The sequence below is a fragment of the Armigeres subalbatus genome, chromosome 2 (genome assembly GCF_024139115.2).
Source record: "Armigeres subalbatus isolate Guangzhou_Male chromosome 2, GZ_Asu_2, whole genome shotgun sequence".
Taxonomy (NCBI): domain Eukaryota; kingdom Metazoa; phylum Arthropoda; class Insecta; order Diptera; family Culicidae; genus Armigeres; species Armigeres subalbatus.
In genome coordinates, this window is record NC_085140.1 from 304,881,468 (window position 1) to 304,953,556 (window position 72,089).

A 72,089-nucleotide genomic window follows, 5' to 3' on the forward strand; every position below is an offset into this window, starting at 1 on the left:
CTTTCACTAGCCTTTGTTGCTCTGCTCCTGGCGGGACCCAAAGTTGGCCCGCAAAGGCAATCCCTCTGATTCCCTTCCTTACGGAGTTGAACTTAATTTTAAGATTTCAGCCTTATGTGTAAGTTCCCTCCGAGGAAAACGACAAGGTGATGGACTCCATGCCTGTTGCACAGTGCGGAAGAAGGCATCCTGCGAAAAGCTGAAATGCGATTTATAACAGATCCACCCAATTTGTTTGCTTTGCAGAAGATATGGACATTGGACATTGTCGGTCAAACATTTGCAAAAGTGACAAATCTCGGTGCCTTGTAGTCTGAATAACCTCTAACGATCTGCATAATCCTTTTTGTCCCCGACTTTGTTACGCTGTTAGCAGAAGAAACTTCGTAGTCACAAAACGGTGGTTTTTTATTGCTTGTCGTACGCCTTTCCCGGGGCCCATCTTAGCCGTGGGGTAAGATGCACGGCTACAAAGCAAGACCATGCTGAGGGTGGCTGGGTTCGATTCCCGGTGCCGGTCTAGACAATTTTCGGATTAGAAATAGTCTCGACTTCCCTGGGCATAAAAGTATCATCGTGTTAGCCTCATGATACACGAATGCAGAAATGGTAAATTGGCTTAGAAACCTCGCAGTTAATAACTGTAGAAATGCTTAATGAACACTAAGCTGCGAGGCGGCAATGTCCCAGTGTGGAATGTAAAGCCAATTAAAAAGAAGAGTAAGCCTTTTCCCCAATAGTTTCTGATCGCAAAACAAGGCATTCCATAAAGAGAGAAACACTACATTGATTATTGTTACGATATTTTTATTTGAAACAAATATACATTTGCATATTTTCAACTGTGCCATCATGGCTGGTTCGACCAAATGCATCCCAGGCAACTAAACCGCCACTCAGTAAAAATGTACAGTTTGTATATCAACTTATTAGCATCGAAGTACCTAACACTTTAGGGCCGGTTTTGTTAAATATGCGGCTTACTAGTTACTTGGGATGTTACACGGTACACGTAGGTAATGTACAAACAATATTTTTTTTTGCAACATACATCACTTTTGTGTTTATATATGTGACTAAAAGCCTTACGGTTAGTGGCTGTTACATATAAATGTATAATAGGTTTTGGTGCTTTGAGATTTTCAGGCTTATTTTACTTCCGTTGTGCAGATGTGATACATATAGCAATAGTTGTGCACAATTAAACAATTGTGATTTACACACAGCAACGGCAATCATTTGTGATAATGTGATATTGAGAAGTCCGGTAAGAATTCTTGAAAATATCCCATTTTTCTAAAGAGTATTATGGGATATATAGAAGATTTGTTGCTAACATGAGATAATGGTCCTTACATACTAAACCTGGATGCCCCTGTTTTGTAAAATTGTTGCTTCATTCGAAAAAAAATGACAAATTTTAGCTCGTTGGTTCGAAGACAGAATAAGTTGGTACACATGGTTAATATATCCCATTTTATTTTTGTCATTTCTGTGTACGTTTTTACACTCTTAAGGAATAAAATTCCATCTGCTCACTAAAAGCTACTTTTTTATAATTAAAGTATTGTTTTTTTAAGAAATAGCTACTCTTGGAGTGGAATGTTTTCTGCTATGCAACTAACATAATTTTTTTAGTCCATTTGATAAACCGAATAAGATCTTCTAAATGTTCATGTTGATTTTTTTTTTGGTTCCGCTGAAGAAGACAAATAACAACTAATAATCAAACACGTTATGTTTTGAACATCTCCGTGTCTTCGAATCTACAGCAAAGAACAATATCACTACCCCTGAAACGGACCTGGATCAGATGTCTAGTAATAGCGCCCTTTGAACTGCATCCTTCTTATTTTAGAAATCACGCTTGCGTTAACATTTGCCAATAGATTTTTTTTCTGTTTGGATCGGACCGTTTTAAAACCAAACTAGTTTAAATAGCATAGTCGGAGAAGTAGATTTGAACTATACACAACAAAACGAAAATAAATTATGAATAACTTCTGACTTTCACTCTAGTCCTACGGAGTGAACCCGGAAGGGGTTGTTGCATATTACAGTATTCCGATGTTTCGTACACTAATGTCCATGCCAGTGCTTCCTGTCTCTGTAGGCGATGTGATGTTGATGATGATGATGATGACGACGATACGCTAACCCACCGAATGATGAGGGCCTTAGAGTAGCTCGTGGAGAATGCTGGAGATTTGCAACATAGAATCGCCCACCAGGATAGATCGATGGTCGCCTTTCACAGTCGTCACCTTGACGTCCTTCGTGCAAAGCTGCATATTAAATGTGGAATAAAATTGATTAGTTCAAAAAGTTTTATTAAATTCGCTGTTGTTTTGAGCAGTTCTGAATTTAAAAATTTTCTGGCGGGGTTACAGTTATCTATTTATCAAAGTTTTGAGATTTGTTTTCTAAATGCAATAAGGTAACACATACTTCTCGAAAGATTTAATAGAACAATACTGCCCATGATCGCATACATATTTATAACACTTGCATTTTTGTCCCTTTTGTACAAGGCCTGTGAATCGTTCAGAAAGCTCAATTTACTGCATCTAATCCCACAAAAGAGGCTTTACTATCTTGCTTATTTGTGGTAAGCTGGAAATGATGGAGTATGTGGTGAGGATCGACAAACGTTTTACAAAATCAACCAAAATGCAAATGTTACAAATATGCGATCATGGGCAGAATAGAAAGCATACAAATTGAACGGCAAAAAAGCAAAATTCTTTAAACTCACCTCCGATAGACCATAATCGCCTTGCAGTTTGGCGTAATTTTCGGTGGGCTTGACCAGTTTCACCAGGGCATTGATTTTGGAAGTGGGTTTGTACAGATGACCAGCAACAATTTTATGTACAAACGAAGCGGCTGCCGTTTCCAGCTGGAATAGATAATTATTTTTCCCGATTAATTCAACTGTCGATTAAAACTCCGCCCATCCCACCACTTACCAGTTTTTGTGAGTATTGTGGTGTTCGCACGCGAACCATTTCTGCGCACTTTTGCAATCGTGCTTCCCATGTTTTCGGGGCAATCAGATCTTGGGCTGTTTTCGAGTAGTCCAGCTTTCCGCAGGTCATAGCGAAGAATGCCAGCGCATAGGCTTCGTCCTCCGCCTGCAGGGCTTCTCCGTTATCGAATCGCTGTTTTTGTGCGTCCGTGTAGCCCGTAATGTATCGAGGCGAACCGTCCAACAAAAGAAGGCTGCAGGTTTCTTTGGCATTTTCCAACTGGGCCACTATCTCGTAGGCAATGGAGGCTCCAAACGAGTAACCGACGATGGTGTAAGGTCCCTTTGGTTGCACTGATCGGATTTGCTTGATGTAGTATGCAGCCAAAGTTCCCAGAGATTCTAGAGGGGCTTCCGCTACACATTGGAGACCGTAGACAGGAACCGGGAGGGTTTGTGCAAGTGGAATTAGGGACGTGATGACACCTTCAATGGCATGCACCATAAACACTGGATGATCCTTGCTCGAGGGCGGAGCCTTGGAATCTAATCGAACAAGACACTGCGTGGGCATGAGATCTGCGCTGAATCTGACTTGAGTGCCATCTCCCAGTCCATTTTGATCAACTTGTTGTGGTTCGGGCGAAGCAGCTGCAGGGGGAGCAGGGCTTCCAGATGCATCGGCACCACCACTCTCTAATGCCTTAAGACGGCCGAATGAGAGCATGCGAATTTCAGCTGCACTAAGAACAGTGTCGAAGTTTCGCTCAAGTGTTTGTTTGATCTCAGCACCCATCAAAGAATCCATTCCAAGATCAGCAAGTGTGGCTGAATCTGATACGTTTTTGGTGTCCTTCAGTCCAAGAATGTTGGCTACGCAGCTAACCAGTCCAGCTCCTCCAGTTTCCGCCTTACGTTTTTCAGCCACAACCATGGAGGCCAACACCGGACTAGGTTGCTGCATGAAGAAGTCAATTGTCTGAAGACATGATGGCATTCTTTGAGGTAGGGTTCCACCTACAACCGTGTCGTTGTCACCCAAATTTTCCAACACCAACCCGGTGTCTCCAATGGCACCCCATTGAATGGCAGTTCCAGGCAATCCAACCGCTTGACGGGCTTCGCAAATTCGCTCCATAGCTGAATTCGCTAGACCGTAATTCACCTGACCAATGTTTCCTCGGCCACAAGAAACACTTGAGAAGCAGACGAAGTAGTCCAGATCCGGGCATAGTTCACGGGTAGCTTGATCCAAATTCTTCGTTCCGTCAACTTTAGGCACACAAACAGTCTTGAAGTCAGCCTCAGTTGAGTTCTCCAGTAGACCATCTCGGAGAACTGCTGCCAGATTGAACACACCACCGACCGGTCCCAGCTTATTGGCGGCCTGAAGCAGTTTCTGTGCTCCCTTCAGAGTGGTCACATCGTTAGTATCAATCGAAACCGTAACACCACGTTCGCTCCAACGTTTGATCATCAGAGTCTGGTAGCCTGTTCGGACACCACTGCGCGACGTCAGAACAATCTTCGTAGCTCCACGAGACACCAACCAATTGGACAGCTCCAGCCCAAAACCTCCCAAGCCACCAATCAGGATGTAGCTCTTCTCCTTGTGCATGTAAGTACGAGGGATAGCCGAAATCAGTTTTGGCGATGGAACGACAACCTTGGCCTTCTCCTCGTCGCGAATCTTCAGCACAACCTTTCCGATGTGCTTACCAGAAGCCATGAATCTGGAAATTAAATTTATTTATTAGTTTCATGTAGCACATAGGAAATTGAAATCTTACCGGAAGGCCTGTTCCACTTGTTGGTCGCTGAACACACTCGTTGGTAGAGGGCGAACCGCACCGCTCTTGATACCCTCCGAAACTAACTGCACGACTTCAGCCAGAACAGCATCATCACCGTCCATTATGCTGTCGACCAAAATTCCGTGGAAGGATGTGTTCTTCAGGAACACGGACATACCCAGTGGACTGTTGTTGCTCAAATCGAATTTTCCGATTTCCAAGAAGCGTCCATTTAATCCCAAACATCTAACAGAAGCCTGCAGTTTCTCGTCGGCCAATGAGTTCAGCACCAAATTTACACCCTGTCCTTTTGTCTCGCGCATAACCAACTGCTCGAAAGAGCAGTCTCGAGAATTGCCGATATTGCGATCTTGTAACTGCGGGAAGGTACGCTTCAAGAAGTCACGCTTTTCCTTGCTACCGACTGTGGTGAAGACAGTCAATCCAGCAGAGAGAGCCACCGAGATGGCAGCTTGACCAACACCACCAGATCCGGCATGAATCAGAATAGATTCACCACGCTTCATGCGACCGCGGACCACCAATGCGTAGTAAACTGTGGAATAGACACATGGAACCGTTGAGGCTTGTTCCATGGTCCAGTTGTCTGGAATCTCCCACATCATGTTTCGGTGTGCCACGCAGGTCGTAGCCAGCGATTTGGCTGGAACCATGGCCATGATGCGACGACCTGATGCGTCACGTCCGGAGAACTGTAGAAAAAAGAACAATGTGAATATGCATGCCTTAAAGTAAAACTTTTAAAATCATTTACCTCCAATCCCAAGATGCAATCCTGTGTGGGAAGATCGCCTGGCAGAGCATCAACTCCTAGCTTTCCAGACATTAACATGACATCACGGAAGTTAATTGGGGCATAGTAAACGGTACATAACTCTTGCTTCTTGTCCTTAGGGTCTGGTCTGTCACGGGAAAGTGGTCCTTCAATCCACTTCAAGCTCGCCAAATCGCCCTTAGTCAGGGCATTCACATAAGCATGCTCGACCTGCAGCGACGTTCCGTTGGTCTGGTTGTCCAACTTCAGGTGACGGAAGCTTCCCCAAACGCCATTCGAGTTCAGCACGTTGCAAATCAGATCTTTCTTCAACTGTTCAACGTAGGATTTGCCGGTCAAGGAGAACTTTTCCGCACGCTTGTCCTGGATAAAGATCATACGAGCGAACTTACCGCCGCCTTCGTTCTTGATACAATTGATGAAACCTTGAGCGCCGAACAACTCTTCACCCTGGCATACAAGATACACGTAAGTGTTGGTTTCCTCAGCCTTTGCCAGAGCGGTCTTCAGTGCTTCCACCCAGGTGAAGTTCTTTTCGGTAACATTTATAACGGTGATCTTTCGTTGTTCGTAATTATTTGTAGGACGGAGTAGCACGAACACCTTCTTCTCGAAATATTGGTAGGTCACAGTTGTCAAATTTAGTGCATCGAACAGCGCTTTTCCCTTCTTTGTTGCTTCGAAACTTGTGCGAGATTCTTCCAAGAAGAGGAACCCGTCATCACGGATGGAATCACGTAGATTACCAAGAACAACTTGAGCATCAGGACGTCCAAGTATATCATAGGAAATAACGATGTGGCAACCTTGCTCAATGGCTCCTGCCGTAGGGTCCTTGGCGACAACGCGGACTCCACCATCACCGAAGTGTTGAGTTAGGGCATCTGGTTGGTAATTGGTCACTACGGCTACGTCGCTCACCAAAGTTGGTTCTCCTTCAATGATGCCTTGTACGGTAGCGGCAATGGTGTTTTCTGGTGCACGTTGGAAGCATGCCTCCGCTACCTTGATCTTTAGTGCGCCGGCGCTGTTCTCAATTGCCAAATGAACAGCCGTTGAGATTGAGCGGAACTTTGACTTTTCACCACTACTCTCGGCTAACTCCTTTTCGTTAAGGTTGGGAACAAAGACATACTTCTCAAGGGTCGGTGGAGCTTGAGAACCTGAACGTTTCGGAGCTAATGTGGCCTTCAATCCGCGCATCTCCACTCCTCCACTCTTGATCACATCAATGTTTCTGTAAACGGCTACAGGAACGTCCAGATTCTTCGATTTGAGATTGTTCATCAAGTCCAGGTGACGGGCCGGGTTGATAACTATTTTTTCAATTCTTGTGGGGAGATACAATTCTCTCATGTTCTTTCCCAGAATGCTGAACTGCAGCATGGTATCCATGAAGCTAACCCAATTGTCCTTCCATTGCAGTTCACCGGTGACTCGGCTAGCATCAGCCTTAGTGACTCCACGGAATATACCACCATAGTCGTATCCTCTCAATCTCAGCTCTTTGTAGGCATCACTGGTGCTCAAAGATAGACCGGATTTGTCCTCATCGATCTGATACAGCGGTAGCTCTTCGCTTTCGATGTTTTCGGGAACACTGATCTTACCCGACACGGCCAATGACCCACCTTCGCAAATCTCGAAGGCTCCGCTGCCATCGAAGAAGTTCACACCGAACTTGACGGAACCATCCTTCGGTAGAATTGTTGCACGATGGAATACGGCGTTCTCAATGACCACTGGAGTTTTCTCGATGTCCGAGCCGCGCATTTTGGCAAAAGTACGCCATGCCAGTGTCATGTAACCGGTTGCAGGGAAGAGGACACGCCCGTCGATTGTATGGCCGGCCAAATAGGCATCATCCGGTTTCTCCAAGTTGATATCGATAACTGTTTCACCAGATTTGTCTATGGGAGGAGGGCACAAAATGAGTAAATACGTTGTTTTTATGAGAATATGTTCGGATTCTTACTTTCAACACCAAATTTGGCAAGGTACCACTTGGTCGAATGATCCCATTTGACGAGTGAGTTCAACATAGGTGTTCCGCGACCAACCGGATAAGAGATTGGACGGTACAGCTTCTGAACCTGCGGTTGAGCTCCAGCAGCATACAATCTGTTAATGTCAGATAAATCAATGTTACAACAAGTGCAATTATTAGTACGTTGATTGGTCGATTAAAATGCGCTTTCTTTTGTATCTGATAAAACCGTGGAAAATGAGGAACCTTGTGTGATATGTCCCCAAACATTCAAGTACTTAGCATTTTCAGTTAAAATCTACATTTGAGAAGCTACATTTAACGTATTTAGATGATTGATTCATTGTTAACAAAACAATCATCATCCATGATACTCACTTTCCAATGTTGGACAGAAGGAAGTTCACGTTGTTTTCGTGACCACGTTTCATCAGACTCAGGTTGGTAGCGTCCTTTCCGAGGGCACGCTTCAAAATGGCCTGCAGCAACCCATGGGGAGCGATTTCGATGCAAATCGCATTGCTGGGCACATGTTGCAATCCCTCGGAAAACAGAACAGACGACAGCAGGTTGTTCACGTGGTAGGCTGCAGATGACTGCTGCGCCAGTGGGGTATTCCAGGCTTCCTCCGGAATACTGGTACTGATCCAGCGAGGTGAACGGTTTTTAGGGTTTGGAATAATCTTGTCCAAGGATTTGCGTAGCTTGGGGGCGGCATCGGCAATGTAACGGCTGTGGAAGGCAATGCCGGAAGATTTGACTGCCTTGGCGAAAATGTCTTCGGCATTTAGTTCGGCGACAAACTTGTTGATGGAATCAGCAGGTCCAGAAATCTGTAATAGAACAAATTCAATAAAGTTGGACATTTTCCATAAATAAAAACGCAATTTACCGTCACACTGTCGCTGCTGTTGTGACAAGCGGCAATGATATCTTTCGGGAGACGCTGCTTACACTGTTCCCAAGAGAGCCCAACCGCAGCCATCAAACCAGGGATCAGTTTCGTGTCCAAAATGCTGCGTCCTCGCCAGTACGCAGCCAAAACCGTTTGTTCCGGAGTGAAGCACCCATCGGCATAGGCACATCCCAGTTCACCGACAGAGTGTCCAACCATACCGTCTGGGGTGATGCCAAGATGGTTCAGTACATCGGTCAATGCCACTTGAACAGCGGCAATTGAAATGAACGAGTTCAGGATATTATCGAATCGAGATTCGTCGCTCTTTGTCAAGACATCGATCAAGTCGATTCCCTCCGGACGCAAAGCCTCAGCACATCGGTGGATACTGTTGTTGAACACCTCCACCTGCATCATTTCTCTTGCCATACTGGCCCACTGGGATCCCATTCCCGAGTAAATGAACCAGATTGGTCGTTTGTCATCATTCACTTCGTTGACCTCTCGTATGGCTTGTCCTTCGCCAAGTACCGTGTATCCACGGAAATTATGGAGCGGGATATTCTTGCTATGAATTTCGTTCAATAGGCCAACGAACTCCTCATCATTCTTATTAGTATCAACTGCATCCAACAATGCTTCAATAGCTTCTTCGGTACGTCCGGAAGAAAGAACCAGCTTAGGGAAACCATCTTTCGGGCTAACAGGCTTTGGTTTAGGGAAAGATTTCAAAATCACATGAGCGTTAGCACCTCCAAATCCGAACGAGTTAAGACCGATGATTCCACCGTTCCAAGGCAAGTTGCGATCAACGACCTTCACGCTGCCGTCGATCAGACCATACAGGTCGGGGTTGGTATTCTTGTAATGGAGATTTCCGGGAATAATTCCAGATTCCATGGCTATCAGCATCTTAGCGATGGAACACACTCCGGAGGCAGGTTCCGAATGACCCATGTTCGACTTGACCGAACCGATCAGCAGTGGAGTTTTCCGGTCCTTGCAGAAGAAATCCGTAATGTTGTTCACCTCTTGAGGATCTCCTACTTTCGTTCCGGTACCGTGAGCCTCGACGTACACCACGTCAGCTGGATTGAGATTGATCTCGCCGTATGTTTCTTGAATTAGACGCTTCTGCATGGCTCCGTTCGGGAAGGTGATTCCCTGTTCTTTGTAACCATCGGTATTGATTCGCACGTTTAGAACACTGGCGTAGATACGGCGCGAATCAGAAGCACGTTGCAGAAAAGTGACAACGCAACCATCAGATCGCACGTAACCGTTACCGGATTCGTCGAACACCTTACACATTCCCTCCTTTCCCAACATATTCAGCCTCTTGAACTGCAACGACATGGTGGGCTTCAGGATAAGGCCGCATCCAGCCACGATGGCTGCGTCGCAGTGTCCGGCCTTCATGTCGGCGAACGCCGTCGACATGGCGATCAACGAACTCGAACAGGCCGTATCGACCGCGTAACTGGGTCCCTTGAAGTCGAAGGTGAACGACAGCCGGTTGGCGAACATAGCACGAGCGCACCCGATCAGACCGTATCCGTTCACAAGATCCGGATCGGCACACCAGTGCTGTTCTGTTTCCGAGTTGGAGCATCCGATGTATACGCCGGTACGGCTACCGCGGAGTTCCTGAGGGTTGATGCCTGTGGTCAGAGAGGGAGAGAAAGTAGTGATTCAATTTGTTAGATTGGAGGTGAGTGATTTGATGATAATTATGGTGGGTTTTCATCAAAATCCAATCACATCAGATTCATTATCTTCTAATATGAATTACATTTCAATATTCAAAACTCAGAAACCGGATCCCAAAATTGACCATTCGTATACGTATCATATAATACCCAAGAGCATGGACCTTAATCACCATCAGTTATCATCATTATGGAACCCTAACGAAAGGCTGAAACACGGAAGGTGGAATCCCAAAAGGTAGAAACTCGAAGGCCAGACTTTGTTACATAAGGCGGAGCTTCAAAAAGCATAATTATATTATTTCTAATTTAATGACAGACGTCTGCTTGAAGTAAGTGAGGATACATTCTATTCTTTGAATGCTCGCAGCTGCCCGGTCTAAGTTAGAGGGGAATATGATTCCTTATTTAAAAGCACTCTCCTTTTTTATATTTCAACTTTGAATCTATTTTAATCGCCCGTCACCACCAGGTTAGCCACCGCGTAGCTTAGTATTCATTATGCACTTCCACATTTTGTAAGCTACGATTTCTATGCTTCGAAGGTGAGAAAAATTTTCACCCGCAAACTCTCGAAACTCTCGATATTCGATTTCTGTTACCTTTACCATTGTATGCTTTGTACAAAGTCTTATCGCTGCGCTTCTAATCATTGAAAAACAGTCAAGCACGTATCTGGCCAGCCTAATGCAAGAAGATATCTTATGACAGAGGACGGCAGAAGCACGAAAAGCAGAGTTACTTTAGGCTATTTTTCGGTGGACATTTTGAACCAGAAGATTAAACGGCCGGTCATTTTACAGCTGGTTCAAAATGTCCGCCGAAATTGAAACAGCCTAACGCAATTCTGCCTTTTGTGAATCCGCCTTTCGTAGTTCTGCCTTTCGTGTCGTTCCTCCTTTCGTTCATTCTGTCTTACGCTTTCCGCTTTCCTAGCGTAGGACACTCGATCATTATTGACACTGAAAAACTAACACTAGTTTAAAAGTAATAAAGTTTATTTTTCGGTTTTATTTAATTAAGTTTATTTCTTTTCCTTATAGACTACGTACTGATCGACGGACGGCATTCCTCGGATGTTATAGACGTATGACCCTTCATAGGCCCGGATCACTATATTGATTGAAAATTCAAGCGCGATTGAACAGCGTCACGAATTCACAAATAACAGTTTCAATATCCAACACTTGGCAGTTTAAGGAGCTGCTGAGCAGTACCGCCAGAAGCTATACGAGCGAATAGGAAATGCGAACCGATCTGGTTACACTAACAGATTGTGGGAGAATATCCACGAAACTATGACTACAACAGCGCAGGAAGTGTTGGGCATTGCACAGCGAAAGCAACGAAATGCTTATTTTGACGGCGAATGCCAGTGATTGAGGAGAAAAATGTTGCCAGGAGCGGAATGCCATTGGCTCAATGGACATAGTCGAAGATGGTCAAGCTGCAGAACCATCATGAGGTGGATGAGGTAAGGAAGGCTCTAAATGTGCTGAAACCAGTAAAGCTGATGGGAATGACGCGATCCCGGTCCAGCTTCTCTCTCTCTCTGGAAATGGGTTTCTGCTCCAATCCATCGTTCATTATTCAGAAAATATTGGAGGATGAAGAACGGCCTACCAGCTGGTTAGATGGCCTCATATGCAGAATCTATACGAGTGCAGACTAGAGTGTGACACTTACAGAAAGATCACCCGTCTCGGCGTACAAAATTCTGTCGCGTATTCTGTTTAACTGCCTGAGACCTGAGACGAGACCTGCAAAGAGGAAAAAATGTAACTTCAGCTGCTGCCAGTCAACTGCTGTCACGAACTGTCAGGTGCAACCAGCAGCTTTTTGAGTGAAAGTATTGGTATCCCAAATAAAATATTCCACATCATTTTTGTTTTACCAAGACTTTTTTACTTTAACGAGTATTCCAAACCTTCCGTTAAGCTTGTTAATAATCAGTAATAAACCTGTGTTTTGTTCCCGGTATAAAAATCCTTATGAAATGAATTAACTATTTCGTGAATTGGATACACTTTTATTGTGCTCAGAAGGGTCCACCTGGGGCTTAGGTGAAACAGTCAAGTAAACAGTTGAAACTCGATGGTCAACTGTGATGAAAAGAAGAACAAGTGTCAAAACAAGAGAAAAGAAGCAGCGTCTTTGCAGGTCTCGTCTCAGCCTGAGACCACTTGAGGAGTTCTTCGTCGGCGAATACCACGCAAGTCTTCGTAAGGGCCGATCAGCGACGGGTCAGATGTTTAGCCTGCAGATGATCCTTGATAGCGTATGACTCATTGAAAATAAATGAGCTGTGACAGATACTGTCTGAACATGGCTTTCCGGTGAAACTAATCAGGCTGATACGTGCCACAATTGATGGCTCGGAATCAATAAATTGTAGGGAATCAATATTCGAGTAACGCCCAACAATATACTCTTTGTCATCAACAGAGTTTGTTACTGACAAGCGCACCTAGCGACAAACCTTTATCAGAACCCGAACACAATATGACAAGAATCATTTACCTTGCATGCTTTGATATTTCCGAGAATACGATGCTAATTTTGTAATCATTGTTCGATTCTCGAATATTTCCATAAAAGCAGAAACTATGATAGCATAAAACCGAAATTTGCTCTAAAAATAATGCAAAATAACGGGATGAAAAGTTAGCAACAAGATTGTCTTCTTTTTTGTTGCTGACAAAATTGATCGGATCTTTGTCATTATTTTCTCCGACAAAAACAAAGCTTTGTCGTTGGTTCTCTTTTGTCGCTTGTTTCGTATGCGCATTCCAGAAAAATTGATTCCCTGATAAATTGGATTGCAAACGAAATATCAGCATTGTTTTGTGTCCTTAGGTGGATTGAAGCAGGGTGATGCACATTCGAATTTATTGTGCAACATTACACTCGAAGAGGCGAATAAGAATTCTGGCTTGCAGAGGAACAGCACTATTATCACACAGTCACAAATGCTCCAGCGTTTTACGGATCACATGGCAGTGCAGTAGTGGAGGCTTTTGTCCCACTGAAGAAAGATACGGCGAGGATAGATTCACTCATCATCTTTACTAAAACACAATACATGGTTGCGGGTAGAGATAAAGGTACACCTAGTGGTGTTGGTGCTGAGGTACTGCTTGATTGGGATGTGTTTGAAGTTGTTGAAGAATTTGTTTAGCTTGGGACGCTTGTGACAGGTGACAATGACGTTTCTCGTGAAGTGAAAAGCCGTATTGCTGCTGCAAATAGTGCAAATGGTGTGTGGCGCGACGCATGAATGACGAGCCGTATCAAGTGTACAAAGAAGAAAATATTGTGAATCGTATCAAATGCGGCAGACTTCAGTGGACTTGGTGCGAATGTCAGAAGAAAAAATAGCGAAAACAATATTCAACAGATAACCAGATAGAGGTCGACGGCTACGTGAAAGGCCACGAACACGCTGTCTGCATGCCGTGGAATCAGACCTGGAGCCCTGAACGTTCGGAAAACTGAAGGAACATCGCCCAAGACTGGTGATTATGGAGCTCTACAAAATGCCAGGCATAGGTATATCAAAGCTGTAGCCAACCAGGTATCCAGGTAGGTTTTTTTTTATTCCTGCTGTCAAAACTACTAAACTTTTATCCTAAGAATTGAAAGGATTTTATTTATTTTCATAAAAGTTATTCGATGAATAACTCATTTTGATTTCATCAGTAATTTTTTTTTCCATAAAAAACGATGGTTGACCTAATAGCTTATGTACAGACCCCATTCGATTTAGGCAACACGTTTTCAGTACATTTATGTCTTGTCTTGTCTTAGCACATGTACAGCCAGTATTGAAAAGCATCCTAGAAATGTCGGTTGCAACACGTTCAGTACATTTATGTTGCCAAAATCAAATGGTTTCATCATAATGCTTCACATTCCTTCACTTAGTGACACTGGACACACAGTGACATTTTTTTTACGCGGATTTTAAGTCTAAGCATTTTCTTGATTTTTTTGTGCGATTATTTTACGCTAGTTTGATATTTAGGCAGTTTTTTAAACAGAAAATAAGTTTTATACGTTTTATAAATAATTTCAAAAATAAAAATAAAAATTTCGTTGCAAACATCGGATGTTGCCAAAATCGAATAGGGACTGCTTAGTTAAAAAAAAGTCTATTGAATTTATTATCCAATTAAACTTTCCGATCCTGTTCGATCCTTATGATATATTTATATAGTCAAAATGATAACCATTCCTTTAGCAACAATGTCTTTAGTTATTGTTTGTTCAACGGTATGTAATGAAAGATTGAACATTTTGCGTTTACGAAAGTATGTTGTAACGATTAGAACCTGACCTGTACCTCATTGAACGTACTTAAAACTGATTTTTTTGTAATTTATTAATGATGAAAAAGCATCAGTAACGATAATAACTATTCGGGCATACAAGTGTATTTGTATAGTCCCTACAATATGTGCGAAGCCTTCCTGGATCTGTATGTACTACATTCTACCTGATTCCCTACCCTGCACCGCAATTTCCACCCAAGATGACGAAGATGAGTTGAATAACTTACAGCGCGCGGCAGAGCAAAAAGCATACAAACTTTAGAAGTATTTACGTACACCATGGATCGAAAGCAAATAATCGATCGTCGAAGCTACCCCTCACGTACTATGTGCGTCATCGTGGGATGAGATTTCCGTCTGCGCGCACTACGCAAAGCTGGGATAGGTACCTTTCATCATCCGGTCGCTGGTGGTGCCATATATCGTTGCCCCAGCGACGGGCAAACGGGTTTGTGTTCATGTGGTTGGGCTTTTTTGCTCCCTACCTTGGATAGCCGATAGATAATGGCTAATTGCAAGCTAGCCATCGCAACGCAAGGTCATCGGCAAAGACGCATTATGATGAACCATTAGGTTGTAAATCGAACGATTGGTTGGTTATGTTTGGTCGACTTTAATGGTACACTCCTATCGGAATTGTAGTTGGATCCCCTGGACCATGAATACTAAAATTGCTGCTGGGCGAGACCGCCAATAAATCACCCAATAAAATGCCATTCTAATCAAAAACGAAAAAGTCGGGATGATCATAATTTGCAATATTTGTTGTAAATTATTTTGATTGAAAATAGAAAATTGAAATTTGAGATCCAAGGTTCGTCACTTGAAAATTTTGGTTTGAAAGCGTTGAAGACTTACAGCGTACTTTGTAGTGTTATCTCGAACATTTGCCCTCCCAAAAGTCTGCCGCTGTACAACGGTGGGGACGCATGGTACGTCAACTTTATACCACCTCACATGCTGTTTTTTTGGCATCGGAACTGAATATTTTTTATTAAAATAACGATTCAAACGTCAATTTGCGAGGTTCAAATTGACGTTTGAATCGTTATTTACAAAAACCCACAAATTCGCTTTGAACAACTAAGAGTTGTTGTAGGTAACGGCTATATATTGGTCAGGATAGCCATCTCCACACATGCACAACTTTTAACCATTGGGGACCCGAACCATCGTAAAAAATATAACACCATGCTTATTATAAACAACACTGGTGAGACTGCGTGCGTTACCTACGTTTATGCCAGTCCCGAAAGGTTAAGGAGTGCCAACATTCTGATGCAAGCATTTCTGACAATGTTTATTGAACACAGAATGCTAGAGTATATTACGCTGGGTTTCGAAATTATTGGAGAAACAATTGCGTCGAGCGCAAGATGAAAAACGTTTAACTACATGCAGAAACGGCATGTAACATCAAAGTCTATAATCAGATCAAATGGGAAGTAAAACAAATATCGTAACTCACCTGCATCAATAATCGCCTCGTGTGTACACTCGAGCAGCATCCTCATCTGCGGATCCATACACTCCGCTTGCTTCTGGTGAATTTTGAAGAACTCCGCGTCCAGGTTTTGCAGATCTTCGTCCTTGATTTTGCCGATCCTGGTCGGCAGTTCGTACAGGCCCTTGGGCCACCGGCGATCATCGTCGTTGACCATGTCCACGCCCTCCATCAGGTTGCGCTTGAACTCTTCGATGCTGGAGCTTTCCGGCAGCCGGCCGGAGAAGCCTGTGATGCAGATGTCATCCTGAATCTGAAAACCATCGGGATGTCCCCCCAGGTCCCTGGGGACACCACGGCGGGTGTCAGTAGTGGCGTCGTCGAATCGGGCTGGCATCGTTGCGCTTTTGTTGCGTCGTGTTTTCTTCTGCTTGGAACGCTTTCCGCGGGAAGGAATGGCGGCTTGGTCCGCTGTGATCGGTGCGATTGGGTTGGTCCTTCTTGCTAGCGTGCGAAGTGGTGCCGGGCGACGTCTAGTCTATCTGCAAATGGGGGGAGAGGCACAACAAAACAAAATCAATTAGCATTTGAATCCTTATAAATGCAGTTAACATTTAACCCATTAGTCGGGAACAGTTCAATATATTTGTAAGCGGTTTTTCACTGGGACTGGAATTTCTGTGACGCTTGGTGAACAAAGAAAACAAATATACAACCCCCCAGATAATATTGGTTCACTTTTCGAAAGAGAGTGTCGTTCTTGTCACATAATTGAAAACTGGAAATATGGATATATAGGTATTATATGTAGTCGAATAATTTTAAAAACAGACTAAGTTCCACTGCAAACGTAATACCACAAAGAAGAATTACAGCGACCAATTGACCGATACCTCAACGATCTCCACGGAGACGGAATACCGGCATGCTTTTTGATCAATTGGAATCGTTTTGATTGGTCTTTGGTATAGTAGCTTGCGTGGAACACCACAAATAGCTGTCGACGACGCGACACCACGAGGGTTGTATCCAACGTTCGCTGATTCGATTAATTCAATTATTCGAATGATTGTGATCTCTCGGGTGACAGTCGTCTCTGTTGTTATCTTCCCCTGAATTGGCACACGTCGTCACTTCATTGTATTCGTTCGTACTACGGAAGTATTTTTTCTTGCCAAATTTGGCAAATTTGGCTTGCCACTGAAGTCAATTGATAAGCTGAGAAGGATGAGCTGATTAGCCGGTATCATAGATGCGATTAACTTCGAAGGAGCTATTGTAGGTTCGATACATATAGGAACGCGAACAATTGATAAGCTGCGGTGTTATTGATTGCAACCAGGGGAACTGTACCATTTTCCTGAGATACCTTCTCAAAAGCAAAGAATAAGGCATCAATTTCGATTCTACCCGCTAACATGGGTGCTCCTTCTTTTCAAATAGCTTTCCATGACTTTTTAATATGACGAATTTCAAAGCAATGAAGTGTAGAATTCTTTCTTTAATCTACCAAAAATCGCATTCATCATTCAGTTTTCCATATACTTCTCAAGATAATCTTTTTTTCGTTTACAAGTCAAGCTGACGTATGATTACCGACTTCGGAAAGATAGGGTCATTCTGCAGATTCAAATTTGAGACTGTCACGAAAAGTGGTCAGGAAGTTTTGGTCAATAACTCAGCCGTCTTCCCACAAATTTTTAGAGATTCTATTAAAAACAAAAGGTGTAAAATTATTGATAATTTGATTTAAAAACTGTTGAACTGTTAAAAAAAACTCTGAAATCTTCAGTTCAATCAAGTCCTCCCGGAGAGCAGACACGAGGGCCGCACGGCAGCACTCAGCTGTTGCAATACAATTGTTACTCAAGGTTCGGATTGCTGTTGGTGAGCAGAAAAGCGTTTAACGAAAATCTGCCTCTTGCAGGACCAGCATTTTATGAAAAGAAATTTTCTCTCGAGATAAATCGATCCTTTTTCGGACCACCATTATATACAAGTTGAAGGAATTGTCTCTAAATTACCAAACACAAACTCAGGAATTCATGGCGTCTAGTGAACACACATTTGAATTTTCTAACAATAATCAATACAGAAAAGCCGCATGGTACGCCTCAGAACATATTCATATTAAGAATTTCAAAATAAAATATTTACACTTCACGTAATCCTACGTCCAATTGACGGTCGTGATTCAGACACAACCTTCTTCTTTTTTAATATAAACTTTTTCGGCAATATTTTATCAATTTAGTTCATAGCTAGAAGATTGTTACAGTTCGTTTTGTGTTAGATTGAGTCTGTTTTGTTTGTTGATTATGTGTCTTAATCTAAGAAGACAGCCTGAAGGTAGCAAAAACATGATTAGTAGTGATTTGTCCCAAGTTCGATCCAGACAAATGGCACTAATTGATTCAGGTGCCCAAATAGGATAATAATCCTACACAAAAAGTCAGCTATGAATGTAAATGTAGCAAACTATTTGCTGCAGACAAAAGGCAATGCAAATATATTTGCGGGATTTGGCTGATGGACCAAGATCTCATATGAAACCTCGTCATATGCCGTAATAGGCACCACCTAGACGTCTCTCTCAGGGCCCCAAAAGAGAACGTGCATTATTTGAATTCAATATTTGTTACATATTGATTGTTTGAATCTTTATGTTTGTTTGAAAAATTGTAACTAATGCGTTCAGCGTTGTGCGCCTACTGTATGAAACAATTGTAACGTGGGGATTGTTACACTGGCGCCCAACGTGGGTCTGTTACAATTGCGCGCAACTAAATGACCCACAAATGTATTGTGCCTTGCAACAAAATGGCTCTTATAGATGTGAAAAATGTATCCGTAGAACAAATAGCATTTTCCAAATAAATGATAGTTAAAAAAAAACAAATAGCACGTGCTATCGAAGCATTCATCGCCACAATCCACCACGTGTCCGCCGATTTTTTTTCTGTTTTTCTTAGGCGACTATCTGGAACTCATTTTCTGATGCGATTAAAAATAAGCGAATAGATTTTTTATGAGCGGTACAGTATGTAATATGTCTTCTTGTTTAAGTTATAACTATAACTTATAACTACAGTCGACTCCCTACATCTCGATGTTCTGTATCTCGATATTTCTCCCTTTGTCGATGGTTTCCTCGGTCCCTTCAAACTACATACATTTGGGCACTCTACATCTCGATAACCTCCTTATCTCGATGTCTCTCTATCTCGATGGGTTCTGATCATATTTTACTCTGGATTCACTCTCCTTATATCAATATGTTCAAATTTTTAGGCTACTAGACCATCTGTGGATAATAACAAACATATCAACAACATGATATGACTTTTGTTTTGTTGTCGTTTTTCATAGCAACAAGCTTTTTTGGATCTAGTACCCATTTCAATAGACGAATCCAACTAAAAATAAGAAGAAGACACACGACGGTGTTAACTTTGACAGATCCTACAGCACAGCATAGGAAGATCATTTTAAAATGCTTGTAATAAATTCTAGACAAAATGTAATTAAAATCTGTTTGAAGCATGATACGGAAAAAGTTCGGAACTGTATGATAGATACATTTTTGGAAAATATTCAAAAAATTGAGATAAGCTTCCGAATATGTAATTCAGAACTTTTTCCGAACCCTACATTAATCAGATTTTAATTACAATTTGTCTAGAATTTATTATAAGCATTTTAAAATGATCTTCCTATGCTGTGCTGTAGGATCTGTCAAAGTTAACACCGTCGTGTGTCTTCTTCTTATTTTTACTTGGATTCGTCTATTGTCCTTCCATTCCTCGATCTCTCCCTATCTCGATGGTCCCTTTAATATCGAGATGTGGACAGGCGACTGTACTATAGTAGTTCGTTAATCCGTTATTTACGTTTCTGTTCAATGCTTTGCAAGAAACACGGTTAACGATTTTTCATGGATCTCGGAATCGATCCATGAAAAATTCTGTAGCTTGGTGGAAATTGGGTTACGGTTGGTTTTATTTAGTTCGAATACTTGTTAATATTCAATTAAATCTGTGTCATTTGTGTTAGATTGAGTATGTTTTGTTTGTTGATTATGTGTCTGGATCTAACAAGAAAGCCTGAAAGTAGGCAATAACATGATTGGTAGTGATTTGTCCCAAGTTCACTCCAGACACAGACGTCGAATCGTTAATGCCAAATGGCACTAATTGATTCGGGTGCCCAAACATGATAAGAATCCTAAAAAGAAAAGGTTAGCTATGAATACAGCAAACGAATTGATGTTGACAAAATGCGCAATACGCAATGAAAATATATTTACGGGATTTGGCTGTCGTATCTACTACTATTTTTAGCGATTATTTTATGCATGAGTTTGTCATACGTCTACACTTTACAGTTCATATAGCCTATCATAAGGCTATCCCCTTATAGTTTGTATAGGCAATGCCACTTCTTAGGGATGACTTGAACGAAAATGGTGATTAACTGTGTTTCAATCAACCGTCTAAGACGAGTTAAAATATTTTTTCTGAAAATGTGGCTGTGTTTCAACTTTATGTTACCTCTAGAACCCATTGTAAAACGTGGTACATAGTATACAACGTGGATAAAAAGATTTATTATTATCAGCTATGCGTTATAATACAAGTAAGCTATTGTTTATCTCAGTGGTCCTCAGCATGCGTACTATCTAGGGCCGCATAGCAATTTTGAATTGTTGAAGCGGGCCGCAGTACATTTGCAAGCTTTGTTCTTCGTTTCATGTAGAATTTTACAGCTGAATCAAAATTATTTTTATTATCTGTTTCACATTAATTATCTGTGTTAAATCTGAAGTAGAAGACTTGTAAAAAACATTTTTTTTCGGGTTTTATCACCGTAGCTGACTTTTTAGCATTGTTCGCAGAACATATAGGTATTAATCTATTTTCCCAAATGATCATATGTTTTCCGATTCTAGGATTCTGAATTTTTTTAAGGATAATTGTTCACTACACAAACAGTAACAATTCCTTAACCTTATTCTGTCAGTTCAAGGGTTCCAATATGTGCCTAAATGCATGGAATAAAGAAACTGATAATTTTATTTCCTATTTGGACATTCAAAGTTTTGAAATCTCCAATTCTGTGCCATTGAACAGATCAAAAATTAGCCTTCGAGAAACCATTGATCATAACTTGTCGTGTCAAATAACGACAAACAAAGCCAGGTGAACTTGCCAGTAGTTTTGAATAGAAATCGAATAAATTTGAATTCCTCAATATTTACCGTGTTTCTAGATTTCTGATCAATTGAATTTTACAGAAACCTTTTATTCATCAACTAATCGGAGCATGGGAAAATTCTTGACTTTGTTAAATATTTTAGGTACCATCGTTCGAGGGTTCTTTTGACAAATCGGGGGCTATTTTGGATATTTTGAAACAATAATCATAACGTAAATTACTCTCAAATTGCCATTATCACCATCCGAGTGTCGTGTTGATAGTTGGATAGCAACTTTCAGTTTCAAATTTGATATTTTATCCGTTTACTTTTTTTAGAAAATCAAAAATCCAATGTAGCCCCCGGAGTCAAAAGAAGTAGCGTAAAGTATGTTGATATTCAGTTTATTTTATGGAGTTAAAAATAAAGCAAATTTAAATTGTGCCGAACCCTAACTTGTATTAAAAGTTTCCTCATTTCAGAGCAGTATATGGCAATATTAGTTTGACCAGAAGTTTAACATTTAGTTCGTTTGAATCTGCGAAAAAATGGACGAAGTTGCTATTTTCATAGCCCGGGGCAATACCATCGAAGTTGGCCTACGTAGCATCTTTGAAGTGATAAATTCTTACGCTTAGAATCATAGGGGCGTAACTGTATTGATCGATTTCTCTAAATTTAATTTTTATTTAATCATGATCATTATTATGTGAACTTGGCAGATTCCCTAAGTATAACAAACAACTGAGGATGATTAGAAGCGTTTCGGATCATCTAAAGGTTATCAACGGGCCACATGTAGTGTAGATTCTGAAAACCTTCGCGGGCCGCAGGAAAAGGCTTCGAGGGCCGCATGCGGCCCGCGGGCCGCACTTTGGGGACCACTGGTTTATCTGATACCAATATCAGCTTGGGTTAATTTGCAAAATTTGGTAGACAATCGATCCAGTAACGTTCATTGACGTGTCTGGAAATTGCTGATAATAGGAAATAAGATAAGAAACTAATAAATGTGCCGTTAATTATGATGATGCATTTAGGCTCTGAAAGATATGCGGATTTTAACCTCAGCTCAAGTTTTTTTTTTATTTTAGAACTGAAATGTTTTCTGTAATCACAACCAATGCTCTCAATCGAAGGGAACCAACAAATTGCAATTCTAGCCCTCATCTATTGTTTTTGTACAGTAGATCAGTACTGTTGAAAACCAACTTTTCCGCATGTTAGATCGCAAAATAATTTTGAAAACGAATTCTGACGTTATCCATTTGAATTTGGATCTGAAATGGACATTGAATTATATTTAAACGGTTTCGTGTAATACTGGAATATCGAATAATATTTACATATCAAATGTTGACTGTGAAGCACGTTAAGGTCACTCCTGACGGAATCCAAGTTTAAAAGTGCTCGCGTTTTCGGGGGCACACCACTCGATATGGAAGCAACGCACAACTGTCATTTTTATTATTTCACGCATGCTGCGACGCAGCAAAGCTAAATCAACAAAAATGACAGTTGTGCACCGCCTCTGAACTGAGTGGTGTGCCCCCGAAAACACGAGCACTTTGGAACTTGGATTCCGTCAGGAGTGACCTTAAATAGTATTAAGTTTAACTTGGAAAAGAAATTCAATATATATTAAAAGCTACGTTTTTTTTTTTAATTTGATGATTTTATTTATAAGTTCATTTACCTAAATCCATTATCTCAGATTTTTTTTTCCAAAAATTGTTTGACAAAGCAAGAAAAACTAATCCATCTGACATATCCACCACATGCACTCATCTATTGAAGTCAAAAAATATAAATAATTGTCGAGTCAAAATTTTTTTTTCCAAGTTCGTTTATTTGGTAGGCTCAGGCGAGAGTCAAAATTTGTAAGAACAAAACCGTCAATTTGAAACACGTAAATACTGTTGGTAGGATTTTCCGCTCAAGGAAATTCTCGGGTTGGAAATTTTCTCTATTTCCCTGGGCATAAAATAATCGTCGTGTTAGTCTCGTGTACGTGTTACAAAGTGTATGACCAAACTCTTATGTGATTACGTGTAACAGTTCAAAATTAAGAAATAATATTCGAAAACACGAAACTTCTTATTCGGTTTTATTCAAGTTTAAACTCAATGGAATGCTTTCATACCTATCAAGATACTCTTCATTGATTTCGCATCTGTTTCGCAAATGTTTACGCCCCTGATGACTGACTGACTAACGGAGGCGATCGGCGGATCGCGTCGTTGGAGCGCATAGTTGATTGTCATGCCACATTCATCACATCAACAAACGAATGATGTAAGTTTGGCTGAGCAGTTCAAAATTCGCTCTGTTTTTGGTTTCATCGTCTTGAATGAGAAAAATGAAAATAAAAAACTCGCGCCGCAGTTTGACCGGAGAAAGCCATCTGCGCAGCAGCAATAACAAATCCATAATAGCTGTGCCTCGGCTCTAGGTTACCTCATTTGGTTTGCGATTTTTGGAGGGGTTTGCCAAAATAAAAAAAAACAGGTGTGCTGGCTGAAAGAGTTGCGGCTTGAAATCAACTGGCGTTTTAGCACAGAAAATAAACAACAAATCTTTTGAGTTTGGCCTTTGAAATGGCGATGCTCTCTATGGTCATCGAACTCCTAATAGGTATTTGAGCATCGTTGGGTCAAAGGAATTCCTGCATAGTCGTTGTCTTTGGCGATCTAATTTTGTAGGGATCGTATTACATATTAAAGCGCATACATACTGTTACTTGCAAAATTGAGTGCATCTTTTAAACTAATTTTAGATATAGTTCTACTAGCTTTTATTTAAATCATCCTCAACATCTACCGTTTTCTCTGTTTATTTACATCTATTTTTATTAGCTACCAGCTGGGTTTCCTCAATTTCTTCATATTTTCTACCCGTTTCCGATTATCTAAAGAGTGTAAGACAGTACTCCGAAGATAGTTTCAATGTACCGTAACTGTGTTGCCCAGCTGCCCTGAATGTATTTTACAAAGCAATGTTACTGCTTTTAACTTTTTTTTTGCATTTTGATCTAAATTCAATCAGTAGGTACCTTATAGGACGTTTTTGCGTTAATTTTTAACATTTTTAAACATTTTACACTCGTATGGATAACAGAATAAAAAAATATTGAAATCAATTAAAAGAACCCTAGGGAACAAGCAGGTTGTCTTTGAAATTTTACATCCATTTGTCTAATCCAATCTAATCTTAACTGCCTAGGGCCGAAAATCTCGTAAATAAAGATAATTCAATTCAATTAATCTTAATTTTGCGAGTGACTGCAGAATACAAAAATCATCTGAAATGAACCCGATTCAAAAATGTTTGTCCAAAATATCTAGGACCTTAGAAAATACATGGACTTTCCGTTCGTCTTATCAGATTTTTTTAAATCATTTTTTTTTTAATTTAACCATAAACTTTAACTTTATTAGGGTTTCGACTTTTCGTTTCAATGAGTCCAAAGCAAGCGTTTTTCGGGCCGAGGGAGAATCTTTTTTCGTTTTTTATTTTGAGGATAATCTTTCTCCCATCAATCTTTTCTCTATAATTACAGAAGATAAACGAAAAAAATCCTTTCTCGTTTTATCACTTTTACACCTCTCACTCATTTTTCGCTAGAATTATCGCAGAACAATTACAAAATTGTATGAACACGCCGGGATTCGAACCTAGAATAGTAACAATAATAGCCGTACGGATGCACTAACTCTAACCACATAACCACATCACCATGCTATCTGTATCAAAGCATACTTGTTCCACATACGTTACCACCATTTGCATTGATGATGCCACGAAAAGACTCAAATATGAAAGAAAAAGAACAAACCAACGTTTGGCGGCAATTGAAGTGAGGTTATGGTTATCACTCTCCAGGCTGTTTTTCTTTCCCGAAAAGCGATTTCTCCCCGATAATTTAAGTGACGGAGCATCCCGTGCCCCTGAAATTGAGTGTGCATTACGAACCATGTTTATAATACAGAACTTACGTAACGTCTAGTCATCCAAATAAATCTAAAATAACGTTCCTTTCGCATTTATTTCAATAAAATCGACATTGTTATGATTTCAGGACCTTACATAACCAACGGGACTGATAATCCCGGTTCAAATCAAACAACCGGTCACAAGTTCAGGCTCAAGGCAACACAAGCGGCAAGGAAATGAGGATGATCGTCGCTATAGACCGTGGCGTGATAGTAGAAATGTAAACAAAAACATTACGTTGCGAGAGTGTATTTATATAATCGCAATTGGACGTCTAATTGGGAAACATATTCGGAAAAATAGCTGACAACGTAGTAGTTTTAATCAACCATGTCTGCCCTTCAATAATGTCTGCCCTTCAACAATGTCTGCCTATAATTGCATCACAATACAAATTTTTGATGATCTTGAAGGTTGAATTCGGAATCTGTAATTTGATGATATGGAAATGCTAATATCATTTTCAAAACTTAGGCGTACATGTTCATGATAGAGTTAGAGGCGAAGTTATAGAATTGATAGTTCCATTAGGATACGGCAGTCATGCAGAATTTTTTTTATAGAAGTCGATTTGAAAGTGAGTGGATGGCAATATTTGTGATGGTATATATCGCACGACCTTCCTTCTGCCAAACTCCCTTGGAATACAACATCACACCTTATAAGTTAGTAAAGTTATACAATAGAGTGGGTCATTTTTTTAAATCAATTGTTTTTCGAAGCCATTCTGGGTCCTGAACAACTGTGCAGAATTTGAGACCGATTGGTTGCTTCCTCGCTTTTCGCATTGCGTTTGAAGTTTGTATGGAAATTAGTATTGGAGAACGTGTATTTTTGCATTTCTACTACTAGAGGTTTCAGTTCATCGTAAACCAAGTGGCACATTGCGTAAAAGTATAACCCAAAGGATGCCGAAAAACTTTGCTGAAGAAGGCACGTTGCTGGAACGTTTACGAAAAAAGTTATAACGCTTCGAACATTGAGTGTTCAAACCATATGCAAAAAATCGTTTATTCTGCCAGCACTGCCGTACTACGTAGACCAACAATTTAACTGAGTGTTACTTCACAATAATTGATCTTCTAGGGCTATTGAGCTAATGGGAGTTATCCGGAATTATTTCACAAAGAAAAAAATCCGACAAGAAGGAAGATGAGTGTTGCCCTTCGATAACCATAGGTTGTCCGGTAGTGCTGGCAGAAACATTGATTTCTTGCATATGGTTTAAACAATCAATTTTCGAAACGTAATAACATTGTTTATAGACCTTCCAGCTACGTACCTTCTTCGGCAAAGTCTTTCAGCATCTTCCAGACTATATGCTAACGTATTGAGTCACGTGATTGATGATAAATTGAAGCCGCTAAGAGCAAAAATTTTAAAAAGTACGTTTTCCCATATTAATCTCCATGTAAATTTAAAACGCGATGCGGCATGCGAGGTTACAACCAATCGAGCCCATATTTTGCACAGTTGGTTGAGGTCCCAAAACGATTCAGAAAAACCTTGATCTCACTTGATCGGACGAAGTTTGCGTTTTTCCATACAACTGCGCCCCACTTTATTATACAATCTGTGTAACAAACAAATGTTGAAGATGGTAAAAATAAATAAATTATGCATAGCTAGTTGCAAATATGTTTTCGAGAAACATTGAGAAAATTCACCATCGATATCTTTCATAGTTGGAGCTTAGAGCTGAGTGCAAGTTAATTTCTTAATATTAATAATTTTGGTTTAGGAAAACGTGATTGATTTTTACCAGATTGCAATGCTTTGTAATTTTCGAGGGAAATCGATTGATGTACACTACAGTAAACGATCGATAACTTCAATGCTTTTTATCAGCAATTCGTAAACTGCAACAACTTCAAAACGATGGAAATTCGATTCCCAAGAGGAAGGTTCTGGATGGATTCCGACTGAGCTCCTCACAAAAATTTGTCTGAAGCCCAATAAAAATTGTATGTGTTGAGCCATTTTGTCCTACAAGTCTCCTAAACAAATTTACCCCACCAATGCATTCTGTATTCGAATATATGTCATAAATGAACCGAATGAATCGGTGGAAACTGATGGAGGGGAGTGAGTTTATGAATTCGTCTCAATTTCTGAAAGAAAATCGTCCGAATTTGTTGAAAGCATCTTTGCTGAATTTCTGGAAGGAAATCGCCCTACTGTTAGTTCGATGGCTCAAAATGGTTAGGTGTGTAAATGAATTAGTTATTATATGTTTTAGACTAGGAAAAAATGATTTGTAGTCTTAGAACATCATAATAGCTCTGGCTTTGTCTAGATAGTATATTACAAGGGATACTAAATAACTAATTTATTTAAAATTGCTTCATAGTCAGGGAAATGTAATAGTGATAATGTCTTCTTACTTGAAATAGCAAAAAATATGGTCATTTCCAACAGTAAATTAACAAGGCCGTAAAATGTTATTCTTGATTGTAGGTTAATGATCTTTTTCTGTTTCGATCGAACGCGCTTCAAAAGATCGAAGCCATCAGTTTAGTAAGCTCTACTTTTGAGATCATGTTATGTAGTGTTTCCTGTGATCACGAAATCTTCGAGCTTTACCATATTTCAAAATCCGATGCCTTATCAAGAGTAAATATATTAATTGGGTTTTCTGCACTATTAAATGCAATTGTTCAATTTAGTACTTGGCCATGATAGCACATCAGTTCTATATTTGCTAATTTTTCTAATATTTAACCATAGGCCTTGTATATGATCGTCTTGACTGTCCAGTGTCCATTGACTACATTTGTTATTCAATTTCGCTGTAGCTACAAAAAATCACTGCCTAGCTGCTCGTTATAATAATGTGGGTATCAGCATTTAGTTCCGACTTCCTTGCTGTATCAGTATTTAGTATTATTGGAAATCGTAGCGCGTGTTACATTACATGTAAACACGAATCCATATAAATTACGACACACAACGCTGTTAATATAAATAACCTAAGTATGCAAATAATGAAGCAAACAAATGTGTGAGAAAAAACATCCTCACTCTGCATACTTAGCACTTGGCTGGAGTAACTTGTGTCTTCCTGGATGTGACTAACTTCTCATGTTGAATATGAATTGAACAATTATTGTTGTATCTATTGCATTAAATTTTCTTCTTGACGAAGGTAATTAATTCTGTTCAATAGTATTGTAATGATAAAAATTGACTAAAATAAATAACGTTGCACAAATTTAAACAAACAAAATGTTTCAACAAGGTTATAGATGCTGTTGCGTAACATATGGAAGCAAATTCCCATCCTCATCTCTGTCCATCGACCCATCTCTCCGCGTGTGCCATCGTTTGTTATCGCGTAGGTAAATTTCTGCCAGTCGCGTAGGTTATTACGCGCGATCGTAGCTTGACGATCGATATTTTTTCAATGGGGTCTATATTGTGGTTGATTGATGCGACGACGGCGCGGGCAATATCACCTAATCGTCGTCGCATTATCAGTATCGCACAGTTTACTAAGGAGGCTTCAGAGGCCAAGTCTCCTCGACGCGGCCGTCAGCGTACGCGACCGAACCAACAACGGTCACACGGCCACGTGCTTGAGGATGTGAGGTGGAGTGTAATGATATGAAACGTTAAAAAGAACAGTGCAAAACCGATAAGTGACTTCGATGGGTGGGGTGATGGGAATGATTATTGGTTGAGCTGTTTGCTTATTTGTTTTGTGACACAGTTACCTATTATAGTGGCGAATTAGTGTGTAATGTTCGCAAATTGTGTGGATTGAAGAACTACCACTCAATGAATAAATATAATATGTGTACGAAACGTAAAATAACTTTTGATGTTTAAGCTCACATTATGTCTGAGGTTAAGTCTAAAAAAATCAGCATTGCATATGAAAGACATATTCAGCATTGCATTTCCCTTAGCCTTGAAAATATGTTGTCTTCGAACAAATTGCAAAATCGAACATCGCAATCAAATCTTGACGTCCAAGAATTCATCAACCGCCTTGTCATTGAAATCAAACACGAAGAAGCAGCTTTTTTTTGTGCAAAATCAAAAACTATTCGTTGTGTTCCGGTTGACGAGCAGAATAGAGTGAATACATTTTCATTTTGATTTTGGTCAAATAAACTGCTTTAGAATTTTGATGATGACGTCAATACAGTTTTAAAGCTTCGACGCATCTGATATTTGCTTCCCGTTTACTACAAATCATTATTCGTATACATATTTATTTGGCATTTGAAAAATGCTTTTTGACGAACTGGTGCGTGTATGTATACTAAAACTAAGGATCACACATCAGTGACTCCAACGCGCATTTACGGAGCACCATGTTTATTTTATTTATCAATAGATGAGGTTCTCATTCATCCAAGCCGGTTATGCCGGTTGATTAGTATATCCCCAAAACACTGTAGCCGCCTAACTTTCGCATCCGTGGCAGAAATCTTCGCACACAACGTTGTTGCTATCCAGATCATGGCGTTTGCTCGATGGGTAGGGTAAATACAAAGTATCTTAACAAAGAAATCGACCAATTTCCGCAAATTTAATGACCCGTCGAATGTACTTCAATGAAGAAGTGAGTGCAGAACAGCGAAATGTGGAAGGTGCCGGCAGACACGCTTTTGTCAATCAGTTAATAAAGATTGTCGGTGTAAGTAGGCGCTGGAACTGGAAGAGTAACCATCCAAAGGGTATTTGAAAAAAAAACCTTAGGGTTCTTTCTAAAATTACGTAACGCTAAATTTAATGATTTTGGACCCCCACTCTCCCCCTCGTAACACTTTTTGTGTGAAAGGTTAATTTTTTTGTATGGATCGTAACACTCGGTCCCTCCCTCCTCCTACAGCGTTACGTAATTTGTGAAAAGCTGTATGACTACTGCTGTATGACAATTTTGAAGAACTAAAATTTTACACGTGAAAGAGTGTTCGAGGAATTGCTTCGCCCACAAAGCAAGTCAAGTAAATTTAAAAAAGATATTTATGAAAAATGTTATTAGAAATTTAAAATTTTCATCGATTCAAGAAAAGTCTATATGTAGTCAAACTTGATGTAGCTCGGTTCTACAAATTCTCGTAATATATTCCAGAAATAGTGAAGCAAATCGACTTTCTCAGTGTTCTGGAACGCTTCGTTTTTTGCACTCATTCATGTTCGTCTCCCGGATTTAACCGGTTGTTTGGATTGCTCCATCATCGCTAGATACAGGCAGTCAATTCGATTGATAAATCGGGTAATCATCCTCCAAATGTAAGGGGGGGGGGAGGCAACTCCTTAATATTTCCGTCGAGTGAGCATGTGTATCGTCGTCACAACAGTTGATGTAGGTAGTAGTTGATGTAGGTAGTAGTTGTTCGATCCACAATGTGCTCTCCCCAGCCAGCCGGTCAGCCAGACATCACCTGATTTTCTGGCTCTCTATTGTAAAGTTTGATGCCATTCTATGGTTCTCTCATTCGCGTTTGCTTGCGTTTGCGAAAAAAAATTATCGCATCTCTTCAGGCCAAACGGCGGTCGGATCGGGAGGCGCGCGGTATTTTTTCACCGTTTTTCTTTTCTCTTTGTTTTCGGTCGATGGATACATCGTGTGAGTTGTTCCGTTAAAAGCTGAACAAATTCGGAATCGGATGATGTGTTGTTGTTGGTGCTTGGTGGTGACTGTTGGGGTAATAAGGCTAGTTGTTAATACTCATGTAAGGTATTAATGTTTTTTACAGGCGCTCCCAAGCTGGAGTGACGCAAATTTCCGCTGGATGGGCATTGTTTTGTGGCTTTTTGTTTGTAATCATTATTGTAGGTGTACTTATGCAAAATCATCTTACAATACGCGCAAAATTGGTAAGGTGGCTAAATGTATCCATTTTATTTATTTGTGATACCTTGTGGATAGACAGCAATTGATTCTTGAGTTACATAATACTTAAATCCGGTTCCAAGGGAAGATCCAACTGCTTTGGCCTTTTCTATAATAGTGCTACGTAATTGGAAGACGATGTCTACGTGATCGCTGTCAAAAATACTTAATCGATTTCGTTGAAAATGGAACCATAGAATGTCAAACAACAAAATTGATATCATTCTAACAAAGTATGGATATTTGTAAGCTCATCCAACATGGCAGACTATGGTGGGCTGGACACGTTGTTCGTATGCCGGAAGAGCTCCAAGTGAAGACAATATTTAATGAATAAACCGGACAAGGCCGTAGGCTTCGTGGTAGGTGTACACGATGGTTTCTGCAGTTGAACAAGACCTGACGGCGCTAATCCTAACCTTCAGGGCGACTAAAAGCGATTGGTACAGGATCGAGCCCAGTAAATGCTCCATTTGGCGTTGGCTTATCGATCTGCAGCTTTAGCCCAAAAGTATTTTGGCCATAAGGCAAAAAGTATTTTGGCCATAACTTCCGATCCCATAGTCCGATCTGGCCAATTTTCAATAGGAAGCAATGGGACATCATTCTGCGTCGAATACAACTTGTTGCGAGAAAATCGGTTAAGGATAAATGCCTGAAAAATGAGTGACATTTTTTAATCAATTTTTCTATAAAAAAGGGATATTTTGGCCATAACTTCCGATCCCATAGTCCGATCTGACCAATTTTCTATAGGAAATAATGGTAGAGTATCCTGCGTCGAATGCAACTTTTTGCGAGTGAATCGGTTAAGGATAAGTACCTGAAAAATGAGTGAAATTTTTTTTTGGGTTGGTGCGCACAGACACACACACATACACACACAGACATCACCTCAATTCGTCGAGCTGAGTCGATCGGTATATAACACTATGGGTCTCCGGGCCTTCTATAAAAAGTTTGTTTTTGAAGCGATCATATAGCCTTTACGTATACTTAGTATACGAGAAAGGCAAAACAATCAATCAATTGTGTTCCAAGTTGGTTTTTTAAGGACAAGGCCAGAGTATAGAAATCTCAAGAAGAGTGAATCAGATTATGATTGCTTGTTGAATTTCAAGGCAGCAGTAGAAGTAGCGTTAGCAGGTCTTTATCCGGAAAAATCAAAAACATTGTATGAAAGCGTGATACAAAAAAATGACGAATGGAAAATCTATATACATGAATTGCTGTCTGTCTGTCTGACCTTTATAGATTCGAAAACTACTGAACTGCCATGAATCGCAAGTCAGTACCATCTGCATTTTAATTAATTTTGAGCTAGAACCGGGATTCACTTTCTATTTGTATAGAGCTTGCTGACGCTTCCCGATGCTGACGATCCCTTGCGGAAGCGTTTCCCGATGAAAACAAATAGTATCTCCTCCATTCGCGTGCAAGAGAAAGATGATTAACTTCAGCAAGCCTTATATAGATTTAGCTATGCTAGTCAAAACGGGAAGTTCGTTCTAGAAAATTGAAAATCTATGCCAAGTCGAATTGTCCCATAACGAAAAGTAACCGCAAGTCAGTCCCAATGAAAATAGCATAACATAAATTGCAATAAGCCATTATAACTTGTTTGTTTAGTTATATTTCTTCAGAAATGACCATGGGTCATGATATAGAGGCTGAAAAATGATTTTTAATAGCATTTTTGAAGCATTTCTGTAGGTTTACTGTTCTGGCAAATTCGTCCAGTATGATTTACTATCGTTATTGACGAGTGGTAAAATAACTTTCAGCAAAGAAGCTTTCCTCTCCCTTTAAGGGCAGCCTGTCGTTTTAGCGTGTCTTGCAGAAGGATTCTATAACTTTGAATCTGTTTCATTTGTTTTGCCTTTCTCGTATACTAAGTTTTCGTAAATAGATTGCATTGATAGATCGGCTCACTTCCGTCGAGAGCATTGCCGTAAAAAAGCTTGAAACGTTTCTTCTTGAAAAATTATGTGTTTTTCACTTCCTGTATCCAAGTCTTCCCGTTAGACTTAGTGTACGTCAATAGCAACAAAGATATCAATCAAATTCTGAATAGCGAAAGCATACCCAAAATTATTATTATATAATCAAGTAGTAACTACGACTTGCTATGAATAATGCAACTCATAACCAATAAATACTTTTTTATTTTTTTTAATGTTTAGCAAACTTCTAATTTTTCTTAGTTCAAAATAAAACAATAGTTAGGAATTTGACATAATGGATTTTTTGTTTTGAATATTCATTACATAACATTTAGTACGAGTTGATCAGATAACATTTAGTAAGAGTAGTAACGAACCCCTTCCTACAAAATTGGCACCAATTTTTTCCGAAAAAAATATCATACTGTGGAGAAAATCAGAAAACGCAACAAATTAATGACGGGTTGCTTTTAGTTCTTTCCACGCATAGAAGTCAATGTCATGATGCTCGATATCAAACGAAATGTCGAACTTCAAAAAATACAAATAACATGATCACACAACATCAATCTGCCTTTAAATTAGGCAAACGGCTCTACTCATGAGATCCCGTCAAATTCATTTGATCTCCGATATGTTTTCCGCAATTTGTTAATGTTTCCACTTCTTCTAAGATTCAAGTCAAAGTTCGATTCGGGATTCGTTTGACTGTTTCAAAAATAAGTTATTAATAAAAATATCAAGATTTTTTCCTAATTTTACTAAATATTTAAAACGATTAATTTCCATGAATTTTTTTCTAGTGGTCGAAGCTAATAGATTCTATTATGTCTGATAGTCACATCAGTTGTCTAGAATAATTAGTGTAGCAACAAATGTTGACGATTCAAAAAACGAATGTCAAAATCATAATTCCCTCTTTGAAATAACTTTGTATTATGGATCTGTTATTTGTTTCGTATTTCCACTATTCAAATATAGAGTAATAAAAAACAACATCCAGCTACCAATTTGAACTAATAACGGAATTAATTTTTATATCACTAACTTACTGCCATTCAAGAAGTATGTATTGTATATCGAGTGTAATGAACAAATTTGGCATGTTACGGACCAACAAATGTACAGTGATTATTAAAAAAACTTCTATATTCTTATTATTAATGTTGAAGTTAAGAGTAATTCAGCTGTTTTATATGAATCAGTTAGCTTCGACTTCAACTTCCATTAACACACAATCTGCTTAACAAAATCTCAACTGACGATTCTGCAAAATATCACGCCACTTTTCTCCCACCAGCATGAATGACTTTCATGTTCACATTGCCACCGCTGCTGCTGTTGGGGTTTCAAAAAATTCACATTGTTTCGGCGTTTAATTTTTGCTTGGTTTGTGGCTGGCGAAAGCCACGGATTTAAATCCTACACAGCTGGATATTCGCGTTCGCGAGCTAATAGTTACATTCTCGCCATTTTTGGCTCCCATCAACACACAATTTGCACCACACTATGCTCGTAACCGTTCAAAATTCGAAGCTAACTAAACACCAGGGCCTAAACAGAAGAGGTCGATCCCCTTTTGAATTTATTTCATTTCGCTTTTCCAGTCGACGCACAAGTCCGCTTGACTAAATCTAACTATGTCCATTAAATGAAAACTCACCGTTAGTTCAGCTAACGCCGAAGGGAAACTACACACTTGTTGGTGTCCTTAGAAGGATCCTTTCTGTACTATTCAGCAAGTTTTAGAACACCTTCTCACTAGGAAGTCCAGAAGACGACTGAACTCCTCAGCAACCTGCGGCGCTTCAGATCAGATTCTTGAAGGATCTTCGATTTCTCGCGAACCAACACTTACGGGCTCTCTTCCTGAGCACACTCCTCACACACACTCTGGCTTTTGAGCTGGATCACACCACTTTTTTATCAGGGTGCGCGACGACCAGTTGTTATTATTGATCCTCACTATACTTCGGTGCACTCTGTTATCACTTGTTTTTGTTTCAATTGCCTCTGTTGATCTTTTGCTCGTAAAATCACACACTTTTCAGTTGACTTTGCAACTACCTTTGAGGAAGCGGTCGTCAAGCGATTGACACGCGAGATTCTTAGAAATACAGCTTCTTTCGAAGGAACAACTACCCGATCTGAACCCGTTGAAGCAAAGCTTCGAACTAAATCTTTTTCGCTGCGTTGGCTTGTACTTATTCACTTCCGAAATGCGCGAGCGGAATGTAGATCCTCTCTCTCTCGCGCGCGCGTTCTCTTTTGATTGCACTCTTTCTCAGGCGGAGGCACTTTCTTGGCTCGTGAAATTCGCGCACTGATAACTTCTTCACTTCCAAGCGCTGCGGTGTGTCGTTATGTACACTAGCAAAAACGGCGTGTCTCCTTATTCTTCGTTAGTCTTTCTCCAAAATGTTCTGAGGCAGCTAAAACAGTAAAAAGAAAGAAAAATCAGTCAGTTAGGTACTGTTATCTAGACTGTTACCAGATAGAATTTAGTAGAAATATTTGATTGATAGAAATAGCTGCCAACCGTGGATTGCATAATCTGACATTACTACATCCCGTTGATAAGCGATATCTAGTTCAGCGTACAGTGATGCAACGACAAACCATTGTGGATGCACATGTCATGCCAGCACACATCCACCGATCACACATGGATCCGCTGATTCGCAACTGCACTCAACTACTAACGTATGATGCCTGGAAGCATTTCAAGGACAAACAACCGGCGGATGATGCTGTAGTGGCGGGCGGCTGATGACGATGAGCTAAACAAAACTAGCGAATGAAGTTGTGAACATGGAGAGTGGAAACACTAATGTAGAGAAGGTGTGGTTATTTGTTAGCGCGAACCAGACTGTTCTGGCGGGATCGCCGCGGTTTCGGTTCTTGGATGAAAAATTACGGCAAGTGGAAGAGACGCGCTAGGCGATGAACGGGGGTAAATGTATCACGCAGCAATGTTGTGATAAAAGGTTATTTCCCGCTGATTGAGAGAGCCCCAAATCTTTAGCATGATATGTGCTTGTATACTGGATTGTGTTTTTACGCATGTGTCGGAATAAATTAGCGACACATTTCTGATTTCTGAAAAAAAAAAACTCATGAACAGAAAAGATTGCGTATTTTATTCAATTCAATTAAAACAACGAAACTCGTTTTTCAAATTTGTAGATAAATTTCACTGCAATATTTATAATTGAACCATGTTTGAAAATTGGATTTTTGTTATTTAACAGTATATTTAATGCACCAGGAGTTCAAATTATGTTACAAAAATAACGAGTTAGTGTAATACATGAATATATCTAAATCATTCTAGAGTTTAAAGTTTCTGGGTGCTAATGATGAACATGATTTAATCGAAAACTAAAAATACTAGAGTGCAGAATATAAAATTATAACAAAAAAGTAATTTTGTACACAACGATTTTTACGCACAATAAGCGTATACCTAATCGATCGAATGTGGTTTAATGACTGTATAAAACTTTTGTGATTCTCAACCTAGCAAATTATCAACCTCTAGAAAACAGTCGTACGCTTTAAAATGAATGATAGATCTTTCAAAACTCGTCTATGGAACGTTGCTTTGCGTAGAACTTTGAGTTAACATACTGACGTCTATAGGAAAAGTTTGGCCAAGGTGCATTAGTAATCTGGAACATCGGTCAAAGTTCAGGAGGAAGATTTGCTTGATAGCAATCAGTTATTGCGCACGTCAGCTCGGTGTCGTGTCGTATGCTTATAAAAGTTTAAACAGTTAAAGTTGAAAGTTAATTATATAAATAATTTTGTTTACAATGAATGAGCTGTAAGATGGCGTAGAGCAATAATCGAATGAATTTGTTTGAAAGGCGGTAAACCAAATTGTTACTACTGGATTGGCCAACAAGTTAGTCATTACGATTACAGCCCATATGCAAATCGGTCGTACTGAAATCAAATGTAGCCATTACCGAGTACAAATAAAACAGTGCCGTAAGGATTTGTTTGTCTGGTAATTTATAACAAAAGCTTTATCACAATGAATTTCAATAATTGTGTGATCATCAGCTAATCGATAAATGTAACAGATTCGTAGTGCGGCAGCGGTAGGACAAATCAGCTAATACATGCCTATAAAGAGCGTGATTTCACTGGCAATCAACAGATGGAACATGCATGGAAATTATACTTCACCGTTAATGTACACATGGTTGCTTATAGGATGTACATATGCGAACTTCTTTCTAACGAATTTCGAGAAGGTCAATAGGTTAAGCTTTTGAATGCCTCTACATTACCATTTTCTATGCCATGATTTTTTTTTCCAAGGATGGGCCCCTTGGAATTTTTTTTTATTTTCAACGCCAAATGACTTGAAAATGCATGAAATGTCGAGATCAGCTGTTATATAGATTTTCTTTAAATTAGAAGTTTTCACTTAGAAAGTTTTTGAGAGTAAATTTTTCAAACAATCGAATTTTAAGAATCGACATTGCGCAAAAGCTCATCATCTCAAAATATGCCACTATGCCAAATATGAACTCTATTGGACATGATTTAAGTGTGCTTCTAATCGGTCAATGTTTGGACATCATCCGAAATTTTCTAAGTATCACAAATTTGCAACTTGTTTTTCCTAGGCCTAACATCATTTTCACGGTTTTTGGTATTATGCGGTTTTACGCGGATTTTGGAATTTATGTGGTAGGTATTTGGGATTTACGCGGAACGTACCTAATCCGCGTTAAGACTGACTTCAGCCTAATTTAATATTTTATTTGTCTGGTTGGATAATTTTGGCTTATTTTAAGGAAAGGGAGTCGTGGGAAACCTCAATTTCAATATTTCGCAGTTGTATGTACCGCGGAACATTCGACGATTTTCTCATAATTGGTTAATGTCACGTCACCCTACCCGAAGATTTTTACCACATATATCTACAGCTACAGCTTATGATTATATAATAATATAAACCTAATGTTGTTATGAGTATTTGTGTATGTTATCCTTTATCGAATAATTGGTTCAAATCTCTTGCTCTGTGATGGTGCTCTTTTTGTTATGAAAACAAGTACTAGAAAAAAAAAACACTTTTGAAGCAAGGAGGTGTCTTCAGAATATGCAGGGAATGGGGATCTACTTGATGTTCACAATAGGTGCAACATCCCAAGGACGCCCTCATTCATTCTAACTATTCAGAGAATAGAAGGTCGATATGATAGTCAGTTACAAAACGTTTTTACGATGATGTGCGTTTACAAATGGTCGGAGCGAAATAGGATGCGAGATTTGACGAGAAGAGGGCGAGTAATGGCTTGCTACTCAACGATTGACACGCTGAGGTGTGAATCTAGAAACACACGCTCAAGGTAACGTTCTTAAACCTCACATTCCTCTTCTTCTTTCAATAAAAAAGCAAAAAAAAAAACTGCTGGCATAGGACGCCATTGATGTAAACTACGTCTAGATACAGGGTGACAAATGAAAATTTCCATATTTGAGACCGTCACGAATTTAGGATAGATTTCAAACGTTAATAGCTCCTTTATCTTTCAATGCATTTTCGAGATTTTATTATCAATGGAATCGGAAACTTTCCAGCATTTTTTTAAGCCCACTGGAACTATTGATTATCAACGTAAAAACATTGAAAATTCCAATTCTTACTAACTCAGGAAAATTTCAGAGTTTCGTTACAGCCGTCTGGTGCGGTTGGTTCTTGCACTGCAAAAATAGGAATGAAATTAGATTTTGTGTCTGTAAAACAAGTTTTTCGTTTTTTGTTTATATTTGCATGAGAGTAAATCTGACATTTGCTTAAAGTGAAAAACTGCTACGTGTGACTGCAATTGCGAGTGCTCTCAGAAATCATTCGCTCGTACGAGTGATTTGCTTGCAACGTCTGACGGAGCCTTAGGCGCCCGCCAGAGTAGACGCGACGTGCGATGCGACGCGACGCGGCTCACGTAAAAGAATAACAATCATTATCAACAGGCTGTCAAATTGCACTGTCGCGTCGCGTCGCATCGCACGTCGCGTTTACTCTGGCTTCGCCCTTACTCGATTCATGTGCCGCATGTGACAGGTCTCCTGCTCGTTTGGAACACGATTTTGTATGGGAATGACAGATGAATTTTGATCCAATTCTGACAGTGTCGCCACTCTTAATTACATACACTTACCGCTTGTTGTGTGCATTCCCACACTCTGAGAAAAATCTATACTAAATAGATTTAAAGTCATTCTAACTGGCTATTCGCCTGGTTGACCCCGGCTTCGTTTATGTGCTGGTTATACTCTGTTAATATAACTTTCATTTATTTGGGAGGGAATAGTATACAGCGACGATATTAAAAACAGTATTTGTTGTTATAATTAATTTTGCTTTGTTAGGAATTATGTTTACAAAAAAATAAACAGCAATGAAACACTTTTCGAACATTTTTATTTTTCGTGATCAATATGCAACTTAAAATATCTTAGCGGTTCTTCTAGCATAACAAAAGCAATTGAGGCAATAATAAGCAACAAAGAATCTAAAGCAACATAATCTCCGTTTTTCTGGCAACAGAATGACATTCTAATTTTGGAAATGTCCATAAAGTCTAATCCGTCGGGGGTTCCAGCTGGGGTTTTCGAGAGTGGTATGCTGCTGTAAACGATGCTGTTGAGTTTTCAGCTCGTAGTGCATTGATTCTTCAACTGATAATATCGATAGAGAAGCGTTCCAATTTTCTGTAAGAAAAAAATGGTTGATAGATAGATATTGATAGATTTTAAAATGAACTCACCTTATCTATCTCCCTTTTGTCCGGCGCTCCTAAATGTTCCACTGGGATCCACTACGTCATTGGTTAAAGTTACCGAGCGAGGCATATTTCGACACAACGCCGGTTCTATTTGACGGTCGTAGTTTGCGCACAACAGAGTTGTTACTGCTCGACCTTTGCTCACATAATTATCCATACGGTTCGGGATCATCGTGATAAAACTCTTCGGAGTAACGTTTCACCGTTTGCATCTGGGTGACAACCACATTGCATAGGCTACCACCAGCTGTCGTACCTTAACTAAGAACATATTTAATTTTTCGGATCGACACCAACTTGCGACACCAAGAGCGAGCAATGGCATTTTTGCCTTGCGATTCGATTCGTCTTCCAGAATGCGGATTTCCACCTTTTAATCACGGACCCTCGTTCTTTGGGCCGATCGCGGTGCTGTAACCCTTTTGCTTAAGGTAAACGCGATGTTCCGACTTTGAAATACTAGAATTCTTCTAGCCGATTCAGATCCATCGAAAACGGAATCGAGATAGGAACGATATTCGGTACTAAAATCAAAATTCAATAAGAGATAATTATCGGAATATTAGTTCAAATTACCAACCTTCAATTTTCGTCTTCTATATCACCGTTTCTCTAGAAAATTCTGTTGATCTGTCGGAACAAATTCGGGATCAAAAATGAAGCGCAAATGGCAAGAAATGTGACTTTGGTAATTTTCGGAGCAGCCAATACACTGGGTGAATATTTTCGCAAAATTCGCCAATAATAATCTTGAATAGATTACTTTTTAAACAACGCAAAGTATAACTTTTATAAATATAAGAAGAGATTTGTTTAGATACTAGCGTGGATTTGTTATATTTCTGAGTGCAGCCTGATTCAACGCCGAGTAACGCTGCGTCAACGCAGCTTCAAAAAACGCTACGTGGACATCGGCCCTTGGGTACTTAAGAGCTTCCGTGTTCGTAGTCGCGAATGCGCAAAAAATATTATCTCTGTGTCGTTATCAACCTTATCAACACGCCACGTATTTTTGCAATTTATCCAATTTTTTTTATGACAGCTTCGCCCATTTCACTATTGCGTATGCTGAGACAGCGTATAGATCGTGAAAAGTTTTAAATCCGCAAAGGTATAAAACATATTTTAAACGGGTTTAAAAACTTGTTCCATACATTTTTTATATATTCATTTGCTATCTTATAAAAGTGATTTCTTGTGTTCTTATTTTTTATTCTTATTATTTTTAGATAGTACATTATATTGCGTCACCATAAACGATCATCAATATCAACATGAGCGACAACCCCAGGAGAAATGAATATCTCTTGATGACTCTTCTCGGAGCTGGTGCCCTTTTCGTAGCATATCAAGTGTACAAACATAATATGTCTTCCAACGTCAGTGCTCCCAACAATAGCAATCGAACAAAAGTTATTTTAGTAAGTTAGTTAGTTAGTTAGTAGTAACTAAAATATCTTTTAATCGAACCCATTCGCAATCTGATCAGAAGGATATCAATGACGTCCCATATTACAATCGACCCCATATGAATCGGGTTATCAGCAACCAGAATGAATGCAAGCAGGCGTTAAAAAAACTACGGCAAGCTTGCAAAAAATATCCGGTTCTTGGACTAGACTGCGAGTGGAACAACGATCGGAACGGTCGTCGGAAGGTGGCTCTTCTCCAGTTGGCCACCCAAACAGGCCTATGTTTTCTGTTCAGATTATGTAAAATAGGATACATTCCTGAAGAACTGAAGTGCATTTTAGCTGATCCAAATATTAGGAAAGCCGGTGTAGGTGTTGAAACCGATATGCAATATCTCTTAATTGATTATCAAGCGGACGGAGCAGGCGCAGTGGACTTGCGCGAAATGGCGGAAATCTGTGACGTGCCACTTCCACATGATTTGGCTAGTCTGGCTAAGCAATCGCTCGGTATCATTATGGACAAAACATGGCAAGTAAGTGATTGGGAAGCCGATGTGCTGACCGAAAATCAGATCAAATATGCTGCGAACGATGCACGCGTGGCTATTGAATTGTATAAGGTTTATGACTATAATATGAAATAGATATTATGAAAAAGTACATAACATCAATTATCAGCTAAAATATCAGTGTTGATACATCATTTCTCTATATGAAAACAAATTCGGTAAAAAATGCACTATTCATAACCAATAAATTATTATAATTGCTCATTGCTTATTTTTATTTTTACTTAAACCTTGCATTAAAGTGCCTATCAGTAATGTCCTAAAAAACTTCAAAAAATAAAAATCAGAGTAAATCACTTTTACTTCCTTCTCGTGCATTAGAAATCTACCCAAATTTGTCCCTCAGAGGTAACAAAGTCTTTCTCGTACCATTTGTTGAATTCGTCTTATGCTATGTTTGCACTACGATCGAATAGCATGTTATTCGCCCTTTGGTGTTATTCGGCCAATAACATGTTATTCGAAGGCTAAGTTATTAGCCCATACTTCCTGACCACTTTTCGTGACGGTCTCAGATAGAAAATATATATTGGCGATTAAAGGTTGCATGAAGAAGAAGTCGAAGGATGATATTTGAAAAATATTGCACGGGGAAGCATTTATTTATTTATTACCAGACTAAGGCCGGAGTGGCATGTGCTGCACATAAAAGTCTTCTCCATTCAGCTCGGTCCATGGCTGCACTCCGCCAACCACGCAGTCCGCAAATCGTCATCCACCTGATCGATCCACCTTGCCCGCTGTGCACCTCGCCTTCTTGTTCCCGTCGGATCGTTGTCGAGAACCATTTTCACCGGATTACTGTCCGACATTCTGGCTACGTGCCCGGCCCACCGCAGTCTTCCGATTTTCGCGGTGTGAACGATGGATGGTTCTCCCAACAGCTGATGCAACTCGTGGTTCATTCGCCTCCTCCACGTACCGTCAGCCATCTGCACCCCACCACAGATGGTACGGTGGATGGTTTTATGCGGTGATTCGTACAAAAAGTACAACAAAAGAACCAGAGCAATGACCGCGGTCGGAGCAAAAAAGTAGTGTTTATGAAAATTGCTACATACATATGCTTTAAACAACCCCTTAAAATAACACTTCAAATCATTTATTTGCCATTTAATAGGCAATTAACTTTGAGATGCATTAAGGCTCTATAAACCGTAATCAATCCGATAATGTTGTTATAAAAATTCTGGTAAAATTCTAAATCAGTAAAAATAATATTTTTGTGCTAAAGACATTTTAAGGCAAATTTTGGGCTGTGCAACATTTCAGAACGAATGAACCATCAGCCCAAAACGTCAGCCCCATATATTAACTGTCAAAGGTTGATTCAAGTGCCCTGCGGTGTTTTGCTATAGTGCGTTTGAATCCGTACGTCAAACAAGACCGAAAATGTCGAGGTAGCAATTTTCATCTATTTTTCAATTTCAAATTAAACAATGTTCTTTTCGAATTTTGAGTCTAAAGAAAAACTGACACGTTTAAAATGATTAGGGTAACGGTACCAATAGTGGAGGTATTAGTAGATCCACAAAAGAAACTATTTTTTAAAAATTGATAATTATGGGAAATTTACAGCTTTAATATCTTAGCCAATAGATAAACTAATAAATTTGCTAACAAAAATGAGATAGATGTCATTTAACATCAACAAATACCAAATATTGCTTGCACCACTATGGGTACACTGTTCCTTTAGTGGCGGTAAAAATAAGTTCGGTTCTCATAGTGCACTATAGTGGTGCGATCCATTGATTTCTTATGAGACTCGACACTATTGGTACAGTTGCACCACTATAGGCGCAAGGAAGCAATTTTACTAAGGAAAATCATTGTTTTCAATAGTTTTTAAAGCAAAATCTTAAGATAAGTTGCATTTAACAGGATATTTAAAGCACGACGCATCAACTGAAACCATCGTAAAGTGTATAAATATGATAAATCTCATTAAAACCCCACTACCTCCACTATTGGTGCTACCTCCACTATTGGTGCTACCTCCACTAAGGGTACGGTTACCCTACCTTCATCGTTCCCTGAAAGAAAATCGATTATCGATTCTTCATTTTAGGACCCAATTGCTGGAAAAACAGTGAAAACTGCGTTTTTCCTAGGCCGAAATTCGTATATTCATCGAACGCATACTAACGATCGAACGCTCGGATCAAACACATACACACTCACTTGATTTATCACTTGATCCTTTCCCATTGTTTCTTTGATTTTATCACTCCTAAAACATATTCACTAACTGAGTTTTACATTTTTCTTCAACCTTGACTACCAATTAATTCACTTCATGACCAAAAACTGTCGAAAACTGCTTTCCAAAAATCGAATTGAGAAACAAATTTGACGGCCGTATTGTGAATGCAATAAAATGCGGAAGACTCAAATTCAGTAGTGCAATAAATGAAATGGTGAGTACAAAATCTACGCGATGCAACTTCATTCAATTCGAACAATACAACGTATACGCCGGCCAACACGCAAACAAAGATGTGCATACACAAATCATCTCTTCACCGTTGCCAGATTTATTTATTGGAAAAAATCATTGCTGTTTGTCGGATTGAACAATAAAAATTAATATTTAAACATGTCACGTGAGCTTCTATTACATTCCAAGTGGTGTATAAAAAAATTTAAACCGATAAATACCCATATATTTGATATAACATGAACATGTCTTATGATATAAAATAAACAATTCGTCAAGTCTGGCAACATGATGCATCAGCTGGCATATTGTTACCACCCCATTAAGTGTTGTAAACAACAGTTTATTTATCGTTGCTGCACTTTTCCGTACCAATTGCATCACTATTACAAACAAGTGATACAGTCATCAATTTTCAAAACATTGTGATGGAGTCTTGAGCCTTAATCACTCTAAGTCAAACAACAGTCGGAGAAAGGCATCATCACCACTCCGGAATAAATTTGTGGTCTTTAAATGAAAATGTTAAATTGTCATATCCAAACATTTTCATATATTGAGTAACGCCAATTTTGTTCGAAACATTAATTGGTGTGCGATCGGACATGATTTGCGCAAAAACTACACATTACACACGGCAAAACGTTTACCAAAACAAACCTCGCTACCTCCCGACCCCATATATCCAACATCCCAGGTAGTTATATGCGATATGCAAGTATTACGTTAACATATTCCTACCCATTCATTAATTGTCCCGCATTCGGACACGGCTGGCACCGGTATTACTTAAATTTGGGTCACCCGTTTTTACACATTGAAGGTGATATTAGTCTCAAATATCATCTGTTAGTTCTCTTTGTAATTACAGCTGGTCTGGCAGAAACAGAGAAACAACCGTGGCAGTTAGTCATGCCCATAAGAGTGGTTCAAATTTTGACTTTTTCGCTCCTCTATGATTAAATGGTGATATCAGTTGTTTTTATAATTCTTTCCTAATTTTGTAGCAGATTTGGCTGTAATTTGGCTAAGCACGCGCGGTTAGAAGTTTGTATGAAAAAACTCAAAGGTGCAACCCAATCGGGTTGTACGCAAAGGTGACGTAGGACTTCGTAGCTATTCAAAATTGATGGTATTTGCCATAATAATTTGTGTCGTTTTATTAACATTGAGCAAACTGCTCGGAGGCCAACTGAATCAAGAAGTTGAATAGTTGTTCCCAGTTGGATGGACTTTGAGTCTCTAACCGTGGAATTAACAGGACTCATCGGCCGCTGAAGCCACTCGACTGGCTTTCAGTCGGGGACATCACAATCCTTACTTTGCCACGTACGCTTACATCGCGGGCGAAAACCAAACATTGCAAATAAATATATTTGCGTTTGATTTCATGCCACTTCTGATTCTGCTAATTTCTCCTTTATTTCAGCCATTTTTGAGGATGGTGTCCTCCAAAAACGTCTTTATACAAAAGAAGGTTGATCCGACAATCCGATATGAACTTTCTTCAAAGTGCAAAACTCAGTCGTAACTAGCCAATTTGATAGCGCGGCGGAGGGAGATGATGCAATTAATGTGAACGGATGGAATCACTAACAGCAACCAAGCTACCACGTTTAACCCGATGCCGCCGAAACAATCCATTTTCGCAATTAATTTTTTCTTTACATAAAATGCTGGTCCTGAGAAGAACCAATTTTCTTTTCCCAATGCGTCTTTCCAATAACTGACTGCATCCAAACATTTGTCAGCACCCTGCGTTGAAATTGTCCAACCGCCACTTTATGATTTTTCGCCAAGCCTCCACCATTTGGAATAAATTTTCAGCATTGCTACCGCTACCCACTCCTTCGTGCTGCTGTGTCCGTTCCACTACTCGAATGTCAAACCGCTCGAATCAAAATGGCTCGCGCGCGCCGGACAGCAGCTTTTTTGTATTCAATAGATTAAGCCCATTAGCCCCGCCCCTTTGTGAACTGAAATGGGTGTAAATAAAATATGCACTCATAACGGTTAATGAAGGGGCGGGGCTAATGGAATTACTTCATTAGATATAAGAAAGCTGCTTTCTGGCGCGTGCGAGCCATTTTGGTCGGGATTACGCAGACAACATACCGTTTGGAGAATGACAAGTTCTAAGAATCCTATGAAATTTTCTCGCAAGATTCTAAATTGGGCATGAGATGTTGTTTATCTAAGATGCGTTTTGTTGCGAGGAATAACAACAGAAATTTTACTCAAGACGAAGTTTTTTCATATTACAAAACATTATCTCTTGGCATCTGTCTGTCCGAGCGACGTTCACCGATGGGTGGTTGCTGTAGATAGTTTCCACTGAGGTGGCGTCTTCATTGATTTTATACAAAAGCCAACATTTTATACAAAAGAAGGTTGATCCGACTATCCGAAATAATCTTTCTTGAAAGTACAAAACTCAATCGTAAATAGCGAATTTGATAGCGCCTCGAAAGGAGAAGATGCAGTAAATTTGAATAGATGGAATCACTAACAGCCACCAAGCTACCACGCCAAACCCGATGCCACCGAAGCAATCCATTTTCGCAATTAACTCTTTCTTTCCATAAACTGTTGGTCCTGAGAAGAACCAATTTTCATTTCCCAATGCGACTTTCCAATAACTAATTGCATCCAAAACGCTTGAAGGCACCTTGCGATGAAACTGTCCGACCGCCACTTTATGAATTTTCGTTAAGGCGGGGCTAATGGAATGACTTCATTAGATATAAGAAAGCTAGTTTTCGGCGCGCGCGAGCCATTTTGATGGAAATTCCGCAGACAATGTCGGAGGATGTTATTTGCCACTGCCTTGCAAACGGAAAAAATAATGCAAAATTTAATAAGAGATTTTAAAAAAATTAGGTTTTACGTAAAACAAATCAAAACAAGGCACGTTACATTTTTAGCGAAGAGTCCTAGTTGGAAAATGTATTACAAATGAAAAAAAAAATGTTTTGCACTTTTTTCCCAAGCAATTTTGTCAAAAATCCAAAAACCAAATATATAAGAGAGGCGAAGTATTTTTCACGCTTATCACGCCATAATCTAACACATGAGATTCAAAATAATTATTACCAATGGGAAAAAGTATACCTTTGCCGTCATTTTTCAACGAATTATAACTGAAAATCCATCTTCCACTCGAAATTTACGATCTGTTCGTAAAAAGCCGTTCTCAAATTGACATTTCAATTTTTATGGCTCAAATTCATCTGGGGGATTACTAGGTAGTAAATATAGTCACTACATGGGAAATAATAAGTAGAGCTCTTGTTAATAAACAGAAAAACATATAATTTGTTGGTGGCAATATAATTTCCACAGCCTTATAAATGGTTAAACCGCTCTTTGTGGAATCCAGATCAAAATGGGTCGAGCGCTGGAAAGCAGCTTTCTTGTATTCAATAAATTAAGCCCGTAAATTTGAATGGATGCAATCACTAACAGAAACCAAGCTTCCACGCCAAACGCCGATGCCACCGAAACAGTCCATTTTCGCAATTACCTCTTTCTTTTCATAAAATGTTGGTCCTGAGAAGAACCAATTTTCTTTTCCCAATGCGCCTTTCCAATAACTAACTGCATCCAATCGCTTGTCGACACCTTGCGTTGCAACTGTCCGACCGCCACTTGATGATTTTTCGCTAAGCCTTCAAAGGTTGAAATAAATTTGCAGCATTGCCACACTGCCACCCACTTCGTGCTGCTGTGTCCGCTCCGCTGCATCGATTTTCGAACCGCCTTATCCCGATCGAAATGGCTCGCGCGCGCCGAACAGCAGCTTCTTGTATTTAATAAATTAAACCCGTAAGCCCCGCCCCTTTGAGAGCTGATATGGGTGTGAATATAATGTGCACTCATAACGATTAATGAAGGGGCGGGGCTTATGGAATTACTTCATTAGATATAAGAAAGCTGCTTTCCAGCGCGCGCGAGCCATTTCGATCGGGATTCCGCAGACAACGGACCCGACAACGCAGAATGACAAATTCTAAGAATCCTATGAAATTTTCTCGATTCTGAATTTGGTTATGAGATGTTGTTTATCTTAGATGCGTATTGTGACGAGGAACAACAGCAGAAATTTCATTCAAGACGAAGTTTTTCCATATTACCAAACATTATCTCTTCGCATCTGTCTGTCCGAGCGACGTTCATCGATGGGTGGTTGCTGTAGAAAGTCTCCACTGAGGTGGCGTCTTCATTGATTTTATAGAAAAGAAAGTTGATCCGACTATCCGAAATAAACTTTCTTCAAAGTTCAAAACTCAATCGTTAATAACGAGTTTGATAGCGCGTCGGAGGGAGATGATGTAGTGAATTTTAATGGATGGGATCACTAACAGCAACCAAGCTACCACGCCAAACCCGATGCCACCGAAACAGTCCATTTTCGCAATTAACTCTTTCTTTTCATAAAATGTTGGTCCTGAGAAGAACCAATTTTCTTTTCCCAACGTTCCTTTCCAACTAACTGACACCACAATTTGTAATACATTTTCAGCATCGGCACTGGCGGTGCGGGATCGCCACAGTGCTATTTTTATGGTCAACCTTTTCTTCATATGAAATTCTGGTTCGTTGAGGTTGAATGATCTGCAACAACACATCGAGCACCACTACCATGCGATGGATTTCCTTTGAAAATGTTATTAGCGCCTCCGTCATGCTGTGTCCGCTCCGCTACGATCGCTTTGATGCATCTGCTATGCGTAAAATCTTGTTCAAACTGAGGATTAGATCCAAACCCGCAAGTGATTGATTTTTGATGTCTGTGCTAGTGATGCATGTACGTGATTGGTTAGTTTACCTATTTCTAAACTTTTTATCAATTATCGATAATAAATAGTTAAAAATCAGTATTTTCAAATAAATACAAAGAAGCGTTGACTCATCCTTGATCGATAGGTCCAAAAAAATTGAAAATCCATCGAGAAACGGCTTAGATATTAAAGTTTAAAGTCTATCATATTTTCGTGACGGTCCCCGATTTTCGCAATCGTAAAGTGTACCCCAATATAGAAAACACAGACGTAGTCCTACGTCAAAAAATCTACGAAAACAGTAACTTTTTCGAAAACCCATTTTGCAACGTTGCTCATTAAGATCTAAAAATATAAGAGTACGTTGGCAACATAGGAAATTTAGCAAGTGAAAAAAAAATCGTCTTTGTTGCGAAACAATTCGCTGCTTACAAGAAAAATTATTAAGGAAATACTAAATCGTGAGAAATTCAATTGAACACGTAAAAGAATAATAGCATTTTTGTTTTGCTTACGAAAAGCATATCGGTTCGCAACAACAACCGACTTACAGATTAGAAAATATTCTACGAAGCCTTCGGATCCCCCAGTGCCAAACACATAAGTCATTCAACAAAAAAACTAACTATCCGGATTATGTTTCCTTTTATACCTTATACACAAAATATGACCATTGATGATTCGTAAAAACTGTATTTGATCATTTGAAAACGTTTTCCGACGATGAATTTTGGTGAAAAATTTCACAGGTTCAGAAAAATGTCTCCTAGTACCGGACACTATTGCATCATGTTCAAATGTGACCAAGTTCCTGTTACATGAGTAAAGACATATTTCAGAATAGTAATATTTTTCACGTGCTTTAAGTTGTAAATATCGTCTTCAATTCTTTTTTCTGCTAATTCTGTGGCTTTTTGAGCAAGAAGAAACAATTGAATAATATGAAAAATCTCAATGTCCGGACGCGGAGGACATCTATCGAATACACCCAGTTGTTTTTTTACACGGCCGTGCACGGGTGGGTTTAGTTGATTACGACTTTTAGCGCTAATGAAACTATGAGTTAGCCCCAAGAAAATATACACAAAAATTAAAGAAAATTCAGGTGGTATTTAAAAAGCTGTGAAAATCAGGTTAACCGGGAAATTAAAGAATACCCACCGTGTAAAAAAAAATATAGAGTGTACTGTACAGACATTGATTTTGCACCGCAATTACATGGTACATCTAACAAATCATGATCATTATTTAAAATATGGCTAATATGGACCATCTCCACATAATCAGAATGCATTAGATTGATTTTAATATTGTCGATTCAGACCTTCTAAAATAACGCGAAACATCAAAAATTTAAGCATTTTTGATCAATTTCAAATTTTGTACAAAGTTTACCACATGAAGATCTGATATTCCATGCCTTTAAAAGCGTTTTCAATAGCTTCCTTTGAACATATGATTGCCATTAATTGCGATAATAAAGGCAATGGCTTTTCGACCAGAATTTGATAAGATTTCGCAGCGTTTAAGTTTGCAATCACAAAGTGACGTATCCCTCAGTATTAGGCCATTCAAACAACTTTGTACGATAGTTTTCCATACCTCTCAGATTTCGTTGTATTCAGCTCAATGGTAATCTCATGCACACTAACGCCACCACGTGTATACATTTTCAAACCAAATTAATTTTAACCAAAATCAATGCTTCCAGAACGCAGATTGAGATTTTATAGATCTTCAACTTTTTTCTCTGCAGTTTCTAAGACGCGTCTTGTAAATTTCCAAACCACAATCAGGGGGATAATATGCGGTGCATCGCGCCGACACAGCATATAGGGTAAAATGCCCAATAGTGGACACCCCAGTAGCGGAATTTTGCTCTTCCTGTTATAACGAGAAGAAATTTTCGACATACTAAGTCTGCTGTATATCTTATACCAAGTTCTGCATCTCCTCTTTACGATGCATACATAAAACACTCAAATACATGACGTTATTCGTTGAAATTAACATTTTAAAGTCTGACTGAATCCGCTCTATAGTAGACCCCCTGGGGTCCATAATAGGAAATTGCTTCCCTATAGTCGACACTTCATTTGATTTTGATGTTCTGTTTCGGGACGTTCTTCTTCCCTATTATGGACCCCCCAAAAAAAATTCTATAATGGACACTCTCGTGTTTATTTTTTTATAGAATTGTAAAAAATCATCTAATTTTGGTTTCCATAGCATTTCCAATGTATGTAATCAAATCTTAGGACTGTAAGGTAGGTTCTCCCGATGGAATTTCATAGCAAAATGTTCACATTGTGCTGTAATAACGCAAAAATGGCTGGAGGGTCCACTATTGGTTGGGGGGTCCAGTATTGGGCACTTTACCCTAGTATGAAGCGAATGTAAATAAACAATCCTACAAATCTTTCGTTATAGTCAGCTGTAGAGTAACTCCCCCCGTTTTGGTTCCGATGTTGTCAATGTTTAGAACTATGTGCGCTGGGACACAATTTTCTTATCATTCACTAAAACTTTATTTTCAAACATGCAACCAAATGAGTTGAAAAGAAATTATAACTATTGAGATTGGTCAAGCCATTATCAGTTGACGACATTTTAATTATCTAATAGTCAGTGATGCTTTCATTACTTACGAATGTAACGAGTAGTTTATGAATCTTGCTGCAAATAATGTAAGTGCGCAATATTTGAGAGATTTAGTGTTCCCACGTAGAACGGATTTTATATTATTTATTAATTGTTCCTCTCGATCAGTCGAGCGCTACACAGCTAAACAATCCATAAATGGTAGAAACCGGCCAACATTTTGTCCATTTATTTACAATAAATTAAACAATCAGTAAATGTAAGGACGTGGATTTTCCTTGTGTCCTTGGGAATATACACACATCAACGCACCGCCAAAGCACTGTGGAAAACCATCAGAGTTTTCCCACTTGAACTCAGTCACGCGCACAACTACCAACCCAGCTATTGATGTCTCGATTATGAGGGCTATACCGCTTCTGACGGCTCCACCTTTGACCGGTGCGGTAACTGTACGAGTGGGTGGCAGTCGTTGATTTTCCCAACCCTATCCCAACTTTTCCAGTCTGCAGCTCTATTTGGATGCAATGGTTTAATACTATCCGTCGAGTGTTCACTACTCACTAGTAGCCATGTTACACAGGGATATGTATGTAATTTTCATTCCTAACCGTCCTCGATATCGATCAGATGGCGATTGAAACAGTAAAACTAACGAGAATGGACAAATTCTAAGTTTTTACTCATTTGCTTATGGTTCAATAGAAGTTGATGAATTTATTTTGTTTGTAAAACATGCTGAAAGTGATCAATAATGAGTTACCTCTTGGCGAATTTTAATTGTTTGCAATACGATGTTTGATACTTTTCACACTGTGGAAGCAGACAAATTCACTGGCTTACACAAACATGTGTTACTTTTCACTGCGTTATCAGTTTGACTGAACAATTGAAAATGCAATTATGTTGCCTCGGGAAAGAAAAATACGCCACCGCACTCGAATACTGATGTCTGAGTAGTGAAAAGGTGCTCCAAATGTTCGCCGGGTAGTTCTGCTGCTGTTCTAATGCGGTGGCTGGCGCGGCTTGAAGACACGCTACGGAATACGCTGAGGAGTGTGGATATAGCAGACCGGTGTGGTGAGACCGGAGAAAATCGATGAGAGAGAGATGAAAGCGAATACTCGCTTAATTTATCCAAGAGATGATGGTGTAAAGTGCACCATTCGTGAAAAACAGATAAGCAAATAAAGGCATTCGATGATTACTTCAATGCAATGTGTCATATGTTCTATAGGGAATCTAGTAAAACAATTCCTATTTTCAATAAATGTTCTGTCGGAACCGCTAGCTACTAACCTTCCGGGACTCACCTGGTCCTGGATCACTCACTCAGTTAAACCGCTATTGTGATCGCCAAGCGCGCTGATATTTAAAAGGTGTTACTTTTTACGAAGATCGTGCACCATTTTGCCATTCCATCCATCATATTTCAAGACAACATTTTCAAAACGACTTATCTGCTTTTGTAAACAAAGATTCAAACGACGATTTGACGAATCTGATAGCTCTCCCACGCAAACCAACACCATCAACAGGTAGCGGAAACCTTCACCTACCTATTGGTGGTGTTGGTTTGCGTGGGAGAGCTATCAGATTCGTCAAACCGTCGTTTGAATCTTTGTTTACAAAAGCAGATAAGTCGTTTTGAAAATTTAGTCTTGATTTGTGCTCCTTGCTCCATTTGGCCGTTTCTTTCTTTTACCGTTCTCTTCTCGTATACAAACTATACGTAAAGGCTATATGTTCGCTCCAACAACGAACTTTTTATAGAAGGCCCAGAGACCCATAGTGTTATTATTGAAGTGATGTTTGTGTGTGCGAAAACTAATCTCACTCATTTTTAGGCTCTTATCCTTGCCTGCGACAAGTTTCATTCGACGCAGAATCTTGTTCCATTGTTTCCTATTGAAAATTGGCCATATCTGACTATGGGCTCAAAAGTTAAGGCCAAAATATTATTTTTATAACACACGAGAAAGACTCCATTATCGCTAGGTGGATTAATCTGTTTTTTTTAAAGAACCCATTTGTTTAATTTCTGTTTTTCTCAAGGAGTATGGAAAAGCCCATTAGAGTGTAACTACTTTTAAGTCACTTCTCCCACATGCATAAAACATTCTCATCTTTTCAACTGTAATATTGACATTGTTGTTGAGTTGTTGTCCTCGTACATTGTACCTCGTAGCCGTCGTTGCTCTGTTTTGTGTTTGATTTTTCACTGTGTGGACGTACCATAAATTAAAAATAATTATCGTTTATCATTCGCGATCGACAATTTATCATTGTTGGACGGACGAATTTACTGAGCATTAGTGTGTTTGGCTTCAATAGCTCATTTAATTGCGCATCAAATCCCCGCGAATCTCATATTCGGTAATGGAGGACGGTGACAGAGTTTGTCGTAAATGCACATGTCAACACATGTCAATGCAGTGTCAACGCGAACGACACATTCATCACAGACAAACAGACATAACACTCGTCAAATTTCCATCGTTCACTGATTTACTGGTCAATTCAAATAATATTAGTTGGCCAATCGATCACTAGGGGCGCGCGCATCGGATTTGTAGAGTTTGACGATTGCTCACTACCGCCATCTGGATCGTGATTTGCCCAACTAACTGAAATCAACAGATGTCGTTAGTGTTTAAACGACGAGGAATTTGATAAGTCCAAGAATGTCCAATGTGTTATGTCTGTTTGCATGTGCATTCATCATGATCTGCAAAGGTGGTTGCGGCGGAGTGTTCCATTGCAACTGTATTCTACGTCTACGACTACGTGATATCCAGTGGAATATAATCAATGGAATATAATAACGAATGAATTGAAAGAATTGAAGAATACTGTGGACGCTATAGTTAAAACAATCGAAAAGCTAAACGAAACTCTACCTGTACGCTAGAGCTCAGATCAACACGGAGATGCTACATTCGACGCCATAGTGTCATTCAAGCTAATCAATGGAACTTCAACCGATGACTGCGTATACGATAGTAAGGAAGAAAGCCGATGTGAAGATAACCAAGACGATTTTTCATTACTCCTCACCAATAGAGGTTGCTGATGTTCAATCACCTCTCTCTTTCAAGCGCCTAGGAAGGATAGGGTTTGTTGGATAGGAAACGTTTCCCGATGAAAACAAACCACATCCTTTCTATGCGCTTGAAAGAGAAAGGTGATTGAACGTCAGCAAGCCTTATATCGTCAGACCGCATCGTGCTTTCGTGCTGTGCGGTTCTTTCTCTCTTTGCGGAAGGAAGTTTTTAATACTACCCGAAGCTATTTTAATTTCAACGGTGCTTCTTAGCGCTATTTGTACCCACTGATCCCGTTACGATCTTTGCAAGGACCCGTGCCTTCGTTTTACGTTGGACCGTTTGCGGAAGTAAAATTCCGGCAAGCGGTGGTAATCCTGCAGGGACACCGTTCTGGGAAAAACCTCTTAGAAGGTCACGTCTCCACGCTCAGCAATGAGCATTAATAAAAACAAGAGGAAGGGCGAATCTCTGAATTCTCCACTTCCTTCCAAGAAACAAGGTTTCAAGACCGCCCTGCCAAAGCGCGGAAAAATAGAAGGAAGCTGGAGACTTCAGATATTCCTTCTAACTCTAATATCGGAAATAATTTTTCTCCTATCGAACTGAGCAATCAGTTCGATTTGATTAATGATGAAATTGAGCAAATCGAATATACCTCTAGCCCAGGTGATTCGATTCATGCGAAAAAGCAAAGGATTCCGCCAATTGTGGTATCTGTTGCCGAGTTTTCTGGCTTCCGGAATGAGATTTTGAGTAACCTTCAGGGGATCAAGGTTTCATTTCAGATTGCTAGGAAGGGTGACTGCCGCGTTTTGCCGGGATCCTTTGACGATCGCAAACGTCTTCTTCAGTATTTAACTGAGAAGCGCCATAAATTCTTCACATACGACGACAAAACTGAGCGATTGTTCAAAGTCGTCTTGAAAGGTCTCCCCAGTGATGATAAATCACTAGATGAGATTAAAATTGAAATTTCTCAATTACTTGGATTTTCACCAGTACAAGTAATTAAGATGAAAAAGAAATCCCACTCCGGTACTTCCCAGAGGGGTATTTCTCAAGAATTTTATTTAGTTCATTTTAACAAAAGTGAACTAAATAATATGAAAAGTTTGGAAAAGGCCTGTATTATGTCTCATGTCCGTGTTACATGGGAACATTTCCGCAGGCCTGGGGGAAATTTCCAAAACCCCACCCAGTGCCGTAAGTGCCAAAAGTGGGGTCATGGAACCAAACATTGTCACATGGATGCTAAATGCATGATTTGTGGTGGAACCTCTCACGCCAAGGACGCATGTCCTGTGAGAGAAGATTCCAATAAATTTAAATGTGCTAATTGTGGGGCAATCATAAATCCAATTTCTGGGAATGCCCTTCACGCAAAAGTTTTGAATTCCCGTGCAAAATTGATGACGGAAATTCCAATCGGATCACAGATTCGACGGGTAGAAATTTTTCAAACGCTCAAATTCCGAAACCGGTTACCGGTCGAGCAATTCATACCCACCACAATTCACAAACAAATTTTGCCGCTCGTCAACGGGTAGCAAGCACTTCAGTAAATTCCAATTTTTCCAATGTACCTACGTATGCAAACATCGCTGCTGGTAGACAAAATTTCTCTTCTCAAACTGAGGTTTATACCCATGTCCCAACGGAAAATGATGGTCATGTTGCCGTTTCAGGTAGCATTACTGCTTCCGATTTTGATTTTTTAACTGAACAATTGCATCACATGATTGATGCAATGTTCAAAGCAAATACCATTCCTGAAGCTGTTCAGGTTGGTATAAAGTACACACAAAAAATTGTTATCGGACTCCGTTTCAATGGATCCAAATAATTGTGTGAAAGTTCTAAATTGGAATGCCCGCTCTCTAAAGGGTAAGGAAGATGAATTATTCAACTTCCTAAAAGTTCATAATGTGCATATTGCCATTATTACAGAAACTTATTTAAAACCAGGACTCTCCATTAAAAGGGATCCAAATTATTTTATCTACAGGAACGATCGTCTTGACAGCGCCTGTGATGGGGTCGCCATTGTCATTAATAGACGTATCAAACATAAATTATTTTCTTCGTTTTGAAACCTTGGGAGTTTCTGTTGAAACAAATTTTGGACAATTTTCCTTCATTGCAGCCTACTTGCCTTTTCAATGCAATGGGCAGCAAAAGAATTTGTTGAAAGCTGATCTTCAAATTCTGACTCGCAACAAATCAAAATTCTTCGTAATTGGTGACTTCAATGCCAAACACCGTTCATGGAATAATGCTCAAAGCAATTCCAATGGTAAAATTTTATTTGAAGATTGTTCTGCGGGATATTATACTATTCAATATCCCAAATGGACGAACTTGTTTTTCTTCCAGTCGAAATCCTTCTACAATTGATTTAGTTTTAACGGATTCAAGTCAGCTGTGCGGCCGATTGGTAACTCATGCTGACTTTGACTTCTGATCACCTTCCTGTGACATTTGAAATCTCACAAGAAGATTTATAATCCAATCAGCTCTACTTTTAATTATCATAGAGCTGATTGGGATTTATATAAAACGCATATCGATAGGAATTTTGATGTTGATATTCCTCTCGATACCAAAAGTGATATTGATAATGCTCTCGTATCTTTGACAAATTTAATTGTCGAAGCCAGAGGCATTGCAATTCCTAAATGTGAATTTAAATTCAACTCCATTATTATTGACGACGATCTTCAGCTACTGATCCGTCTTAAAAATGTGAGGCGAAGGCAATACCAAAGAACTCGCGATCCCGCGTTGAAAGTTATTTGGCGAGATTTGCAAAATGAAATTAAAAAACGTTTCGCTATTCTGAGAAATACCATCTTTGAGAATAATGTCTCGAAGTTGGATCCCAGTTCAGTGAAAATCAACATTTTTTTTAAAAAACCTCAGAAGCCAATTCCAGCACTTAAGGAGGGAAATAAAATTTTATTAACAAATGGTGAAAAGGCTCAAAAACTTGCTCAGCAGTTCGAGAGTGCCCACAATTTTAGTCTAGGTCTCACTAGTCCAATTGAGGATCAGGTTACACGAAGCTTCGAAGACATCCTCAATCAAGAGAATGTTTTTGACCCTTCGTTGGGAACTAATTTGGATGAAGTGAGATCTATTACTAGAAAATTTAAAATATGAAAGCCCCTGGAGATGATGGTATTTTTCTACATACTTATCAAAAACTTCCTGAGAGCTCTTTATCCTTTTTGGTTAATTTATTTAACAAATGTTTTCAATTGGCATACTTTCCAGATAAATGGAAAAACGCCAAAGTTGTTCCAATTTTGAAGCCAGACAAAAATCCAGCTAAGGTTTCTAGTTATCCCCCAATCAGTTTGCTTTCTTCAATAAGCAAACTGTTTGAAAAGATTATTTTAAATAGAATGATGGTTCATATTAATGACAATTCTATTTTTGCTGATGAGCAATTTGGTTTTCGCCATGGGCATTCAACCACTCATCAGTTATTAAGAGTAACGAATTTAATTCGGCTCAACAAATCTGAAGGATATTCGACTGGAGTTGCTCTTCTTGATATAGAGAAAGCATTTGACAGTGTTTGGCATGAAGGTTTGATTGTAAAATTGATGAATTTTAATTTTCCTCTGTACATCATTAAACTGATCCAAAATTATTTATCAGATCGCTCACTGCAGGCAAACTATCAGAATTCTAAATCTGATAGATTACCTGTAAGGGCTGGTGTCCCCCAAGGCAGCATACTGGGGCCCATCTTGTATAACATTTTTACTTCTGACTTACCTGATTTACCACCAGGGTGTCAAAAATCTTTGTTTGCTGATGACACAGGTCTCTCAGCCAAAGGGCGAAGCCTTCGTGTCATTTGTAGTAGATTGCAAAAAGTTTGGATATTTTCTCCATTTACTTGCAAAAATGGAAAATTTCCCCGAATGCTTCCAAAACTCAGCTTATAATTTTCCCACATAAGCCGAGAGCTTCTCATTGAAACCTTCTAGCAGACATATTGTCACTATGAATGGGGTTCCAATTAATTGGTCTAGCGAAGCTAAATATTTAGGACTTCTGTTAGATCAAAAATTAACTTTTAAAAATCACATTGAAGGCCTTCAAGCCAAATGTAACAAATATATTAAGTGTCTATATCCACTTATAAACAGAAAATCAAAACTTTGTCTTAAAAACAAACTTTTGATTTACAAACAAATTCTTAGACCTGTCATGTTGTATGCTGTGCCAATATGGATTAGTTGCTGCAATACCAGAAAGAAGGCACTCCAGAGGATTCAAAATAAAATTTTGAAAATGATTCTGAAGTTGCCTCTGTGGTATAGTACCAATGAACTTCATAGAATTTCTAATATTGAGACATTGCAACAAATGTCCAATAAAATAATTTCTAATTTTAGACAAAAATCGTTGCAATCTTCTATTGCAAATATTAACTCCTTGTACCCTTAGTATAAAATAGGTTAAGTTTAGTTTAAGTTGAAAACATTGTAATTCCTACATGGTTCAATTCAACCAAAGGAAAATTCTACCTGCGAGAGGCAATTGAAATGTATTAATAATAACTAAAAAGTAACATAGCAAATAAGGATGATAGTGTTAAGAAAACACGGAACACCTAGTCTAAGAGATGAATGCATGTATAGATAATTAGCAAATAAAATTAGTTAAAAAAAAAACGATTTTTTATTACTCCTCACCAATATCGTCTGCAAAGCAACTGAACGAGATATACAATGGATGATCGCTAAGGCGGTTGGTTCTCTCGATCCCGTACATATTGACGTGACAATATTAGTGTCAAATTAGAAAAGTCACACGAAGTTAGATTTTGTATCATTCAGAGTAGTGCTTTCATCAAAATTCAAAACTCTAGCATTAAACCCAGCGACATGGCCCAAAGGCATTAAGTTGAGGCAGTTTATTTGTAAATGTAATGAAACATGGAAGCCAAATGTGTAGTACTGTGCCTGTTTGTTGATTAGTTGCACTCATTTTTAATTGTTTAGACGTTTCGATGATGATGTATCCCAGACTTGTTCCCAGGCCGTTTCATGTACCATCTGGTCAAACCTCTTTGTTCCATTTGGGCACTTATGCACCACCTGGTCAAACCGTGCACCATGTTGGTGCTCCCTACTCTACCTGATCAAACCGTGCACCATGTTTCCAACCCATTCATTATCTTAGTGCTGCTTGCTCCATTTGGCCACTTCATTCAGTACCTGTCGCAGTATTTCAAAAATCAAACTTTCTATTAGGGGTTTAGTACAAATCCAAGCCATGACTTAGCAATACTGGCTGAACCATACAAAGCATATAATTTGTACATGGACTCCAATTTTTTTATCAGACGTCTGTCAAGTCTTTATTCTGGGAATTTATATTTATTGAAGCAGTTGAAATTACTGCGGTTTCCATTTCGATGGTATACTTTTTTCAAGTGTGAGGTGGGAAACATAAAGAACTGGGTGAATAATATCTTAATGAGCCGATTCCAAGTAACATATCAGAGAGGAATAGTGCGTGCTGCACGACATCCTATTAGTTACCAATTTAGAGCTATTAAATAATGTTCTCGAAAATAATAAGCTACATTGGACACATTGTTGCATCCAACAGCTGGAGCGAGAAGCACCTAAGTATTCATTATTCGATATTCGCAAGCGGATGATGATTCCCTAGGTGGTAATCTTATTTGCCGAGACTTAGATGTGCCAGAGCATGCAAACCATCCACAGCTGACCCGGTGAATGCCAGGAAGGTCCTTATTTAGGTTGACCTGTTAGAATGTTTCTTCCTGATCTGGGCAAAAAAAAACATGGCAGCCTCCAAGGCTCTCGGCGTTGCTTGTAGATCTAGACTAGGCAAATAAAACATTTTATACTACTCATGTTCATACATTTGAGAAATATTCTGTTCCATGCCTTTTATTGAGAAAATCGTGCAGTGCATAAAAGCCTTATCTGTTCAGCTCGGTCCTCACCATCTTATGCCCGTTGTCGAGAACTATTTTCACCGGATTACTGCCCGACATTCTGATTACGTGCCCATCCCACCGCCGTCGTCCGATTTTCACGGTGTGTACGATGGATGGTTTTCCCAACAGATGGTGCACCTCGTGATTCATTCGCCGCCTTCACGTATCGTCCGCCATTTGCACCTCACCATAAATGGTACGCAGCACTTTCCTTTCGAAAACTCCAAGTGCTGGCTGGCCCTCCACGAGTATGGTCCACGTCTCGTGTCCGTAGAGTACTACCGGTCTAATGAGCGTTTTGTAGATAGTCAGTTTGGTACGGCGGCGAGCTCTATTCGATCTTGCGGAGTCCAAAGTACGTATGATTTCCTGCCACGATGCGTCTCCGAATTATTTACTGGGACCGTTATCGGCCTCTCTTAAGCCTCTTCCTATCATGTACACATGTACTTCGTATTCGACGTATTGATGATTAGTCCGATCCGCAGTCCAATATAGGTTTTTTCCATCTTCTAAAAGTTACGTGCCGTAATATCAATGTCGTCATCGAAACCAAATAGCTAAACGGACTTTGTGAAAATCGTACCACTCCCCGAACAGGATAAATTGGCTCAATAATACTTAATTCTGTTATTGATACTATACTCTGTCATGAACTAGCCCTGCATAAGAGGTAAAATACCAAAGGAATAATACCAAAAACTAATATGCACAATACTTAAGCCATAACAAACTCAGTTAACCAAATTTCAATACCAAAAGCTTAACCAATTATTATTCGTTTGGTATTGAAATACCTAAGCATGGTATGCCTCAAGTATTCTGCATATAAGTTTTTGGTATTATTTTTTGGTATTTTACCTCTTATGCAATGCTAAATCATACCAATTTCTTTTATCGAGGTGGTCACTCCTGCTCGGGTCGTGTCAATCTCTGCCCTTCCAAAGCGATGTTGAATAGCAGGCACGAAAGACCATCACCTTGCCGTAGCCCTCTGCGCGCTTCGATGGGACTCCAGAATGCCCCAGAAACTCGAACTACGCACATAACCCGACCCATCGTCACCTTGATCAACTGTATCAGTTTATCCGTTCGCCCATAAATCCCGCCTGGTTGCTGCAACCAAATCAGCCAGAATGGTGCTAGTAGGGTACATTGGTGACAGAGTTCAACAATGTTGTTGCGCGGTAGTTGCTAGAATCCAGCTTATCACCCTTTTTTTTTTTCTTTTTTTTTTAGTTCCTTTATCAAGGAGCAGGGTTTCGACTTTTCATTTCAATGAGACCAAAGCAAGCGTTTTTTAGGCCAAGGGAAAATCTTGTTTCGTTGTTTATGTTGAGGATCATCTTCACCCATCAATCTTTTCTCTAGGATTAGCATTGGAAGGTAAACGAAAATCTTGCCTATTAGATGAAAATCCTTTTTCGTTTCATTACTTTTACCTCTCACTCACTTTTCGCGAGAATTATCCCAGAACAATTACAAAATTGTATGGCCGCGCCGGGATTCGAACCCAGAATAGTAACAATAATAGCTGTGGGGATGCGCTCACTCTAGCCACACCACCACGCTATCTGTATGAAAGCCTTATGTTATTTGTTCCACATAAGCTACTACAATTTGCATTTATGTTTCCACGAAAAGGCTCGAATATGAAAGAAAAAGAGCAAACCAACGTTTAGCGGCAATCGAAGTGAGCGAAAAATGGTTATCACTCTCCAGGCTGTTTTTCTTTCCCGAAAAGCGATTTCTCCCCGAAAACTTTTGTGAGGGAAAATCATGTGCTCCTGAGATTGAGTGAGCATTACGAACCCTGTCAAGGAGTCTTTCAGCCCTATGCCAGCTCGTCTCCGTTATTGCCCTTTTTGTAGATGGCACATCCAACCACTCCTGCGGCAGAAACTCATCCCCCCAAACCTTGGTAATTATCCAGTGCAGCGCTCTAGCCTGACCCTTACAACCGTGTTTATACAGCTCTCATGGCAGCTCGTCAACTCCAGAGGCTTTGTTGTTTTTCAACCGGTCGATCTTCTGCTGAATTTCCTGAAAATCCGGAGTCAGAAGACGTAAGTCCTGCATGCATGCTCCCAGGTTCATTACCAGACGCCTAGGGCTTCCATTCTCGGGAAGGATTTCCCGGGATATGAACATAAGTTTCTCTAATTTCCCGGGAAGTGTTTTTACAAGTTTTGAGTCTTGTCAACTAAATCTAAGGTACAAATTACTATATTTTTTCTAATAGTTGCTTTTCGTTCTCTTAATAAAACATCGTTTTTTAAATTGAATCTTCCAATAAACAAACCATAATCCTTTTCATTTTCCCTATATCCACATAATGATAATAAATGAAGTCATGCATAAGTAGAAAGGCTACTGAATTGTGCGATGCAATCCTAAACCGTTAAGAAAGAACCGGAATAAAGCAATAGTGTCTTTGAGAATGCAGATGCGACATGTTTCAAATATCACAGATCTTTGAGTACTACAGGCATACCTCGATAGTACGTACCCTCGATAGTGCGTACCCTCGATAGTACGTACCCTCGATTGTACGTACATTTTACCTCGATAGTATGTACAAAAAAAAAAATAATTTTCGTTTCATTTTCTGTAAGATTTTAGTTAAAATTTCAATATGTTTTGAACAAGGCACATGCGTGGGGTCCTTCATATGCTACGAAATAATTTTACATCTGATTCAAACATCATCGTGAGCTTATAACGAATTTAGTTGCAGAACTTTAAAAAAGAAGGGCGTCATAAATATTAGACAGTTTTACATAGCACATAATTCAAAGAACATCTGAAACAACTGATAACATTCTCTAAAAATATTATCAGCAATGATTGAAATTGTATGTGTATGAATATATAGACGATTTTCTTAGAAAGCAAAATAGCTATCCACTTAATTGAATAATTATTATGTTTATGAATTATTTTATCTATTAGGAAGTTAGTTGCAGTTCTAGAGCCCGTCTCCATCTATTAATTCACCTAATAGACCAGAGAATATTCCCGCGAGGAAAAAATTAAATCCATCATGAGAACAGTGTTTCTTAAAAAATTGCGACAAAATGTTTCATTGATTAATTCAGTTTACAGTAAGTTAAGTTCCAATCTATCCACTCGTAGGTGACAAAATTTTTCTTGCGAAACAAATTAGCAGCGTTAAATACTAAAAAAAAGGATATTTTTTGTTGAACAATTATTTCATTCTATTTATTTTGTTATGTTTTTCAGTTACATATTTATTTGATATAATAATTATGGTCTATTCCCATATCGGCGGTGGCGTGCCAGATCATTTTCAGCCAGCGGCAGTGGCGTGGCAGCGTCATTATTATTATTATTTATTCAGACTAAGGCCGAAGTGCTCTGTGCGGTATATAAGAGTCTTCTCCATTCGGCTCGGTCCATGGCTTCACGTCGCCAACCACGCAGTCTACGGAGGGTCCGCAAGTCATCTTCCACCTGATCGATCCACCTTTCCCGCTGCGCACCTCGCCTTTTTGTGCCCGTCGGATCGTTGTCGAGAACCATTTTCACCGGGTTACTGTCCGACATTCTGGCTACGTGCCCGGCCCACCGCAGTCGTCCGATTTTCGATGTTTCGCGGATGGTTCTCCCAGAAGCTCATGCAACTCGTGGTTCATTCGCCTCCTCCACGTACCGTACGCCATCTGCACCCCACCATAGATGGTACGCAGCACTTTCCTTTCGAAAACTCCCAGTGCGCGTTGGTCCTCCACGAGCATCGTCCAGATCTCGTGTCCGTAGAGACTACCAGTCTAATGAGCGTTTTGTAGATTGTCAGTTTGGTACGGCGGCGAACTCTATTCGATCGGAGCGTCTTGCGGAGTTCAAAGTACGTACGACTTCCAGCCACTATGCGTCTCCGAATTTCTCTGCTGGTATAATTTTCGACAGTCACCAGTGAGCCCAAGTAGTCACCACCGATGCAAACTCGCGGTGGGTGGCTCACATTGTCTTCTCTTGGACCTCTTCCTATCATGTACTTCGTCTTCGACGTGTTGATGACAAGTCCGATCTGCTTGGCTTCCCTCTTCAGTCTGATGTAGGCTTCCTCCATCTTCTCAAAGTTACGTTCCATGATATCTATGTCGTCGGCGAAGCCAAATAGCTGGACGGACTGATTGAAAATTGTACCACTCGTGTTAATCCCTGCTCTTCGTATTACCCTTTCCGAAGCGATGTTGAATAGCAGACACGAAAGACCATCACCTTGCCGTAGCCCTCTGCACGTTTCGAAGGGACTCGAGAATGCCCCTGAAACTCGAACTACGCACATCACCCGATCCATCGTCGCTTTGATCAACCGTGTCAGTTTATCCGGAAATCCGTGTGGCAGCGTCATGCCGCTCGTGATTTACACGTCGTGAATCAATTACGTGCATTAGAAATTTTCCGGAACTTAACCGGATGTTCCTCCAAAAATTCCTTAGTAAGTTTCTTCAGGAGTTCCTCTAAGTTCCTCCAGGAATTTCTCAACAAGTTCCTCCAGGAATCTTTCCACGCCTCCTTTCCCAGAACTTTCACCAGAAAATGATTCAGAAATTACCATGTAACTCCTCCTGGCATTTTCTATGAAGTTACTCCAGACATTCCACCAAGATCTCTCTGTTAATTACTTAGAGGTCTTCCAGAAATTCCCTTTGAATTTATTCAGAAACTCATGTAGAAGCCCTCGACAGGCATCTCCCACTCACGCACCGGAAATTCTTCCAAAAATTCCTTGAGAAATTTGTCTGCAAACTGGCTATTTCTCCAGATATTCTTCCGAAAATTTCGTCTAAACTCGTTTGTAGCTAACTATACGACCTCCTTTTGACCCCGGACTCATAGAACATGATTTTATAATGAAACCCGCATCAAACCCCAGGCTGCTGGACTACCCCTTCGGGGTGGGTACGAAAGATCTCTTTTGGTTCCGGGTCTCAGGGCGTGCGACGACGGATTTCGGAATCTTAACACAAAAGCGCTACTCTCGTTTTAACGATGTATTGCCTTCTCGGTGGTGGTGGCAGAAGAAACGGTTGGTATGCATGCACATTGTTGGTTAGGTCGGGTACTTCCTTCGGCGGGCCGGCTTGCCCACACCGGTAAGGTGGAGGTTGCGGCTTGTAGCTTTGATGAGATATGGGCGGGTATCGGAAACGGTAATGAAGTTGCCAACGATCACCTGGAAGTAGGCTTCAAAGAACGGTGGCGGCGAATGTCGGATGATGGCTACGGTAACTCTCCGGTGGTCGCTTCTACTAGGCTTCTAACCGACCCAGATTGCTACGGCTTCTACAAGTGTTGGGCGGGTTCTTGCAACACTTCGGGACAAAATCGGTGTCCCATTCTTTCGACTCTAGCTAAGGCCGAAGGACTCGGAAGGACTTAGAATTCGCACACGTTGTAGGATATGGCTACTTGGCTTCTCTCGCGTTTATTCACCATTGTTACCGGTTTGGCTTTCAAAACTCTACTACCCTTCTACTCTTCAACGGCGAGCCCCTTCCCGCCTCAAAGCCCAACGCCAAAATCTCTTTTCCCATTCCGTTTTCGATTTGCCGATATCTTGCCCACTCAGCCACAAAATCGATTGTCCAAGCGTATTTTTTAAAATGACCGTTGGCGCAGTCACAGCATGCGTGAAATAATAAAAATGACAATTGTACATTGCTTCCGTCCTTGAAAACGCGAGTACTTTCAAATTCGGATTTTGTGAGGATTGTCTTTAACATTTATTTCACTGAATTCCCGAAATCATGATTTTAAATACACACAATGTTACTCGCCATTAACAACCTTCAAAAATTCCTCTGGAAATCATTGAAAGAATTCTCCCGGAAGAATCAGCCGGAATTCTTAAAAATTCTGCTGGTATTTCATCTAAAATGTCTACAAAAAATCATCCAAAAATCCCTTCATCTTCAAAATCCCAAAATCTTAAAACAATAACCCCGGAAATTCTTCTGGAAACCCACCCAAATTTTCTTTCAGAAATTCCCCCACGAAATCTCCAAAAATTTCTCCGGAAATTACTTCAAGAATTTCTCTATAAATCCCTTTATAAATTCTCCAGAAAATTTCTTCATGAACTCCCGGGAAATCGTTTCGAAATTCCCACAGAAATTTCTCAAGCTGTTGTGCAGAGAATTCCTTCAAGAGATAATCCGGGAAGTTTCTTTTTTAGGACGAGTTTTAGAAGGAATTCTTATGGGAGTATTCCTGGAGAATTTTCTATAGTATGTCCTGAAGGAGGAGATCCCAAATGGATTTTTTAGATAAGTTTTTAATGGATTTTCCTATGAATATCCTGGAGAAATTTTCGGAGGAATTCCTAGAAGTTTTATTCAAATGTGTTGTGGTAGTGCTGAAGAGTGCGCGCTCAGAAATAAAGAGTGAAATATGTAAGAGAGGAAAAGAGAACAAAAAGGGATATTTTATGGTATGCTTGTCAGAGCTACAAATAAAAGATCAGTTTCTGGTTATTCGTTGACTTATACAGTTGTGTCTTTTTTATAACGTCCAGAGAGATTAGTCCATCTGTGATTAAGTTTTACAGTCCAATCGATGCTGCTCCGCCTTGCTTTTAAATAAGTCTAGATTATTACAGTGGCGACGAGTATAAAATCGAATAAAGTGAACGAAAATTTTGCAAGTGCTATCGCGTGTGTAATTGCATGGTAATTTTCGCCCTACAATCCTAGCGTAAGTTGAAATTGATTACTTCACGTTTTTCCCTGGGATTAGCTAGGAGGCAAATAGCGCTTTTGTGGTATTGTTCTTTTGTTTGGCGGTTTCTTTGTTCATTTTCTTAAGATAATTCTATACCGCCTGTGAGTGAGTTTTTGTGTGAATAAGACAACATTTTGGATCGACCATTGTGAATGCAGATAAAAAAAAAACAATACCACATTGTATTTGACAATCTTTTTATATAGAAATTGGCAGAGAAATCTCGGAGGAAGACATTTTTTTTTACCTGCCTTGAGCCATTTCCAAAAAAAAAAAAGTGACTACCTTTCATTTTGGCTTTTTCTCACCGTTTCGTGTTTCTTTATTTTTCTCATTTGTATTTGTGCAGTGTACCGAAATACTTTATCATCGTATCGACGATCAGCACCGCCGAAAGTGAGAAGCAGCTCAGTGCTCATCTACTCATTTGTCTGCTCACCAGTTTGCCGTTCACTCACGTCACCTATTGCATGGAAGGTGTATGCATGTGTGAGTGTCAACATTTGAAGTGGTAGAAGGAAAGTGAGGCTACGATTACTGAACCATTTTGCGAATACCAACACTAATATCCCCAAACTGATCATCGGTGTATGCAGTGAGAATCTCAGAAGTGCATCTTTTGTCTATATTTAATCGACGATAAGCTGGTCGCCTGAGATCTACGAAGGAAGATTGGTGTTGGCTGAGTGGATGAAGTATTTCCCCGGCGTTATTGCTGTTGCTTGCTGATGTCGATTATGGTTGCTGCAGTGTGCTGGTTTTGAGCTTTACCAAAGTTTATTTTGTATCCCGAGTGTCTCCCATATTATTGCCGTTGAATTTGATTACCTGAGTGGTGAGTTTCGACAAGTACAACAGAATGTCGGTGTCGACCACAGTTGAACCCTATCTGCCCAGCTCAATTCCATTTGCTCAGTATGTTGAGCAGCTGGAGTATGTTTTTTTAAATAATAATGTGCCAGAAACAAAGTATAAAACCTCATTTTTAGCGGTTTGTGGAGTCACAGTTTTTCAGAAATAAAAAGCTTTTCCTGGGTGCAGAAGTGAAAACCTAACTTATCAGCAGATAATAGAAGCACTTAAGAAACGATTTGATAAATGCGATTCAGAGGTAATACACAGCTATAAGTTCTGGAGTAGAAGGCAGGGCAGAAGTGAAAAATCTGAAGATTTTGTAATAGCAGTTAAAGTTCTTGCTGAGCAGTGTGGGTTTGGCACATTTAAAGACAGGGCAATTCGTGATCTGCTAGTTATAGGTGTTTACAACCGGGATCTTCAGAAAAAGCTATGTGATGAGGATGACTTGTCCGCTGCTAGAGCGGAGAAGCTTATTTTGAGTCATGAAATCTCCAACAACAGAACTAGTGTGCTGAAAGACAATGATGAAAACAATGTGTCGATAATTGCTCGCTTAGGAAGAAAGGAGGTTCGTTCACGATCGAGGCAGAGATACCAAGATAGAAACCGTAGCGTGTCATTTTCGCCCCGAAAACGGTTAGGAAGTTATGCTGATAGGAAATACAATAAACCGTTTTATTTGTGCTCTTTCTGTAAGAGGAAAGGCCACACTAGAAAATTCTGTTACAAATTACACGGTAGAGACAAATTTCAGGCAGATGTAAAGTTTTTGGATTCTCCTAAACCTAAATTTGAAGGTTCATCGGGCAATTTTAAGAGAGTGTCGAAGTCAGATGACGATGACGAAATCGATTTACCCTGCATGATGATCTCTTCGGTAAAACGCGTGAATGAGCCATGTTTGGTAGAGGTTTTGATTGAGAAGAACAGAATTAAGATGGAAATTGACTGCGGTTCGGCTGAAACTGTTATTCCAGAACAAATGTATTTGAAATATTTTGAGCACGTCAAGCTTCGGCCTTGCAATAAAAAGTTAGCCGTGATAGATGGAAAGAGGTTGCACATTTTAGGAAGAATGGATGTGAAGGTTCAACATGGTGGAGTGAGGCAGCAACTTGATCTTATAGTACTTCGGTGCGATAACAATTTCGTGCCATTAATGGGTCGCACCTGGATGGATTGCTTTTATGGAGAATGGAGAAATGTATTTTTGAAAATAGCGGCACAAGACGAAAGCATTCACAAGCTTGAAGAAGAAGATTTTATGGACGAAATTAAGCATTTCGCTGGGAGGAAGGCAAATTTCGGCGCACAAACAACAGCTCAAGATCACGGATTACACTCAGCGGGGAATCAGCTCTAAGTTCGTTTTCCGAGATGAGAACGATCGGTACAATTCTCAGAAGCGAAGAAGGGAAGAAGACTTTGATGAGGAAGGAAGGATGTCTGATCACGAGTCCGACTTCTACGGATTCCCGGCGGAGTCGTTCATATACAGAGAAGATCTGTTCGACAATCTAGTTCCTGATACTGAGCCTGAAGAGAGGTTGCCAAAAACTAGGCGATCGAATAGAAACTATAAGAAGAAGATGAAACGTGATTTTATATATTATTAGGCAGAAATTGTATTGGAATAGTAGAAATATTAGGTTGTTTTCATGAATTTATTTATTTGCCTAACTATTTGATTTAGATAATTCACTTTCGAGTGAATATTGATGTAGCATTCAGAAAATGTGTCGGTTTGATTATTCAAATATCGAGTGCTAGTTTTATTTCTCAAATAAGGGAGGAGTTGTTGTGGTAGTGCTGAAGAGTGCGCGCTCAGAAATAAAGAGTGAAATATGTAAGAGAGGAAAAGAGAACAAAAAGGGATATTTTATGGTATGCTTGTCAGAGCTACAAATAAAAGATCAGTTTCTGGTTATTCGTTGACTTATACAGTTGTGTCTTTTTTATAACGTCCAGAGAGATTAGTCCATCTGTGATTAAGTTTTACAGTCCAATCGATGCTGCTCCGCCTTGCTTTTAAATAAGTCTAGATTATTACAAAATGAAGTTCAAGAGGAATTTTGAGAGGAAAATATTTTTAAATTTCCAAGCGAATTGCAAATAAGGTTATGAAATAATTTCAGACTGACATACGAAACAAATTCTGGTAGGAATTTTAGGGGACGTTTTAGGAGTTATTCTTTAGTTTCCTGAAGAACAATTCCCACATTTTCAGCAAAAGTATCTTTATGTTTCTCCGAGAATATGTTGAATAAAAAGGGATCTAGTGGCCATGATATTTTCCCACGTCACACTATTTGGCCACAGATCAACGTACCCTAAAATTTCGCAGGTGTACGTACTATCGAGGTATGCCTGTATATGGATTAGACATACGACATGCTTCAGAAGGTGACAATGGGCCACAGAAATGCCGAGTTTTGTCTGTTCCGCACCCGTTTGTATCGTGCCTCGTTCGCCCTCGTGCGGCGTTGCAGCAATCTTGCCCATGCTGCATTCTTCTCTTCCGCTAACTACTCACATTCGCCGTCATACCAGTCGTTTCTTTGATCCAGTGACACCGTGCATAGTGCAGCGGAACGCTTCTTTCTCGTCGTAGGGTTTCTCTTCGTGTGGACAGTGCACGTTGATGATACTATAGTTGAAGAAACTTTATTTTATCCTCAGCATTTCTTGGCTGCCACCAAATCACGCGTTAAAGCATCTTGCCCAACAATATGAAACCGGTTCCCAGCTTTGGTAAATGCTCGTTTTTTTACACTTTCTATCTTGTCCGGCATATTTCCTTCAATGCTACGACGTCGAAGTCGCGGGGTATAATACAACGTAGATTGTCCTGTCGCAACCAGCGAAACCTAGCAGTTGCATGTTCCAAGCTTCCAATCCTGATCCTTTCTTCGTCGCCTAGGTCGTTGCCGATTGTACCGAGTCGTATTATCTCTTATGTCGTTCGTAATTTGTGGTTTTGCAGGCGGCTTATTGGGGCTGCGCAAACCTCCTGTCTCGTCGGAGGGCCGTAGTGTCAGATCTGTTTTGTGTCGTTCACCTATCAGCAGATCTAGAAATCAGCAGGTCTAGAAATCTGAAAAAGTAGTGGACGTCATAGTTGAATCACCCCTTATGTCAAAAACTTTGAAAATGTATAAATCCAATGTTCATGGTAAGGGTCTGTTCACAAATTACGTAACGCTTCTGGGGGGAGGAGGAGGTCCAACTTGCGTTATACTTTGTTACACTAAAAGGTGGGGGAGGGGGTGGGTACTACCAAATGTTACGCATAACGCGAATAAAAAATAATTTGAATGTCTTTTTTTTAATCACTGATTGAAGTAATACCTGTTAATCGTTATCGTACATTAATTATTATCGAAATCAAGCACGCTGACCTAGCGGGACTGATATGCGTAAAAATACCCAGCGAATATTGTATTTCTCGACACCACAGTTCCGCAAAACTATGAAAATGGTTATGATTACAAATACTATTTTCGTTTCTACTAGCTGCATTCTTGATATCCTCGATTTTGATCATGTGCCGTCCCTATTCTAAACAGTGTTCAAAACATATCAAAACCAAGACCAAAACCCAAATGCTTCAGAAAAGGAAAAAAAATCTGCCTTCAAAATTTTCACAGTTACGCGTTACATGGGGGAGGGAGGGTGCCAAAAATGTTACTTTTTGTTACGAAGGGGAGGGAGGGGGTCAAAAAGTCGGATTTTTGCGTTACGTAATTTGTGAACAGACCCTAAATGAGATTGATACTGAAGACGGTCAACGTGAAAGCAAGGGCTTGTATACTGTTTGACATAGCATCTTGAATAATCTGCACATGTTAAGGGATGATGCAAATTTTATCAAGTTAGATTATATTTTTTAATCGTAACCATGACCTCAATTTTGCACAGTTCGGTAT

At 39.6% G+C, this 72,089-nt stretch overlaps 2 protein-coding genes across 6 annotated transcripts; one reads left to right on the top strand and one right to left on the bottom strand.

Moving 5' to 3' along the window:
* Positions 1-1,462: 1,462 nt before the first annotated feature.
* LOC134212534 (fatty acid synthase) lies at positions 1,463-35,038 on the bottom strand. Of its 2 annotated transcripts, none has more exons than XM_062690492.1 (10): positions 34,568-35,038; positions 15,951-16,464; positions 8,437-10,103; positions 7,923-8,377; positions 7,533-7,678; positions 5,537-7,467; positions 4,759-5,474; positions 2,970-4,701; positions 2,756-2,899; positions 1,463-2,285 (listed from the first exon to the last, which is right to left on the bottom strand). In XM_062690492.1, the coding sequence occupies exons 2-10, from the start codon at positions 16,321-16,323 to the stop codon at positions 2,178-2,180; spliced, it is 7,272 nt and encodes a 2,423-aa protein (XP_062546476.1). In that variant the 5' UTR covers positions 16,324-16,464; positions 34,568-35,038; the 3' UTR covers positions 1,463-2,177. The 2 variants fall into 2 exon arrangements, with proteins under 2 accessions (XP_062546476.1, XP_062546475.1); XM_062690491.1 differs by having other exon boundaries at positions 15,951-16,468.
* On the top strand, positions 10,113-41,980 carry LOC134212535 (exonuclease 3'-5' domain-containing protein 2-like). 4 transcript variants are annotated; one of them, XM_062690494.1, is made up of 4 exons: positions 10,113-10,389; positions 11,195-11,625; positions 40,943-41,134; positions 41,203-41,980. In XM_062690494.1, exons 3-4 carry the CDS (start codon positions 40,988-40,990, stop codon positions 41,770-41,772), a joined length of 717 nt encoding a protein of 238 aa, XP_062546478.1. In that variant the 5' UTR covers positions 10,113-10,389; positions 11,195-11,625; positions 40,943-40,987; the 3' UTR covers positions 41,773-41,980. The 4 variants fall into 4 exon arrangements, with proteins under 4 accessions (XP_062546478.1, XP_062546479.1, XP_062546480.1 ...); XM_062690495.1 differs by lacking the exons at positions 10,113-10,389; positions 11,195-11,625 and adding an exon at positions 35,264-35,373; XM_062690496.1 differs by lacking the exons at positions 10,113-10,389; positions 11,195-11,625 and adding an exon at positions 40,628-40,824 and having other exon boundaries at positions 41,206-41,980.
* The last annotated feature ends 30,109 nt before the right edge of the window (positions 41,981-72,089 follow it).

Coding starts and splice junctions, on each gene's coding strand:
- LOC134212534 (XM_062690492.1), bottom strand. CDS start 16,323: ATGCCAGCCCGATTCGACGACGCCACTACTGACACCCGCCGTGGTGTC. Junction 10,104..15,950: donor CGAGGCGATTATTGATGCAG/GTGAGTTACGAT, acceptor CTCTGACCACAG/GCATCAACCCTCAGGAACTC. Junction 7,468..7,532: donor TGCCAAATTTGGTGTTGAAA/GTAAGAATCCGA, acceptor CTCCTCCCATAG/ACAAATCTGGTGAAACAGTT.
- LOC134212535 (XM_062690494.1), top strand. CDS start 40,988: ATGAGCGACAACCCCAGGAGAAATGAATATCTCTTGATGACTCTTCTC. Junction 41,135..41,202: donor ATCGAACAAAAGTTATTTTA/GTAAGTTAGTTA, acceptor CAATCTGATCAG/AAGGATATCAATGACGTCCC.